The 58,964-nt window shown below is 34.4% G+C and overlaps 1 protein-coding gene across 1 annotated transcript; it reads right to left on the bottom strand.

Annotated features, from left to right (window-relative positions):
• Window positions 1-16,810: 16,810 nt before the first annotated feature.
• LOC149776999 (carbonic anhydrase-like) lies at window positions 16,811-56,409 on the bottom strand. The gene is made up of 8 exons (XM_089941754.1): window positions 56,082-56,409; window positions 46,472-46,501; window positions 40,461-40,628; window positions 36,945-37,090; window positions 32,790-32,882; window positions 30,988-31,054; window positions 23,453-23,616; window positions 16,811-18,934 (listed from the first exon to the last, which is right to left on the bottom strand). Exons 1-8 carry the CDS (start codon window positions 56,161-56,163, stop codon window positions 18,800-18,802), a joined length of 885 nt encoding a protein of 294 aa, XP_089797880.1. The 5' UTR covers window positions 56,164-56,409; the 3' UTR covers window positions 16,811-18,799.
• Between the last annotated feature and the right edge of the window lie 2,555 nt (window positions 56,410-58,964).

The following is a 58,964-nucleotide window of genomic DNA, read 5'->3' as shown; positions in this document are numbered from 1 at the left end:
TTTACTTCCCATAATGGAGGCAAATGCTCTCTTGGCCATTGCAAGGTTCTCAAAGTGAGGAAGATATTTATCTACTTCATTTTCTAATTTTCTAGTAACATCAAAACATGAACTTAAACAAAGGGGGGGGGAGGGAATGATGTACCTGCGATTTCTAAGTTTCTTAATCTGTACTGCATTTCCTATTCTTCTTTGCATCTGCATTGGCTTCCCTTCTTTTTCTGAACCCACACCCCCCCCCAAAGGGAAGAAGGCCTTCAATTTCTGCCACGACTTTATGGTCTTAATAGATGTAACACAAAGGACATAAAACCAACAATATGAGTAAAATTTAACAAACAATTCTTTTTTCAAAGTTACAAAGTCACAAACGTAAGGGCAAAGTAGAGAAATATTTTAACTACATTCCAATTATTCCTAAATGTCTTATCACAATTCCAAAAGTATAAAATGTTATAATGAATTAGAAAAATCTTGAATTTCAGAACAATAATTAATATTTAATTTAAAATGAGCCAGTGAGCCTACTTGATCACTTCGATATACATTATAGTGGTCGGTCATGTGTCAAGTGAGAAGTCACGTTCAAACGGTGAGCATTACAAATTACGGTATGAAATTAATATGTTTTATAACTAGTCTACCTTGCTGTTACACTCGAAGAATAATGGGATAGCTGGATGCTGACGCCTTCAAATGTTTACTCTTTTGTGCATTTTTAAGACAACACTTGGTATATACAGACTCAGTTTCGTGTCAACTTCTCAAGAAACACATCGATTATGTTGACAATTTATACTGGAAAGCAACACGGGTGTTTAAGCATTCTCTTGTGAGGACTCTGTTCGTAAATGTCATGTTCGAAACCCTAGAACCTAGAAGAGAATAGTAAAATATAATCAGATCAAAATATGATACAAAAAATGCAGAGTTTATTAAATTCAAAGCAAATAAAAATACAAGAAGTCATCGCTTTGTTCATACTTTCAGAGAACAACTGCCTCAGGTTGTCCTCGTGATCCTTCCGCAGTCCAGTTTAAATCTCTTGTGTAAGTAGCATTTTCTAACGTTGTTTTTCATTTTACGCAGTAATCGCTAATTTAACGAAGGCTCGCCTTATCTCCTACGAGAAAAGAAAGCTTGCACAATGTGAAAGTAACTTTTTTTTGGCCCATTTGGATTTAGTAATTTCAGTACTTCTTTCAATAACCATGAATGTTTGGTTCCCAATCAGACATATCAACATATCTTTATTGTGAACGATAGTATCCAGTGAACACACACACACACACACACACACACACACACACACACGAATCTCATGACATTTGGTGTCGATTGTCAGGGTATCTACATTTAATAAACTAGCTATCTTTACTAACGTCGTGTATTTAGGTTGAGAATAGTCACCAATAAAGCGAGTGAACCATCGTATGGCTCATACCTTGATGACGAGGGCTGATTAGATACAGCGGGTTTGCCCTGATCTGATAAACTCAGTATTACCTCATTACCACGTACATGTTAGTAAAATCCACTCCATTAACTCGACGATGGCTGAGGGATACATCAATCTGAACTCAGAAAAGTCTGAAAGAAAATGTAAATGGAGAGCAATTGTAGTAATTTATGGAGGAATATTGATTCATTTGACCTTAGTGACATTTTATTCATCTGTTAAGTTAATCTTGAAAATCCATTAATTTTATTATCATTGTTGTCTCTTTGTTGTCACAATTGTTCTGGACGCCCTCGTTATGTCGTTAACAGAATCGTCTCATTACTACTGCTACTATTACTACTACTACTACTATAGACACCGATGCCTTTGTTATTGTTGTCCAACGAACACCACTCAATTTAATCTACTCCCACCTCATTCGATTTGGGTTCGAATTTGTCAGTTAAAAAATCTTGAATTTAGCATGTAGTTAAACCTTTGACCACAGTAAACGAAAATAAAAAGCGATTTTTAAACAGTGTCGTGTTGTATCGTTTGCATAATATATCGACGTCTTATATACGTGTTTTGGGCACCCTCAGAGGTGGAAGAAAAATCGAACACTAGAGGAAATTACAGAATTTGATTGCACATGATGGAAATGGGATGGGATGGCCGAGTTTACTAAGGTGCTCTCGTTAACAAATCGCTACCATAACACCTATATGTGGGTATGTGAGAAATCTTGTCAGTATTCTCCTGTGGGTCTCTTGTTCATACAGGGGTTTTCCTAAGTTCGTCATGCACCAAATATTCTGGCCGCCAAGTATAGCCTATCATGTGCTGAAAAATTACATTGAACCCATAAGAACAAGAACAACAACACCAGAACCGAGACTGCACCATGTACCGAAGAGTTACAAACACTTGTCCTACTAGTGTTGTATAGGGAGCGATCAAACAAATTGTGCAAAACAGCGCTTTAAAATAAAATGCGTTTCCTGAAAAAGAAACAATATATTCTGCAAACAAATGATCTTATCAGCACCTTTAACGTCCATCTAAAGTCAGATACATTAGACATTTTAAAGTCAGATACATTAGACATTTTAAAGTCAGATACATTAGACATTTTAAAGTCAGATACATTAGACATTTTAAAGGTTTTGCGAAGAAGATGGTCGTGGACATTTTTATTTTGAATGTTATCACCTTATATTTGTGGCGATAGGCAAAGAAAGAGAATTTTCTAACGTATTGTAATTCAATTTAATCAGCAATAATAATTACATTGGCAAAGTTTGCCAGGAACTCATAGATGCGCGTGTACTCGGACTGCGTTGTATCCCAAGTGCAAAATTCCATGTAACGGTATCGTTCGTTGTCCTTGGTGTGTAATAATAACTATAGGCAATAGCAGATTACAGAGATTACAGACACCATTATATACATAAAACTCATGAAAAAGGCAATGCTCCACTGATTATTTTCTCCTTGATTGCTTTTACATGAAGCACGGTTTCATAGATACTGCTGTACGTATGGTCATGGAACTTAAGGTGTAGATTCAATTCAGTACCCCAAAGGGGTTAATTACAAATGGAATGACTTATTTCTTACCAAAGTGGATTCCTTAAGTTTTCGGTGAAGGCGGCGATACATGGCATTTGACATAATTTCCTCTTGGTTCAGTCTTAGATGGAACACTGTTTCAAATCTTGTTCGTGTACTTTCTCTCGCATCCTCTCTTGGTGCCTTTCTAAATACCAGGGTTAGTTTTGTAGTCGTGTACAGATGAAGTGAAGCAAAAGGCAGGGAACCAGTCTGCAAGTAGAAACCACTGAATGCAACTGCACTTCTTCTCCTTAATATTTGCTTTGGAACTATAGTGAATTTTATTTGAGTTATATTACAATATGAACTATGAAAATGTATTTTTAAAAATTCTTAATCAGTGGTAGACCTACACGGGCATATATAAATATATACATAAATACATACACACGTATTTACGTATGCACGTACATACATACATACAGTCAGACAGACAGACAGACAGACAAACTGAGAATCTCTGCAAACATTAAACCTTTATGTGAGATTTCTGTCAATTTCAGGATATTTCAGCCAGTATATTGTCTCTTATCTGCGATATAGGACCTGGGAGAGACCTAACAAATGTGGATGCTCTGTGGGTCCCAAACAGCGGTAAGCCGACCCAGTGCATTGGTTTGGTGGTAGGAGGTTTTCTTTTCCAGAGGTTTGTCGCTAGAATCGCCACCGCCGTGTGATGTGCATTTTTCAGGCAAGAGTCCCTATACTATTTTAGTTATTGTCATTTGAACTTATTTGAACTGTATACAATGGTTCCTCACTATAAATCCCCATCTCCAGTATATATCGATCTTTCTCTTATAACTCGGTATCGTCGGGGTTAAGATCAGTTTGTTCACATGTTTATTGATCATTGCTACAATATTTATTTCATTTTAGTTTAGTTACTGGCTCATGAGAAACAAATATAATTTGATTTCAAATTAACAAGTTTTATATTGTTGCGTTGTAATGCACTATCAGGATACTGACTTGTAAGAACATCTCTCAATATAAGATTACCTAGCATACAACGCAGACCTTTTCTGCGATAACAGCGCTATAAAGAGACATCACTGTACTTTCTTATACAGAATTAAAAAGCAGGTATCATGAATTTTATGCGCCTCAGAGTAATTCAAATTATTTTTCACTTCAAGAAAATATTTCCATTTTCAATATTTCTAACCGCTAATCAATGTTACACAGACTACTGTGTTTTGGAGTTATATTTAAATATTTAATGTTTGAATAACAAAGTTTCAGTGAAAGTTAGATTGCTTTGATAGGTATTGTGAACTATAAATTCAAATATTTGTTTCTATTTAATTAACAATTAAATAAAATAACCTGCTTCATAAAATAACAGTCTCGCTTTTGAAAGATCTGTCAACACTTAGAAACCGCGTCTTCAAATTCAAAACTGCTGTTTTGCAACCTATTAGACGTAAGTTCAAGTTTCTGCATCTGAGAGATTATGTAATGAAATTGGAAATAATGGATGACATTTATAGGGATTTAAACATGGAGATAAAAAAGTACTGCCAGATGAGTTCGTTTTTAACACGTTTTCTTCTTTCTTTTTCTCAAGATCCAAATCTAAGTTTTAGTTTTTAATTAATTAAATTCAAATAAACGAAGGATTACTTCAAATGTTATGCGTTTCATTTTTATTAAATCCTTCCGTTATACAAAATGTATCCTCCTCGCGAAGTTTGTTGACAATTATGGATAGAATAATTCGGCGTTTGCTATATGAATATATTCCACCCGAAGCATTCCAATGCAAAGTCTTTCTGGGTTTTATGTGCCCTTCTACAGCCTTTACATTTCGTTTTCATATTGTGGAAGAGCTATACAAGAATTCATGAAAATGCCTCAAGCCTCCATGACATCTATCTATAGAACTTTACAGTGAACAAGCAGGTTTTGTTGGTGTATCATTCTCTGTTTATTAAAAAGTACGTAATTGTGTGAATCAGAAAGAAGAAAGATTCAAGCATCTTTAAATATCGATGGCATAGAGTCTATTTTGATTATGTCATGAGGTTTCAGTGGAGCAGTAATAATGAGTTATTTTTCCGTCCAGAAATCTTTCATTGCCTTCGTTTTTACCTACGGAGTCATGTTAGGGTTTGGAACGCCCTGCTCATACGCATCAAAACTCACATCATCTGTCATATATATATTTATATATATATATATATATATATATATATATATATATATATATATATATATATATATATATATGCTCTTTAGTTTTCTATTCATAAACACATAGTTTATTAATTCTATGTTCATATACAATTTAGCATATATTATTCAGAAAGTTAATGGGAAAAGCGCATTTGAATGATAAAACCATTACGAATAGACCACGTGACATTTCCAGAACGGAAAATCCACGAGTTGTTGGTTCAATGTAACAAAAGAAGGCAACAAGGAAACAAAATGCTTTTCTTTTGTACTTTTTTATACTAAATTATTTAGAAATATTCTTTAGTTACCGTTATATACCTGAATGTTGATTAATTTAGTACAACTTGAAGTAAATATCTCTCGTTTTCATTCTGAATTAGGGCTGTTGTGAAAAGAACTGAAAATCTGCAGTTCAGAAAGAGAAAAATGTATCGTCCCACACCCTGTTTCGAAGCGGTGTCGTAAACTCGCAGTTCTCGAGAGAACGTGTCTCTCATTGACGTCACAACCACAACACTTGTTTACATTGATCCGCATCGAGTCACGGAGACAGAAACATTTGTCAAAAATCCTATTATTATCATTTGTGAAATGAAACAAATGTATGTACCATGAAAAAATATGCATTCCTCTAATTCTCAATTTTTCCATTAGTAAGTCCTCATATAAACTCTTATCTGCTATTCTGAAGGGGCAAATCAACCTCCCGCCAGCATCCAGTCTGCTACTCAACATGTGTTAGCCACTGCATTGTTAAGACCGTTTAAAAGGTGTAAAACGCTATAAAGTTGTATATGCATCTGTTGTTACAGGTATTCTGAGGTGCTTCTCTTCTTATTACAAGTTGTGGAAATGTACATGAAGCATAATTTTATGATTATTTCATAACCTAAGCAGCATCCTGTTTATTATTTCTTATTTAAAAGAATTGTAGTTGGATTTCCCATTTGATAAATAAGTACTTTTACTTTAACAGTAAATTTTCAGTCAGTCTTTAAGAGAACATCGATATTTAACTCATTTTGACCAATGTATTATTTATAAATTGGTTTAATAATGGTAAGTATAAGAACAAATGAAAAAGAAACCATTTCCTTGAACATTGTGTCTTCTGTTTCTGATTACTTGTATTTTAGAGACATAAATAACGAAGGATGCAAACAAGTTTTGAAGCTTATTAAACAGTACATTCAAAAGATTGGGGTTCTTTATATTCACAATGTCAATTAAGTACTGGAAATGTCAATTAAGTATTGGAAAAGAATTATACACTAAATCTATTTTTTTTTAAATCGTAAGTAAACATTTTTATCAAAATACGAACATAATATTAAGTTTTCTGTGGGCTGCTAATGCTGCTGAAATATATTTTCTCTGAAGCATCTGTTCCATCCTGTGACAGGAAGTAGACTTCTGTGCGGTGTGTCAAAATGGGTGACGTGTGACTTGCTACACGATCTTAACGACAAGAGGTTGTCTAAATGAAAGCTCGTTAAGCAGAGAATGAGGGACTATATCGTTGTCATTTATTTTCTATACTTTGCTAAAATAACTAATATTTCTAAAGTAATGAGAGATATCACAATAAAAAGAAGTATATTTCTGAAAAGGTGAAAGTAAGTGTTTATATGCGTCAAAATCAAGCAGTCCAGCATATATTTAGACACAAAGCTACAAAGAATGCGAGGGATATAAAAATAAGTATGAAATAAACGTGATTTCCGCAATCTAAACCAATATCATAAATGGTGTGGTATTTCCACAGGTTGTGTTGCAAACTTGTTAAAGCAGGGTTTAGTCAGGAAATATATGTCATTGCCAGTGATATCTATGCTGACGATGTTCTCCATGCTTCATCTTCGCTAGCCAAGGTTCAGATATGTTAACCCTATTTACACCTTTGTGATCCGGTCAGATATTTGAGTGCTTTGTCATAGCGACATCATTTCAATTTCATGAATTATCTCCCTTAGGCTGTAATGCCAACTAATCAATAGCGTATCACAGCGGTGCATTGTTACATTGTACATCGGCCGATGGAGGCAATTAACTTTGAAAGGATACTTTGGAAGTTCCACATCGAAAATATGACTACGTCCCTGAGAGAAGCCATTACAGGCGTATTTGAGGGAAAGGATGTGCTTGTACAAACACGAACCGGCAGAGAAATATTTTTTATGTATTAGTCCATTCCAGTTGTGTGCTCCCCTCGTATCGACCTTGAATGAACAGTGTTCAAATGTGGACCACATTATTTTGATTGGATGCGGTGGCTTGCCGGCTCAACCAATGAATTTCACAGGTCCGAAGCACTGAATTACCTGATCGATCCGCCAGGGTGTAAATGAAGTTAACCCATCGGAACAATGGCAAGCGAAGATGTCTTTGATATGGTGCGTGACGCGTTAAAGGGTGAAAGGGACAGTCATTATGCACAACTTTAATGTCGCATTTATCTGCTTAATATGCCAAAAAATCATTAAAAAAAATAAAATACACAAGTGAGGTTAAAAAAAAACAAACATATTTTTGGATAGCTGTATTCAAGCAAAGTAAAAGATTATTATTCACTTGACCTGAGAAGTCAATGGAAGTTCATAGCAAAATGATGTTTTTGCAACCCAACCCCAAATGTACACCTGCATTTCTAATGTCTGTTACGTGGTGGTGATAACGGTTATCGTTATCTAGAGGATGATCAACCACGGTGTTATGATCAAATGAAATTTTTTAAAAAAAGCTGTGAAACTAGTCGATGGAATAAATGAAGATCTGAGCAAGGATATAGAATAGAACTACACGAACCCCCATATATAAAATATAATCATTTGATCAATTAAATACACATAATGAAATTGTACAGAACACTTGAAGGATACACTTCCAACAGGAATAATTACCAAAAGTTATTTAGAACATGCAATTAGCAGTTCTGTATACAGAGATATGACAAATTTGATCAAAAGATTGAGTGAAAATGGTCGAACTCAACTGTCGAGCACGACTGCATAACATGCTGACTGACTGCGGGTCAACACCCACATTCAATACCTCTAGTAGGTTGGGGTCGATCTATTCCAGTTGGCTTCTCGTGTGAAGCAGCCTACAATGACCTCTCTCTTGCATCCAGCTTCGTACGGGAGCTGCAATATGGATTCCCTCTACGTCCCTTTGCATTGTTTTGTTAATTGGAACTATTTCCCTTTTAAAATATATAAATATGCAACCTAAATAGTTTGTTAGGTCGTTACTATTCTGATAGAAAACCGTCTCCTCTCTCGTTACGTCAGATATCGTCACGTCGCAATTGAAACAGACACTAATGGCTAATACGTTTCTGAGGTCACGCCTTTGCATAACATGGAGTAATCTGTGCACATACTACCTAATTGAACAGTATAGGAACTTAATGCATTCTCTTAACGCATCCAGTTACCATATAATTCTTGTTCAGTTTCCTTCTACAAACAGAACATAGTACAGGAAGATTAATGCATCTCTCGAGCAGACTCTTGAACATCACTAATCGATCTGTAGCATAACTTAGACTCTTAAAAAGCCATTGCCCGCCGTGTGGACTATTAATCACGATCTGGGCGGGCGATCTAATTTTAATACAGTCTAATCTCAGTTGAAATAACTCACATCTTAATTATACAAATGAATTAACGAAATTCACTTCATGTCTTAACTAGAATATTGGCCAACTAACGATACATAAGCACAAACGACCCCAAAACAAAGCGATATCAATTCCCAGCATACATGATTTGTATTACATATAAATGACTAAAAGCAAACAATTATCTCACGATTTTTATCGAGAAAATAATTTATGAAATTCTTAGAATACATGGGTCATATATTACTGAAGACACATAAATTCATGAAATTATCTTCAGACTTCTATCAAGAAAATAATGAATGCAAGTCTTAGATAAATAAATTCAAACAATTATCTTCGATTCATATCAATGAGAAATTGTATCAAACTATTTTACGATAGTCTCTTTACTCTTGTACAAAATCATCTCTCAAGACTTCGAATACACTTACGATCTTGTTTAATCGAAAAAGAAACACTCGCTATTTTCCTCTGAGTCAAGACTTTCATCTCATTCAAAACTTGTTTTAGAAAGACTCATCTGGCGATGTAGGGCATTTATAAAACTTGAGAGTTTGCTTTGGAACCCCACCCCTTATTTAGCTTAGCAAATCAGGATTACATTTATCTTACCGTCTTTATTATCACACGTCCATCGAGGTGTAACTCGCCTTATTAATAAACCGATTTATGGAAAGTTTCATCTTATGACACACATTTCAACAAGTTCGAAAGCTGTCTCTGCATCATTTCAACTCTAGGCATTTCCGATACTTAGATTCAAATTCACCCAGCTTGACCAATGTGCCTGACCGTTATCAAACGGAAACCTCATTAAAAATCAATCCTGCCCAAACCAGGGACATTAAAACACCGTATTCTTGCTCAGGCCCTATGCTTAGCGCAGTACCTTAAATACATTCATCAACTTAATTGGCTATGTGTTATACTGATCCTGCAACGTTCACTCAGTTCTGTGTTGCATCAACACCTTACAACATTCACACTGTTACAATGTTCGACAGTCATTTTCGACACCATGTGATGGAATTTGGCTGGAACTTGTACATATATGTTGATACCTTCATCTGATGGTAAACTTACAATTGTATCACTTAGTCATTTTGTCATGATAGCATGTATTTATACAAATGAATGTTGCTTATAAATCTTATTACCATTACATAACAGTTCTGACATTATACCAGTATAATTTTTTTTTACTAAGTACATATCCAGCGTCATCAACTATGCCAATATCATCAACATTTTGAAAAATAAATGATTCATTTTCATATCACTTTTCTCGGTTATATCGTTCTGAAAATCATAGTCACCTGTGAAATGTTATAAACAATCTTAAACAATATGTATGTATATGTAAATACCTGTATGTATGTATGTATGTATGTATGTATGTATGTATGTATGTATGTATGTATGTATGTATGTATGTATGTATGTATGTCTCTGTGTGCGTGCGTGCGTGCGTGTGTTTGTAGGTAGGTAGGTATGAATGTATGCATGCATGTAAGTCTGTTAGATGTTTTAAACGAGAAGTCCGTTTTAACTGGACAACTGAATGTTTCGTCTGCATTCTAGGTCACACAGATGCATAAATAAAAGGTCGAATCCTTCATTTTCTCGTCTTAGCATTTTGCGGCGTATGAGACATTTCGGTGATCATGTCGTTGATGCTGTCTAGGAATGGTAATTGTGGCATCATCATTGTGGCAGAAGACGTGAATTCCAGGATTAGTCAAACCGTCCTAATCAATATCTTAAGATCGAACAAAGTATCGATCGGTAATCAGCATAAAACAAATTGATTTCAAGATATTATTCTACGAATTACACCTTAGGCGTGACCTTGAACTTCGAGAAAAATCAGCTGAGATGCAGCGATTGAATTAAAGAATGAAAAAGAGGCAGATGGTGTTTCTATTCCACTGTAATAGTTCTCAACTTGCAGCATGCCGGGGTGAACCTCCGTACTATGAATGACATAGGGTCCATACACTTGCACTGCTCCTTTGGTCCCAGGTTCGATCATCAGCTCCACAACGAGCAAGTATAAGTTGCTTGCATATCCAAGTGAATGGGTTTCTACATGTTCTTTATGCTCTTTCACTTCAAGGACCACACTACGCAAAACCGTTACAAACTGAAATAATTTTTTTGTGCAATTAACAAAATACAGCTCTATCTATATCTATTTCGTGTCTTTTAATTTGGTGTAAGACTGCAGACTGCTTATGAGCTATACATAGGTGTTTCAAAATTTTATAATCACTCTTAATAATAAACCTGTTGAAAAGTTTAGGGTAGTTTCCCATTGGAAGGTTGTGTCAGGTGGGTTCTGTTGCGAAGTGGAGACGTATTTTGAAATGTCACGTGGGAGGTATTGCGACATTGACGAAGTAGGAAAATATTGTGTATATAAGGGGAAGAGTTTGACAATTAATTCATTCCTATTATCCTATGTTCTTGCTTTGAATTCAATCTGCAGATGTGTTTAATGTTGTATTTACATACAATTTGAGACGACACATTTGTTTGGATCATTCACTGAATTACAAAGTGCTCACTGACTTTGTTTTAAGGCAATATTTTGGGATTATTGTGAATTCATTCGAATTTGCTTTAGACAATGCCATTGTGATACGTCAAGACTGAAGAACAGAAACTGGTGAGAAAAAAAAAATGAGACCATATTATTATCTGGATGATACTCCTTTTAAACAAAACATCAAACATCTTAGATATGAACATTTCTGCAGAAATAGGTAATGTTTGGTTGGTTGGAATTTGGACCAGAAATAAAGTTTTGCATTGTAAATATCATTGACCTCACCCGAGTTGTGATCGACGGTAAGGGAGCCATTAGCAATGTTTCTTTCTATAAATAACACTCAGAAATACTTGAAAATGGATGATGGAATATTAATGATGCAAACAAAATTATGACATAGTTCTCTCCTTCTTATCTCTTTCAGAGCTTCGGTATATTATGTTGAGTCAAATTTCCAAATTGTAAATTTCAACAATACCAGTCTATCCTGGGCAATGGATTCGCAAGAGTATATACGTTCTTTCCCCTAATGGACGTGTCCTGTCACTACATATTACTCGAATTTCAGTGGTTACCTAGTCGTCCAGGTCTTTCGGGAGGGTTCATTGTTGCTGGATACAGAGCAGGTGCTTCCATTTTCAACCGAATTATTGCACAATATATCAATCCCGACAATAAGGTACCTGATGTCATCGAGGGATCAGACAGGTAAGACATCCATGATGGTACACTCGGTAGTGTTTGGGCAGGGGCAGAGGCAATTGTGTAAAATGAAGCAACATTGCTAGATTTGGACTGTCCAGATAGGTGCCCGAATATCATAAATATGATAGGTTGATTATGCGATCATATTCAGAACCAGTTTCCATTTGGGTTGTCATCGGTGTAATGTTAAATGTAAAAGTGATTAATTGAGAATGTAATGCTATACACGTGAATCTAGCGAGATTCCATATTTTATAAGATAATTTATGCAGGTACCTTAACGAAAGAAACTGAAGCACGACGGACTTTTCTGCATGATTCTAGTAGATCACAGACTTTGCTGCAAAATGAGTGTCACTCGAGAAACCATTTATATATATATAAAAGCTGCAAACATTAATTGCAACATGTGTACTTATTTACAGTAGCAGAGATTGAAATTAAGTGTCCGGCAAATAGGCTATGTCGCATTGATCGACCTAACTATATGCAAGGCGTTTTCGCGTGGACTAAGTCGTTGTTTTAATTGTAACTGTCATTGTTTTCAAACAAATTCATATTCTTTCTCTTATTTATGAATGGTAAATCAGTTCTAAACCAAAGCTGAATCGATCAATATCTCATTAGTTTTTGTCTGTCTCGCTTAATCTTATAGATATGATTGAACTTTAGTTTTGGACCTGTTCACATTTGTATTATTGCGCCAGCTATCTGCAGGACACATTCATATGCTGTGAGATGATTATAGTCGTTTCAGCCATTATTGTTTCAAAATTGCATCTGTATTCACAATAGGCCATTTTGACGTTCACCCTCATTTTTCGTTCAGAAATGTAAAATAAAAGAATCCTACGTTAAACTTCAGTGTAGGAAACTTAAACCCTCAATCAATCCTTTTCGTCAAACACTTAGCAGAGCCTCGTGCCAGCCAGCAACCAGTTAATGTAACACCCGCTATAAGCGTTCGCTCGATTCCCTGACCATGACCATTGTGTGGCCATGATTCACCATTCTATGGAGCTAATGATGAACGCAGTAGAGATTATAAATCCTGGACAGTTGACTATCATAACTGTAAATCAGCCACTATACACACTTGCAAAGCATATCCAGTGGAGCAGGCCAACAAGCACGAAAGCCGGGTATGTCCATCGACGTCATCTCAAATGGGATAGATGAGAATAACCTGATCTTGTAATTGCTTTGAAGATTTAGCCCAGACACAAGATATTTCTCCCAATTCCACTCATGAAATAATTATTCTTGGTGGGGCTGCTATCATCAATATAATTCGACCTGGCCTTGAAAAAAAAAAATTATGCAACGCAAGTGTTCCTTCCTGTTGTGTGAGACCAGTACCTCGCGGACAGTTTGGATGCAGGTACTCAAAGCAAGCGAAGGGAATGGGAGTTCGTAGACTCGTCGAGCCATTCAGTGCAGTTCCTTGAATACTGCACCAATTTCTTCGCATAAGACGGAGCTGTTCCTTTTCCTGACCACCAGTGCTGCATCCATAAGCAGCGAAAAATAAGACATTAGCATATACATCAAGTGTGTTATGTGCTTAAGCTCGAGATGTGTCAGGTCGCTCTCCATATAATCACTAGTAGCCTAACACACGCATTTACTTACCCTTTTGACGATATGGATGTGGTCATTCTGGCCGTGATATCAGAAGAGCGCCTCGACGTCTTTGATGTTTGGGTTGCCTTTGAATCCAGGAAGAACTTCCTGTTCTTAGCAGCTAATGAAATGTCTTGAGTACTGTCACCTGATTGGTGTCTTGTTATGCAAAAGTCTGGTTCATTTACTGGGTGTAACACCATGTCATTCTTTCGAGGACGATGAAAGACACAGCATGGTACACACACAAAGCCTAAGACATGAGCATTCTGTGATTTGGGTGCAACACCAGAACTCCATTGAATACCGGTGCAAGCTCCGGAACGCTTTGTGAACCTGCTGTATGACAGTACCAGCAGTATATAACCAGAATCGTAAAATGCGCTTCACTCAGAAGGATAGATATATTGATGACCTTCTCCCGACAAAGGCACTTTTAAAACTATTCCGGCTTGTCGGAATTCATGCGCTACAATTGCAAGAAAGGCTGCAAGAGACAGTACAAATGCCGTAACTGAATAGGTATTACATGAGAATTCCAACAGGATATTAATTTAGTGTTCAACATCTGGTCGAGACAATTTCACCTATTTTTAACGATCAGTTTGGCAAAACATTGCTTTAAAAAAAACTCGTCGCAATGTACTGAGTACCTTCTTATCTCTTATAGTCACAAAATGATTTTTCCGATGACAAAACGCTGTCTATCAAAGACTGATATTATATTTGCTACCCTGTCGAAGGGATATTATGTTTGTGTACTCTGATGCCTTCGAGAATAAACGTGATTACTTTTAACTTGGATTCGGCCGTAGACACCAGGAAGGAGTAACCCGTATCACGTTCGCCAAGTTTATATTTCCTCATTAATTTTCTATCAGTAAAGCGTACTTTGACAGTGTCAATATTGGTAAGAAAAGAGATTTGGGACAAAATAGTTATAGCCTCTTAAGGAAACATCACCGTGAAACTAGTCAAATAAGATTCTCTAGCGAATTGTAACAGATGGATCCTGTGTATAAAGGAAAAGATGCAACTTTAACGAAAGGAAACGAATTTCTAGAAAACTTAGTTGGTCATCGACAATGTCCTAAAGAAGCCTAATGAAAGAGAAAAAGACTTCCTGGGTCACCTAGACACCACTATAAATTCGATGCACATTAGCGAACGAATTATTTCCTCCTTTACGCCAAAAGAAGAACAATACAGGAAGAAACGTCGAAAACACTCCAGAGCTCATATACGCGCCACCTAGAAATAGAATAAGGAAAGTAGAACAGCTGTCAGAGAATCGGACGTTTCAGATTACTGGGTATAACTAGAAAACTGATCCACCGAGATTCTTGAGAATGTTCAAAGTCAGAACTCGGTCTGTTTGCCATGGCACCAATGATGATGAAGATGCAAGAATCCCAAATGGCTGAAATTTATCCCACGTCATTTTTTTATTAATTCAGCTCCTCTCAAATTTTAAACCAAAGAACAAACGGAAGATTACTTCAATCAGAATAAAGTAACTTGTACCTGAAATTCAGTATTCTCGAAACGGAAATCCAGGTATCGAAACCAAAGTAATGCCTGTCAACAATATTGTGCATTCATTATTGAGAAGTGGAATTGCACTTGAATAGCAAACTAGTGAGCATCAGTATAAACACTTACAATTACCGAGGTTACCTGGAAACTCTCTTGACGTACGGAAAGAAGCAATGAAAACGAATCTGGATTATGCAGTCGTATGAAAACCTGCCACATCAGACAAGTTCATTGACAAATAGTAGACTGTGGATAATGATGCTCATAATGTTGGACTGATCGACCTCCTAAAGAAAATCAAACAGGCGGGTTACTTAGAAGTAATTAATCGTTTTTGTTCAGACTTGTGTTTGCAACATAATTATTTGTTGAATGGTGTAAATGTTCATCTCAGACTGAATCGAAGAAGTACCGCGTTCCTTTGAACGATAAAGATTACAAAACGACCATCAAAGAAGCCTAACGGTGGAAGTCTTAAGTGAAGTTGAAAACAACATCAGCACCGTGAGTGAAAGGCTAAACCATCACAATTTCCGGTGGACTCCAATCCACGATCGATGGCATGTTTTCAAAGGTCAACTGCCAAAACGTGTATTTATTGGCATTAACCTTCGTCACAAATGTGTAGACCTTGAAAGAGTGGTATCAAACCTCCAGTGACCATTACTAAACTCATGGTTTATCATTACCTATGAAAAGTGAATTCCTGGGAACTTCTTTACCTCAGTTACTCAGTTCGTAATCTCATCCTGTAATGCAATAGTGTGTTTTAAAGATGAACATCCTCATCGAACTCCTAAAGACGTTCAAGCCGATATTATCAACAAGGACGACGCCCATTGCCCAGGAATCCATTGGGTGGCCGTTAACTTTCCCAGGGACTATATCTTGGAACATTTTTATTTCTTTCGATTACCTCCTCTGTAGGAAGTCATCGTCGACATTACGAGAAGAAATGCTGTACATATTTAGTGCAATAATGTGAAATTACAAGGATTACGGGTAATTTCAATTATGTATGGGGATTTGTGTGTATTTTTGTCGCCATCGCCATCTTGCATTCCAGTAGAACATAGACTAACGTATTTTGAAAATAATTATTCTATACGGGTAGTTTTGTGAACATTATAGCTATGTAGTTTCTCCTTGAACTGAAAACGAAGTGTGGTAAAATTATTTTGTATTGGATAATTGGAAGTCTTGTATAATTACACAAAGTTGGCAACCTTGTAAATACCTAACATTGTTTCATATTCAGCTAATAAAAATGAATAGAAAGGGACTATTCCTAATCATACGACATTTCATAGGTTTTGTCGACGTTTCAGTGAGCGAGCATTAATGGAACGGTACAAAAGACGTGATGTTCGCATCTTTTCCACAGACAGTATATGTCGGTGATCCATAGGTATCGGCATGTGTAGTGTTAGGCTTTGATTAAAATGACGCATTGCGCCATGCTTGCCAATGTCTCAACATATTGCGGAATGCTTCGGCTGTATGTGTGTGCCGGGCGGATATCGATAATTTCAAATTAATGAGATGATCTTTATTCTTTCCAATATCCCAAAAGGGACTGTGAATACATTTTGACGGATATTACAATAAACAACAAAGTATCATCATTTTAGTATACAATATACAAAGAACAGTAAAGTACGAAACTATATACGAATACAGATACAGGTCAATGCAGCTCAACAAAGCAAATAATTTTACTTAATATCTAGGTAGAGAGAAAGAGATATCTTCATTAGCGAAAGTGATAATATGAAAATAGAATCATATTTGTTTTAATTCACATTCATCTATAATCAATGATCAGTCAAAAATATTTACAATATATATAAATATAGTGCGCTATTTCTATGATAAAAGCTTTATAAATATAAGTGGATAAGTAAGTCAAAGTTCAAGTTCTCTTGGTATTCATGAGTTCTACAGATTTAAACATATCTGCTCTTTTCCTGAAATATTTTTCTATATATTTTATTCTTAGATCTTTCTACAATATGCATTCAAAAAGAATGCAATAGAAAAACGAACTCTTGCTACTTACATAAGGGTATGTCGCGAGCTGAGTATGGATTCTTGTGAGGGGTCATAATGGTCAGATAAACAAAACAGAAAAAATATATCAAAGAGATATATTTGTTACATATTGTACTAAGCAAAGCCTCCCTTGTATGTGCCATACTTGTTTTTATTCTAACGATATATAGGCAATATCACAATGTTATACTTTCAGAAACATAACAGTTTTAATGAAGTAAAAAATATTGTATTATTTGCAACCAAACTCTTATATCTCTGCATCCAGAAAGGTTTCATATAGCTTTCACATATTTCATTTAATAGAAGATGAAAATAATGCAAGAGTGTCCGGTAAACAGGTAGAAATTATATTATTAACCAAAGTCATGGAAGTCACTTACCACAATTTATTGTTTAGATTTATACAGATAAAGAAACCCCTAGACATCTTGCAAAATTCTGAGACCTAGAAAAAATTAATGTAAGTTGTCATGGCGACAAAGGGAAGGTAAAGATTTAAAGATTTCATGAGTCCAAACATGCAATTAGACAGACACGTGCTTCAAAGTTAAAAAAATATAAGGTAAATAGGTTAAAAGGTGTATTAAGATATAAAAATATAAGGTAAATAAAATTAAAATGTATAATCTTAAGAAAGGTCTTATATGAAATAAAGATTAAAGCAAGACTTATATTCAGCAATCACGTGGTGAAAGTCTTATCGAAAAAGAAAAAGTGCGTACAGCTAGGACGAAGAAAAAAGTCGCAAGAGAAAATGTACCGAGGAAGACATTGTACACTGTAACTGAGCGCGATGTACAACATCATAATATAAACTGATAAAGTGTCAACCTTCCTCGAAGTAGATATTCTGTCTAAAGTTTCAGTAAAACATCAAATTTAATCTGATTTCGAGAACAAGCTTATTTGTTCCTACGCCAGTTTGGTTCCAAAGGTAGGCCAGTATGAAAAATGAGGCTCATAAATATTTAATGCATGTGTTGTATGCAAAGAAGACAAAAGGTGGAAACAGACTTTTGTCCCCATAAAAGAAAAAAAATATAATAATAAAGCACGACAGATCCAACACGTTTTCGTCGAGACTCAATTTTTCGAATACATTTAAAAAAAACATTCAAATTAGTGTGATATATGGAAATAATTGCAGATACAAATAAACCACTTCTGAGTTGTCTACAGATAGGTTTGCTTGAGTATATTTTTTCATGACAGATGCTGAAAAAATAAATTTCTGATGGTTGTGAACAGGTAAAAGCGGTTAGTTGGATGGTTGTTAACGACATTGTGGTCACATTATTTGACTATATCATTCCAAGGAAATGGGAGCTCAGTGCCTTTCTAAAGAACACAACATAGCAGCCGACCATTGATGGTAATATATCTAAAGCTGAAAAGTTTATAGATGTGTTAGATATAGGATGTGCTTCATCAGATGTGTAATACATTAGTGAATTCTGCAGATAAGGACTCAGAGCAGCTGGAACCGGACATTTTTGAGAACCCGTCTGTTATTGAGAGGCTGGACTGGTCTGTAGTTGTCGCTTATGTGCTCGTAGGTCTCAGATGACTTCTCGTTGGAGTAAAGTTTACGGAACTGCCGGAGCTGAGAAAAAATCAAGACATATATTTAGATCCAGAGCTTTCTGTGGTTGGTATGCACGTGTAGGGATGTTAGCGCGCTTTTTTACATAGGTAGCACTAAATAGTATTGGGCAAGGTCCAAGTGACTACATCCACAATGTTGGATGAAAACCGACCCATTGCTATACATTATCATACATACATATACTTAGTTATATGCTTTCGAGAGAACGATGAAATTGAGTAAATACAAAATTTACACAACAATTGTTCCTCCGGTTATTTCAACCAATCAGCTTCACACACATGCTCTCTCCAACTGTGAGTGAAAAAAGAAACTACATTTTCAACGTCATTACAGATCAATACCAAACGAAATCGAGAAAATGACACCAGCAAACGCCTATCAGCCGAGACCCAACTATTTAATAAATCAATGGATGAGGAGACCATAAACGGATTATAGCTTAAAATGACACACTTTGATAATTGCCAACTGTTTGACCATAACGAATTAATTCCAACTAGACAGCCACACACAAAAGCAGTGACTTTGCACTTAATCACAAACCCATCTGGTATGGTGCTTTTTTACTGCACAGAATTGATGTTCCACAAGGTCTACTGTTAGGATTCTGTGGTCTGAAACTAAGCAACGGAAAGAAGTAAAACCAACAAGTTTAGTAAAATCCACAAATAATGTTATTCTCTAGATCACAAAGTGAATATTTAAGAGGAATTTACAGCATTGTTAATTAAATTCTAAATAATCCAAAATGTTATATCACAAGTCCAAAAGTATAGAGTATTCTGAATGATTTATATGTCTTTAATGTGCTGATGTACAATGGTATTGAATAAGCTGATGTAACAATAGTCTTGATGTATCCCAATGATATTATCCAGAACGTCTTTGAATGAATTCACAATAATCCCAAGGGAGAGTTTTAGTATTGCCAATGAGCACTTTGTAATACCAATGAATAATTTAAAACAATAACTATGGTCAAATTATAACTGATAACCACTAAAGGTGATTCCACAAAACTGCTATTAAAATATGAATATATAATTGCCCACTCAGTCTTTATATGCAGACTGTCACTATCCTATAACACAACAAAATGCCTATGATATGGATCACTTTCCCATCACATTCGTAAACAAATTATCTTCAAGAAAATATAAAACTGGTAAACAAGGTTAGACCTAAAATTAAACAAACATCATGACAAATTCATGTACACAGTAGAATTTCCAAGACTAAAACCAAGGTCTTGAACTCAAATCCTAATAAACGTAATTAAAATAAATGGCCAAACTCTTACCCTCAGTTACGGACAAAAGTCAAGCACACAATGCAAATTAAACATACATACACTACCATATATTCATGACAATAGTTATAAGACTAATACTGTGCGATAACATATCCATAGCTCTGGTTTTAAAATGTAAATTGTTTTGTAAACGAAGTTAAATGAGGAAAAATATGGGGAAAAGATCATTGAGAAAAAGAAAATATTGTGGTTTTTCTAACCTTATTTGATTATTATTTGTCTGATTTAGACTGTCCTACTTAATTCATACAAGCAAGTGGTAAACTTATTGATTCCAAATATTATTCTGAGATCGGAATAATGATTAGATTTTGGTTCAAGTGTGCTATTACCGTCATTCTGAGACAAACAAGTGTCCGTAAAATCACCTGGAGGTCGCATAAATTACATGTAATTCATAAATCTGATCATAATTTAATACGCTCAAATTTAAACAGCTCATTTTCCCTTTTTATATGGATTATAAAGCGTATATTTGTTTAACAAGAATGTACCGCTTGCTTGAAATACAACCTTAGTCTCTTTTTATGCGAGTCGAATAACTTCAATTATCTGAAAGAGACTCTGAGATAATTCATAGTTTTACTTAAAAAATTGGCAAGTTTTTGTCAAACCAACATCGGGCTAGATGTGCGAGGAGCAGAAGATTTCTATAAAATGATGTATGTCAAAAATAACACTCGACAACAGGCATTTTAATTTTTAATTTTGTTCCGGCAACTTTGTAAGAGAAATAGTCAATTTTAATTGTCTGAAACTCGGTTACGTTGCATTTAGTAATGACACGTCATCTAGTGACTATGACATCAATGAAGTTAATTTGACGTAAATATAACCACAGGATTGAGAACAGTTCAAAACCGCCATTAATTACTTCTGAATATTTTAAGCACGCGATGAAAAGTGCTGAATTAGTTTAGATTAAGTGGAGCTGAGGGTGAAGAGGATGATGTCAACAGATGAATAGAGATAAAAATCATAATAGCACGAATTTCGGTAATTAAATTAATACATTACGTCGTTACCATGGATACTATGCCAGCATGTCATCGGCTTATTCACAATGAAATAATCAATACCAAGAAAACTAACATTAATTAAGACTTCAATGACAAATCCTAAAAAGGTAAACATGGGATAAAAATGTTCACAATACCAGAACATAACTTGGAGTCGTTGTCGTGGCACTCTGCGTCATCGCCGCAAAGTGAGCGCCTCTGCACACTGACGATTTATATTCAATTTTGGAATTATCCCAAAGTTAACCAGCTCGGCGGACAAGAACGTGTGTAAAGAGTCTAACAAAATAGGTCCAAACACCTGGCCTATGTACTGCGTTTTCTTGTGATAACTAGCTAAGGTCACTCTAATATATGTCTTGATTGTAATTTGATCTAAGCAAAATACTTGACAAAAGAGTGGCAACATTTCTTTGTGCTAGACGTAAAATTGCCGGTGTTGATTGGAATGCTTTTTTGTCAAATCTACAGTTTCAGAGGCGCCCAGTTTTCGGTTGCTGTCAAGCTCATCTGTTTTGCAGGTAAGGAAATCTCATTCGTCAGTTTTGAAAATCACCGTAACTTATGAAGTTTGGGAGGAGCGGATGGATAGGTAGTAGAGTTATCGTAAACTAACTGCTTTGGGTATAAGCAAAGTTTTTTATGTGACACAGAGGTAATAAAATGTGGGTTGCAGAGGTTTGTTTGAAATTACGCGACAGACTATATATATATATATATATATATATATATATATATATATATATATATATATATATATATATATATATATATATATATATAAGGGACTGTCAAATTCTGATGATAATCCGCTAGTCCTATTTTATATATGAATATCACAGTAAATATCTTGGATTTTTAATTGGTCTAGATTTACTCCAATAATTTCCTAGTAGCCGTCAAATTCGGGTCTATAAAAGCTATCACATGGTCAATTATTCAAGGGCTGCACTAAAGACATTTACAATGCCCTGTTTTGCACTCACCAGACTCTAGCTTTCTCCCATTATCTATTAGCGTTTTGATTGATGATTCCACCTCACTCAAACATTTTTTCTTTTCAAGATAATTTATCTGAAATTAAGTGTCTTTTGGCTTTAATTCAACCTTGAAAATAAGTTACGTTAGCGGCCGTAATAACTTTGCACTGCAACTATGGAGACAACAATACAACTATGGAGACAACAATACAACTATGGAGACAACAATACAAGCCTAGACATGTTCAATCTCCATATTTCTTGTTTCAACTGAATCTAATTTTCATCAAGAATTTTCACTTTTTTCCTTACTTGTGCAACCATGGATTAGTTAAAACGAATATGACAACTGGAGCAATAATGGACTTTACTCTTCAAAGTTGTAGTGTGATATAAGCAGACAAGAGATGACAACGTTGTAGTTTGATGAATGGAGAGAAGAGCTGACCACGTTTTCATCCGGATCAAGAAGTAATAAACTGTATATTTGTATCTTTGGTATCGAATTATATCTATCTATCTATCTATCTATCTATCTATCTATATATATATATATATATATATATATATATATATATATATATATATATATATATATATATATATTAACATGTGGAAATATGATAGGTAATTGAGTTGAATGCAATATAATTAGAAAATGTTATCGCAGACCACTAGAAGTTTTCTTTGTTTCTTTTCATAAGGATTTTAATCGTCTCAGCAGTCGCTGCAGTATCTATCTTTCCATGATTTCTAAAATGTTTGTGCTACATACTGATTATTCAGCTCATTCCATTTTGTAATGGGTATATTTGTGAAATAATGCGCTGGTATTCGTTGTATTTTGTTAAGGACAATCGTCCTATGTTGATGCAATGAAAGGGATGTCCTTGTGTTTATCATTATAACGCGATACGTGACAGAAACAACTATATAACGTCCCAAAAATGTTCGTAGATCATGAATGTTGCAAATAAAAATCTTTATAAATACTTTAGAAAACTTTGTAACGTTGTAAGAATGTGATACAGTTTTTGTCAGCAAATTGTCGTTCCTTTCCAGATGACTTTTAAAAGGATAAAGGCTGCATCGTCACCTTGGTGTAAACATATATCACTCTAAAATACCTTAATGTAAATGCAAACGAACAGTAATACAAAATATTGTTATCTCTAAAAATAAGTGTATATTTAGCCAATACCTGTTTTTCAGAAATGTATATAGGCCTCGTGAAGACGGTCCAGATTACAGCCTCGGTACAAGGGGGTGTAGTTAGGCTTCCACTGTAGCGAAAATACTTCAGGTTCTGCCAAGAATTTGGCAAGATATCCGTCAGTCGCATTGGCCAGGTATCTGTGCTCTCACCTGCATTTATCCAGAGATGTACTATTTAATATTTCTTATCTTTTCTTTTCTTTCTTTCTTTTTACGTTTATCACATTTACAGTTGAGAGGCTCATCTGACATGTAATAAATGCAGTTAAAGCATCGATAATATATTGCATTGTCTTCTGCATGAGATGTTATTAAATGTATAACAATATTGGAATGCGCCCAAGTCTCACAAAATCAATATAATACTTGTTACGAGTTACAAGATTTAAATGCAAAACGCGTTATTAACATTTATATTAATAAGAAAGTGATAGCGTAATATACAGTATTTTCAAACGCAGTATACGAATTTGCGTTTCGGGAGCACAAATGAACAATTAAAAAGGTTCTGAAAAACGGATTGACCCATAATCCATATTGTTCAGACAGAAACTTAAAGGGAAATGAAAATTCTTTGAATCAAAACCGGAATGGTCTATTTTCGTTTTAAACGAAAAGAATGCTAATCATATACAGTGAGGTGTATTGAAAAGGAAATTCTCGGGCGTTTCTGGACCACAGCCGACTTTGTGAAGGGGATCATCCAGAATCGATTATTACCGAAATGTCCGAGCACTGAATGCAGCTACAAATGCACTGACTCATTCCGGATTATTCGAGACAATAGTGAAACAATTTCAATAACTAAATCAAATTTTTTCAATTAGTACCATATTGGAATTTTCTTTGTCAATTCTTCTTTCTTAAATTATATATATATATATATATATATATATATATATATATATATATATATATAATTATTAATATTGTTTTCATTATTATTATCATCATTATTATTATTATTATATAAATTTCTTTTTGCCTTCTTTACAAATATTTCGTCTTTTAACAACGAATTCTTGAATTTTCAGAAGTCTGGGGTTTTTTTTAAACTTTTGTAAACTGAATGGTGAGAGTTATTGGGAAATCATCAGCCAGTTAGCTGAGATACACTTTTACCAGTACTAAAACTTTCTTCACTTATCAGGAACAAAATCTAAACGTGCCATTTAAAATTGATTCTTTCTGAATCTATGTATAAAATATAACCTCGGGATAAAATATTTTTCCAAAGATCGCAGATATGCAATTCTTTGTGCACATTAATTACTCTGTCCGTTGCTTTAGGGTTATTGATTGTTTTATACTTATAGACACAAATATCAAAACTTGATCTGCGTTGTAGTCTGCATATAGGACAGTAGTGGGCTTTTCATAATCATTGATAATTGATCCATATTACATCGAACAATACTGGATAATTTTCATTCGGACATCTTATATTAATAAGCGTCACTTATCGACTTTCAGTCCCATATCAAGGGCACTTACATTTCCTTCACAGTCCTTAAAGCTTCATACAATTTTAAAATCTATGTTATTTGAAAAACATATCGCTACACCACGAGATCTGCGACTACTAAACCTAAATTAAGTGAATCTCTTTGCTCAGTTGAAGTATATGGTACTGTTGTCTATGTCAAATGGTTATCTCGTGCAAAATATAATGGACTGTTGTCTATGTGATATTTGAATGCTATAAACAATATAATGGACTGTTGTCTATATAAAATGGATATGCTATAAATAATACAAGGAAATGTTGCCTATTTAAAAGTGGTATATTCTAAACAATATAATCAACTGTTGCCTGTATGAAATGGATGTGTTATAAAAAATAAAGTGGAATGTTGCCTATATGAAATAGACATCTAGTAAACAATATAGGGTAATGTTGCCTGTGTGAAATGAATATGCTATTATCATCACAATGGAATGTTGCCTATATGAAAAGGGTATGTTGTAAACAATATAATATACTATTGCCTATATGAAAAGGGTATGTTGTAAACAATATAATATACTATTGCCTATATGAAAAGGGTATGTTGTAAACAATATAATATACTATTGCCTATACGAAATGGGTATCTTGTAAACAATATAGGTGAATGTTGTCGATGTGAAATGCGTATCTTGTAAACAATATAGGGTAATGTTGTCTACATGAAATGCGTATCTTGTAAACAATATAATGGACTGGTGCAATGTGAAATAGGAATGTTGAAAACAATAGAGGGAATTGTTTTCTTGCAAATTCAAACATATCGTTTTGTTTATGCGTATATCATAATACCTTTGTAAAAGACAAAACCATTTTCATATACAACCAGCATCTGTATAAGTTTTACAAGTTTACCCATACAAAACAAATCTTATTTATGAAAGTAAATGACGCATACAGTGAAGGTGTCATTAAATAACGAGACACAAAAATAATCTTAAAACTGTATGTACAAAGGAATAAAAAGAAACTTCATGTAGTAGACTTACAGATGAAACGATAAATGAAACAAATCAAAAAGTGATAATCAAGGTCAGCGTAAACATCCTTTTAAAAAAGTCACCCACCATGGATTTTTGAAAATTCCGTTGATTTATATTATAGCATCTGAGTAACAAATGCTATAAATTATTAGCATTTTATGATCTATATTTTTTCTTTTCGTGGGAAACAAGGTAATGCATTAATATATTACATCTGTAAAATGTATTTAGTTTAGTGTACTCGATATTATTTCAGGTTTGCACAAACAGAACAAAAGGTACTCATTGATATTGCTGTGATGGCCTTAATAAATTAGTTTATGCACTACTCTAGTTACCATTGATTTTGGAAATGCTATACTTTCTGAACCTTGAATATTTTCTTTTTACTTCCCCTAGATTCTTTGCAAAACCTATACTATGGCATTTTCTTGGCAAATGCTCTATCAAACTGTCAGCTTAGTCAAGGTAACTATCAACATATCAACTTAGTCAAGGTAACTATCAGCCTATCAACTTAGTCAAGGTAACTAACAGCCTATCAACTTAGTCACGGTAACTATCAGCCTATCAACTTAGTCAAGGTAACTATCAAACTATCAACTTAGTCAAGGTGACTATCAAACTATCAACTTAGTCAAGGTGACTATCAAACTGTCAACTTAGTTAAGGTAAATATCAAACTGTCAACTTAGTCAAGGTAACTATCAAACTATCAACTTTGTCAAGGTAACTATCAAACTATCAACTTAGTCAAGGTGACTATCAAACTGTCGACTTAGTCAAGGTGACTAACAAACTGTCAACTTAGTCAAGGTAAATATCAAACTGTCAACTTAGTCAAGGTGACTAACAAACTGTCAATTTAGTCAAGGTGACTATCAAACTGTCAATTTAGTCAAGGTAACTATCAAATGAAGAGCATTAACTGTCAGCAATTAATTGTATGTTACACATGTGATATCATGTGATACGGTCCTGTTCAATTTTGAACTTTATTTTTAGTGTGCTAACTATTAGTGTACATGTTGATTTGGTTCATACAATTTGAAAGTTATTTATTAACCTCTTAATTATTGACGTTGGTACTTAATGCTTGTGTCAGTGCTTCACGCCCTCGTTATAACCGAATGATTCATAATAATCAAAGACACATGCTAAAATTATGTCTGCATATAGTCCAAAGTCTCAGAAAGCATAATTTCTTACATTTCCACAGGCGAAAAGGTTCATGCGAATTTCAAAGACTTGCTTTTTCCTATCAGATCACCATCCATCAGAGAAGACCGAACTAAATTAAGCAACGGCAAACTTTAACACATTTCGTTCCAACTGGTGCTCTTTTATACATCCTTGTTGTCTTTACCCTTTTTGTGCCAATAACAAAATAAAATATGGTTCTTTGCCTATTCAGGGACTTTGCTGCCTTGAGTGTATGAAATTCGTTTATCTCGTTAGCATGTTGATCTTGATATCCCTACTAACTATTTAGATAATAAAATATTTTGTATGCTGAATATTTAGATAATAAAAAGTAAGTGATTGAATGTTTTCAAAAGTTACTAACGTTTACTAATAGTCAGTAACAAATAGTGACAAAGAGTTACAAAATGTCGCTGATTGTTACCAACAGTTTCAAATAGTCACTAAAATGTACTAATTGCCTTGTTTTGCTGTAGAATTCGTAAACAGCCATGTATATCAGTTGTTTCTATTTGAGCTATAAAATAATTAATTAAAACCTTTTAGTAAATACAATAATATCAGTCAAAATGGCTGAAATAGTGGTTATATTGGATGCAGTATGTGTGCAATTAAATGCAAAGGGTGAATATAAATGTTAGCATCCGAGAGGTAGAACGTAATATGTGAGTGCAGAAAAAATTAAACTCAATTGTATGTATAAACATAAAAATGTTTATAGTTCGCAACAAAATAATAAACTAAAATTTTAGTTCAGAGAAATATATTGTCTTATTGATTGTAAATTGTGTTGGGATACCAATTTTTAGTTAGATTTTGAATTATATCGCTTCTAAATCGAAACAAAGTTTTGCATAACAAATTTTGTAGCATAAACCATGTTGAATCATCGATTTCTTGGGCTTCAACATTGAAACGAATCGCCAATAAGACATAGCTGAGCTCTGTCTACTCAAGATTGAAATAAACCGTTTCTAATCAATAGTTAAATTCTAAAAATTCACTGAACGAATTTTGCGTAAGAAATAGATGAGCTGTGACAAATAAACAAAGAGCTCAATTTCATCAACATTTCAAGACTTGTTGAATAATAAATCGAAAAGTTCTAGACCTGCAGGCACGAGTGAAGGTTCATTATAGAAAGAGATAAGCCTTGGATACCGTAGATTACCAGAGGATGAATTTATTTAGTGTACATCACAAAATTATAAACTTCAGCGGGAAAATCATAGCATTTAACTTTATTTATAAGTTGTGCAAATATGATATCTATTAATAAGTCTCTAAAGAGACAGATTGGAGGTTAATGTGATAAAAGAATAGAGATGATCATTTTTAAATAGGCATGAATTTCAAAGAAAACCTTTTAAGAGAGTTTGGTAGTTTAAGTGATAATAGAACGGACGAAGATCATAATGAAATAGGTAGGAAGTTCAGACAAAACATTGCAAACTAACGAGGAGGATATGTATATTCTCTTTATGGCTGCATCGTTCTAATCAAACCAGTCGTGGTATTTACATGTGGTTGGACCTAGTGCTTTGGATGCCGTTGAGCATACAGGGCCTCTGAAGGATGCCTAATTTTCATCGACAGACAATTAATTGATATAGGTTCCAGGTTAAACATTGGCCTCCACCACAAAATCCATACACGTTAGGAAATTAAAAGGATTCAGAAAATACCAGGCAAACGTATCACTAGCGATGGATAGAAAAACAATACACGCAGACTTTTTCGAAGCAAATCCGTTGGATAGAAATGAAAAAAGAAAACAAAGAAAGATTATTAAAAGTATGAATAACTATCAGAAACTTTGACGGGAAAATCAAAGATTTGCATTCCTTCACAAAAATTTTAAACATGTATTTTTCGAGATGGTGAAAGGAAGGTTGATAGAATGGATCACATAGAGAGCTAGAAGAATATAAAATTTCAGAGATTATATTGTGTTAAATTTATATTGTTTATCAACCTTCCCGGATTAATATTTGTTTTAAAATGTTTTAACGTTCAAAATAGAGACTAATGTTTTTAACCAATCGAGAGTTTTTAAATACACCGAACAAATACGTGTGTAGAAACCAATTCATTTTTTTAAAATGAGAAACATCTCAAACAAATTGAGTTTCTGATTTATTAAGCGTTCAATGAATAGGCCATTTGAATATAATAGAAACAAAGAAGACGAATATGTTTGAATCAACTTTAACGAATTTATACAGAACAAGAAAGAGCTTTTAAGTTACAATTACAAAGAGTAAACAATAAAGATAGTTTTAGTAACTCTGAATATGTAATGACTGTTACATAACAAAATAGTTCGGTTTGGTTTGGTATTTTATTTTATAAATTACAAAAACGGTTTTGAACTTTTACTTATCGAGTATTTATATAAACTGGATTGGAAAAGGAGGTCTTCAGGTTCACGTTATAGCTGATGACAATGAAAAGATAAAGTCGACTCCTACCAAACAAAGAAAATTGAGAAAAAGACTAGTGTACATAGGATTCAACTAAATTTGAGCAAAGAACCAAACAATGTTGAACTCTTTATTTCTTTTATTTTTTTCAACACAAATCCAATCAAAATTCGCATGCTGTCTAAATTAAAGAAACTCTCAGAATAATTCATTTAAATGGGGATCAATCAGTAGCAGAATGCATGTTATGTTTTATTCTACTTCTGTCCTCTACAAAAATTAATTCAACAGAGATACCGATGGAAATTGTAATTATTATTCTCATATTTAAAAACAAGAAGTGACCAAGAAAATCCCTATATGATCTACTTTAAAACATGGGTTTAAGTAACTGAATCTTTTTCACTAAAGACATTGGTAGATGCATTATATATATATATATATATATATATATATATATATATATATATATATATATATATATATATATATATATATATATATATATATATATATAGTTTTAAGAAAATGACAACCAGATGGAATTGTATATACTGTTTTGCTCTTCACTTTGTTTATTTAACCAAATGCACGATGTAATTCATATACCTATCATGCTCACCAGAACAATACATTCCATCAACGTAAATTGACTTTTACCATCCTCATGTTATCAATAATTAGCACACAGAAGGATATAAAAAGGAATTTGAATTATCTGGGTTGCTGACATAAACCAGCTTTCTGTTGTCTTTTTGCAAATATTATTTAGAAATATGCGACACGGCCATAACAGCCAAATGCACAAATGAAACACAATACGGCTAAGCCTATATCCGATGTAATTATCAAATCTACAGCATACAAACAAACTGTACGTCATCACAGCAACAACTACTACATCCCTGAAAAGTTGTGATTACCGAGACATATAAAGTTCCGCTTCTACAGTGTTATTTTGTTTCTAAGATATTTCAACAATAAGTGCAACTTTTAATGATTTCTGAAATGCTGTTATTTATTGTAATTCGTTCTGCATTTGTCCAAAATAAGGATTTAATTATTGCACAGTTTCGATTGCGTACGATGTTGCTATGATGCTAACTGATATAATACAATTATGTTCAAACACGAGAACATTATATATACATTAAATATCCTTACTGCAGGTTTTGATCCGAAATAAAAGTGTTATTTCCCTACTTCATACGCTCTGCAAAAATAAATTGATTATGTGTCAAACCGGTTTTTGACGGAATTGACCTTTTCAAAATAGAAACAATGGTCCAAAATTATTATTCTCATTTTGAAAACCATAATCATTACTTTTGACTAATGATAAATTATATTTATGCTTTGTGGTACACCTGAAATATACTGTAAACTTAATGTTACTTAATATTACCAGAATATTGTACGGCTGAAAGTTTTTTCAGGAACTTTTCGTAGAAAACATTGTCGAAGGGGATCACCTGAAAACGTGAAACATATACATTTGAGAATATTTAAAATTCTTTTTTTCTCTTAAAAATAGACTGATAAAAAAACATATTTACGTAAGAAATGATGAGACCATCTACACATCATGACGAGAAGTTATAAAATTTTAACTTTATTTCATCGATGAGCAATGGCAATGTTTTGTAAACATTCAAGAGGCCGTCGAAGCTAAATTTTAGTTCGTACAAAACATATTTGTATCTCAATGATAGGTGAAGAGAGCAACACATTCAGAGTCTTTGAATCACAATTCATACACAATCAAATATAAAATGTAAGTGTAAATTGTACGAATGAAACACATGTTAAAAAATAAAAATTTTGCTACAATATTGTATGGTCAGTCAAGGTACTTAGTTGCGAAGGCAGTGCCGGGTTTAAAGTCATTTTATCTTGCAGGCAATATATTCCACATCCAGTTAAACCGTTAGTACTACTCATTCGCCTAGTATTTTTATTTTAATTATACAATTATAATTATTGAAAAGTTAATTACTGAAGATATTAATTAGTTTGTAAAAAAAAGATGCTATTCTAATGGTACACATGCAACAGCAATCTCAGCTTTGTTTAATTGTTCTTCATTCTCTGCCATTTCTTGTTCATCTGCAATACATTGCATTTAATTTCATCACTTAAGCATCAGCGTAGTTTTCGTCCACTTTATTTATGGAATAACATATGTCTTCTATAAGCAACAACACTACAGATGACGTAATTGTTGACTTTCAAAATATAAATTCAAAACATCTTGTAAAGTACTATACAGTGTAATGAACTGAAAATATCGAAGGAAGAGGAAAACAGTATGTATGGATGGATGGATGAATGGATGGATGTAGTGTTTAACGACACCTCAGCACAAAAGTGGCTATGTAGTGCCAAGTAATGGTCAAATTCCAAATAAAGTAAACATTAAGTAAAACGTGATAAAATATAAAATGTAAAGATGTAAACATTCTGTAAAAGGTATATACAGTAACAGGTAATGGTAACACTCGTAAAATCCTGAGAAAATGATTAAAATCAGCAAACAATCTATTCTTCACTTGACAGTTCAGTGGTCTTTGGGCTTCTGCGTCTACGTCATTTAAACGCTAGTTGTACACAAGCTTTTACACTTTGCATTTCAGTGATTCTGACAATCACAATATGATTAGTATTGATTACTGCATAAAAGGGCGACATTTGTTAGAATATAATTACAGGCTAGAGGATATACTTATGTGTCAGCAAGTGTAACATGGACATTTCACTAGATTTTAAAAGAAAAAGCTTTGACTTTTCTGTAATATTTGAAAGTTTAAAGTTGTTTATATCTGTACAGTCCCAAAATGTATGGTGGCGATTAAAGTCGCCAAGCAATACAAAAGCAACAAGATGATAAATATTAAACTGAATGATTGCAGTGCTTTTGAGGTGACATATTAAACAAAGCGAGCAAGTTCTGTTTAACGATACACGAACGGCTACGGTCTGTAAAGTAGTACCGTTATTAATTCGGTTTTGAGGAGTCGTATTATTTATACCGTGAATGAACAAACAATACCGCGAAAAACTTTCGAATCATGCAGATTTGTCTTGAAAAGGCTATTATTATTTTGTTTTGTTTGTTTGTTTCTTGTAAGATGAGCTGATTTTCAACACTCACTCGTGTTGAGGGTGGTGTACGTGGATTACCTGATCAGAGCGCTTTTGCAATTTTACCTTGAACATGAAACCCAGGACTGCCAGACCGTCAGACTTGTTTAGAGCCTCATTTATACTGCCATACTCTTTCTTATAATGTACGACGTGCATCTGCAAGAATAATAATGGGGACGAGATTCTGGTAATGTACAACATAAGCAACAAAAGCAAACCATGGACAGAATTAGTGTTCATAATATACAATACAAATTTTATAACAACAAATTTCAGACTAATTTCGACTATGGAATATCGCACATAAATTTAATCGGAAATCCAAACTCGTTTTTTTTTGGTCTACAAAATTATCATAGTTGTTTGTTTTGCTTGCTTCATTTTTGTGTTTTAATATCCCCAATACATCAAATGTAGGTGGCATATTTTATGTCCCGAATTCGTTTTAGATTGATGGTACAAATGCTATTAAAACTTAGATTCATGACATTGTTCAAATTATATGATAAGAAAAAGTAGATGACCTAATTTTTCCATGCGCAATGCTATCCTTAAATAAAGTTATTTAGGTACAGACCATTTAAATTCATTTGAGGGCGGGAGCTGTTGACTGTTATATTATTTCAACTAATATAATGGGAGTGTTTGCTATCAGTCTTATTAAGTTCGATCAAATTCGGTTTAGCCGTTCTGAAGAAATTAAAAATAGATTATCCACATAGTTGCTATGGAAGCCTCGTCGTTGCTAGGGATCCACCCTGGATAAAATCTGGATAGGGTATGTCATATGAATTGTTCATTCAGTTTAAACAACATCAGCACAGTCTTTTTAAAGAAAGGGTTGAAACGATGTTTTCCTCATGGTTGCTATAAAAGCTACACCGTTGCTAGAATATACACCCTGAATGAAAATGTAATTGAACAAGAAGCATTGCTACAAAGTTTGATTAAAATTGACAGTCGTTCAAAAAAATAAGTTTTAAAAAAAAGCTTTTTATACAGTTGTTATGGAAGCCAAGCCTTGTTCAGGGGAGTCGTCCAAAAACCAATTCTAATAGAGTATATACTGTAACAGATTCCATCCAAGCCTGTTGAAAATTGGCATGGCACATAAATCAGTGTTTCCCTTTACGCACATTTGTGCTTCAGGGACTCGCGCTGGAGAAAATTGACGCACACATTTTGTTGCCGTGCGTTTTTTTGACGCAAAGGATTTTCATAATGTGATCAGGATTTATTTAATACCCAATGCATTGGACAATGGATGGCATAGTATATACGTCGAGCATAGGCATTGACTGGTTCCCTGCTTTGTTTGCTCCCTGCCTTGCGCTCCTCTATTCGTATAGCAGAGTGCACCGCAGGGAACATACGAAACAATGAACCAGACTAGCATAGGCAATGTTATGACGGAGTAGCTTCCCCTAATCTCGCGAGCTCTCACGCGATTTCCATCGAGCTCAGCAAGCTGTCATCTAGGTGTTTAACCTCAATGCTTGTTGCACGAGAAAGTGATCTCTAGAATAACGTGTGCACTAAAAATCATTAGCGAAGAAGTTGAAAGAAGCAGAACACAAAAGAGTAACTGTGGATCTAACTTTAATGAAAAATGGAGAAAATAATAGTCTTGACTGGAATACGGCACATCCGTTAGGATTACCGGTGTGACTGCAAAAGTGAATAATCCTTTCATGACAGGGTTTAAGAATTTTTAAAAATCTGCCCTCATTCGCCACAAGATATCTAGAGAACATATTATAACTCAAGACATTATTTCATAACAAAGAAATCAGTAAACTTGCAGAGACAAATGCGTTATTTGGATTACAAAGTCAGTGGGTCATTGCAGATTTTGTTGCTTTTTAACTCTGCTGCAATGAAAGAAAGATCTTAAAGTTCAAGTGTAGCTTATTTGAAAGAAGATGAATCATTATCCTCCTTGATATTTGGATAAATGTGTTCTAGGACGAAGTACAATGAAACCGATAATAGTACACATTTTATGAAAGGCAGCAAATTAACTGCCATTTGGTTAAACAGATTTATTTGGCTTTTTGTATTGGCTTGTATATAATGTGTTGGGCTATAATATTGCTTCATATTGATTATAAGGAGACTGTTAAAAGAATGACTTTAAAAGAAAAATGAATTAATAAAATAATTATGTGAAGGGACAATGCATTTGTTTGTTAATTGTGCATGTTGGTTTATTTGTATGTTTAGAGAGAGAGAGAGAGAGAGAGAGAGAGTATGTTGTGCAAGTTGCAATATCCTATTTCAAGCTGAAAAAGTACTGAGTCATATGAAAATTTGTCAGTACATTTTTGACCCCACATTTTTTTTTACCCTCAGTTCTGACACCAAGGTTTTTCTTAACCCTCAATTTTACACCCCTAGGGAATACACTGCACAGAAAGCCACATCACTGCTAAGGGAAAAACCACTGACACAATTGTGATAGGACGAATATAAAGAAACATTCCCCACAAGAGTTATCAAAACTGCTTCAGCCGTTCTGAAGAAGAAATTTAAAACAGATTTTGTATATGATTCCTACGAAAACAATACTGTTGCAAGTAAAGTGACTCCGAAAAGTTTTAGCAAAGACTTCCTAAGAAGCATTCCTGGCCATTTTGATATGGCTCAAAATGAATTACATCAGCCGTTTTATAGAAAAAAGTAGAAGAATTTTCCACATTGTTGATTAGGAAGCCATGTAGTTGCAAGAGGCACTCCGGATTTAATGTCAATGGAGCTTTTCACAAGAAAAATTCTCCCAAGTTTAATAAAATTAGCTCAGCCGTTCTTGATAAGAAGATAAAAATTATATTGTTTGCATGGTTGCTTGGTTGCTATGGAACCTGTACCACAACAAGAGGAGTCAAACTAGACTTGTTGCCCTAGGAACATTCCTACCAAGTCTGATCAAAACTGACTTAAAGTTCTGCAGAAGAAATGGAAGATATAGTTTGATCTGGTTGCTTTGGAAAGCATATTGTTTCTAGGATTACCATCTATATCATAATTCTGGTAAATTATATCCCATGATGCATTTCTACCAAGTTTGATCATTATTAGTTCAGTCATTCTGGGGAAGTAGCTGGAAATAAGTTTCTCATGTAGTTGCTATGATATCATCATCGTTGTAACAAGCATAGTTAATCGGCCATGTCATATGAATTCTTCCTACCAAGTTTAATTTACATCGGGTAAACCGTTCAATATAGGGAATAGGTTTTCCACATAGTTGCTATGAAAGCAACACCCTAACTAGAGAAGCCATCCTTCACAGAAATCTAAAAGAACATAACATAAAACAATACTTCTATAGCTTTTAGTTACAAATGATTCGGTCGTTCTAGAAAAGAAGTTGAAAATAATTTTATGGTTATTATAGAAGCCAGACCTTTTCTAGAAAAGCGCCGCCAAAAGCCAATTCTATTACAGCAAACCCGATGAAACAATCCTGTCAAAATGTTCGATAAAGAAAAACTGGCTCGGCTGTTCTAAAGAGGAAATTTCAAAATTAAGTTGCTAAGGAAGTCAAACCGTTGAAGCCAAGAGGGCCAACATGAACATAATACTGATCCCAAGAAATATTCCTACCAAGATTGATTAAGAGCTCCTCAGTTGTTCTGGAGATGTCAAACAAATATATTTTCACATGGCTGCCAAAGAAGTCATACTGTTACGAGAAAGCCAAGGAAAACATTCCATTCAATTTAATTAAATGTGAATCAGTCGTTCAAGAGAAGAAGCTAAAACTAGGTTTTCCATATCGTTGCTATGGAAGTCACAATGTTATTATGGATTTAGCCCGAAATCGAAAGGCTTCATTCTTGTCCAAAATGTAAGCTACTTATAAAATTTGCTAACAGTATATGGTGGAGGACTGAAGACATTGTACGGAAACAAAACAAGGAACAGACGGACGGATAAACAATGTGGATAGCATGGCACGCACCGCTTTAAGTCGGGCGAGTGTATACAAATAATAAATTGAGATGAAAGCATAATACGAGTCCGTGTCGCTCTATAATGAAGAATTTCTATTAAAAAAATTATGTGAAGAAAACCAAAATCATTTAAGTTTTACTAGAGCGCCTGGTGTAAAAAAGCTTTAATTGCTGACTGTACTCCTGACACAATGATGGAGTTCCTACAAGTGTTGTGCATCTGGTACATTTGACATGAAATGACATCGCTTTGTGAGATTACCTCCATTGGAAAAGCGGTTCCATCGAATGTGTGTTCAGAACCCCGGTCTGAAGTTCTGCCCCAGTGAAAATGCAACTGAGTAACTTTATATAATCCTGGCAGTCCACCGCCCAAGATGTAAGAATCACCACTGACATCAACTTGTACTACAACATGAAGATAGATCCAAATTACACTTGTTTTTAGCCTTAAGACTCTACTTGGACATAGTATTTATACATGACATGCTGATGAAAAAGACACACCTTTACATAACTGTGTAACTGTTTAACGACCATTTGATTATTCCTGGTTGACTGGATGATTTATTCATCGCCACATCTTGATGAATGATATAAAAATATGAAATGAATTGTAATGGAAAACATTGTATACTCCGCGAGATGAGCTTTTAGTATATCATAGGACATAACTCAACGACCCTTAGGATCGCAATCAGGATCTTGACCTAAAATAATGATAATAATAATAATAATAATAATAATAATAATAATAACGAGGACTTTGTATAGCGCCTAATCTTTAGAAGTTCTAAGCGCTTTACAACATTAGACAACACCTATAAGATACAAAAAACATATAATGATATAATTACAAAAACAAACACCATGAAATTAGAAAACATTAAAAAACATGGTGAGAATATTTAAGGTAGGAAACATTATTAGGTCTTTAAGTTTGTTCTTGCAGTCGAAATAAGTGAGTTTTGAGAGCACTCTTGAATGGGATCACTGTGTCTTTGTGTTTAAGTTCAGTGGGCAATTCATTCCACGTTGATGGGCCCTGGTATGCAAAAGAACGCTGTCCATATGACTTTGTTTTTATAGTGGGAATGATGAGTATACGTTTGTCAGAAGAGGAGCGTAAGTATCTTGCTGGTGTGTACACATGGGTGAAGTCTGATAGGTATGTTGGACTAGAGTCCGTCAGTGAAACGTAGCACAGAGAACAAATTTTGTGTTTGATTCTGGATCGAATGGATAGCCAGTGTAGGGTACAGAGCAGCGGGGAGGTGTGCTCTGATCGTGGTACTCTAAGTATGATCCGAGCAGCTGTGTTTTTAACTTTTTGAAGTTTCTGAAGCAGATATTGAGATGAACCAGACAGAAATGAGTTACAATAGTCCAGTCTTGAAAGTACTAATGAACACACAAGTGTTTTAGTGGCATCAACTGAAAGACATTTACGAATGGGAGGAATGGATTACATAGAGAATATTTTGCATGCACTGAGTGAATACAGATATATTTCATAGAGTGGTTGAAAACTCATGAGTTTTTCACCCACAAGGTGAAATGCATTCGTTATTCTACAAGCAATTATTTTGGTATTATTATTTTATACTCAGTCGTATTGGCTAGATAAAGTATATAGACTGTAAAACTGGTAGCAGGTTTCTTAAAATGTACTGCGCGACAATGTCCTTTGTACACCGTTATGTTCCGCTGTGATTTGTGTATATTCGCACAGAAAATACGATCAGTAACATAATTCTCTTTCAAGGTAGAACACACACACTCATTCGCACAAACACAGCTATAAATAAATATAGTTTCAGTTCAGGCACTTCTACGTAGCAGGTCACCATGGTTACCGCCAGATAAAGCAACTGACAACATGGCGAATAAGTTGTTTTGACTGAGTGCCCTCGATGTCTATTGACTAGAGTAAAAAAATAAAAATTCATAATTCACAATTCACTCTTGGAAATCGTCTGATTCATAAAATGAAATATGTTTTTGATATTCATGTTAAAATGTACATTGTGTAAAATTATCGAAATGTAAGTCATGACCTAATGGGCCCATTTGATAACATAAGCAAGAGTGGTACAGGGTGACAGTTAAGTATCTGATAATGTTATATTCCATAATATGCATTATGTGAGTTAAACTTTATTGCAACAAAAAAAAAAAAAATTGATGAAGACATTCAGTAAAGAAAATTGCTTCCTCTTGACCGCATGGACCCAACAGGGACATAACCAAGCATGTAACAGTGGTTTGTGGAGAAATTAAAATTGAATCATATACAATAATACAGATCATGGATATATACCGATTAGAAACAAAATCAAACCAGAGACAACATCTGTATAGGACAAAAATTAAGTCTGGGGCAAAAATGATATGGGCAAGTGTTCATATAAACATAAGAGATGGAATAAAACTCTAAAAACTTGAAAGTGTCCTACATTTTGATCTCGTAGCAACACCCAGTGACTTGACGCAGGGGTAAGAGTGTTAAGGGGAGGATGGTAAACGTGTAATATTACACTGAAAATATGATGTGAATATGGTAAGGTAACTTTTAAAATAACACGGATGAAACACCTTTAACCAAACACTTTAATGTGTTCTACATGTACATCTTGACAATTTGCGAAAGTACAGGACACGTCATCGATTCAGCAAGTGCTATTCGCTGAAATTGTCTATATATAGAGAGAGACACAGACAAACAGACAGACAGATAGATAGATAGATAGATAACTGCTATTATTAACTTATTGCACTCGGATGTCATCGTAGCCGTAACACTGTATAAAAGAGAGGCTTCTAGATTATTGAACCTAACAGAGATGTCGTTTGGCTCTTGGACCAGAAAAATGAAGAGTTGGTGACCCTGGTTATAATAAAATGAAATGAGTTCATCTTGAAAAGTACCGCTTCAGAAAGCAACCAAAACAATCAGTCCAAATCAGCGATGTGAAAGGATTCTGTTTTAGATACAGCAACAAAAACAATTGGCAGTTTTACTTTCCACCCAGCTGTCTGTTTGCACGCCAATCACTCATAACTTCAACGATAAGTCAGGAAACCAGGTTCCAAGGCAATAGTGCCTGCTGGAACAGGAGTAATAATGGGTGTAAGAGGTATAAAAGTTCAGAACTTGAGAAGAAATGTGTGCTTAACCAATCAGAACTTGAGAAGAAATGTGTACTTAACCAATCAGAACTTGAGAAGAAATGTGTACTTAACCAATCAGAACTTGAGAAGAAATGTGTACTTAACCAAACAGAACTTGAGAAGAAATGTGTACTTAACCAATCAGAACTTGAGAAGAAATGTGTACTTAACCAATCAGAACTTAATCGTGTGATGTACTAAATTTATATAGGAAGCAGATCTGTGAAAATCAATTTTGTAATGCAACATAAAACAATTCTTGTTTACGTGCTGTTTCAACCTTAGCTTTCTATTGACAGAAGCTTAGATTCGCTCATATTTGAAATGCATGGTTCATCAGATCAATGAAGACCAAGAATATAGTAACATTCTTTTGACGTCAAAATGTATGCCGCATATTAACTGCATGTAAACATTGGTGTAGCGGGATAACATTTCAAAGCGATAACATGTATGTAAAGGGGACGTGACAAACAGACTGAAGCACAAACATACATGTTGATAGACAGAGGGTTTTAAATACCCAAGATCCTTGAGGTCAAAAATAAAATAAAATAAATACACATGTCCTTTGTCTGTTCAAAGTATGGAAACTATTAATACTCACACGAATGTCCATTATTCTTAAGCGTATGCACACGAACATCATCGTAACCGTAGGACTCTACAAAACCAAGGTGTCCTGCATATTCAACATCTTCTTCCCTTGGAATATCGATAGGAGACTGCCATTTCCCGGCACAGCTTTCAAAATGCTGCGACCAATAGGAGGGACCTACAAAGAAAATATATCCACCTAATTCCTGGATCGATTGACAAGACCAGATATGCCCATTGGCAAATCATTCAAAATAAAATCACATTTTTAAAAAAAGAACAAAATTGTTCATAAAATCCTATTTAAATTAATTAATTTCAATGTCAAGGATTTTCTTAAAGTTTTGCAAAAGAATTGATGAAAAATCCCGAAGCTATGCTATGGTTATTTGAATCTGTATCATCATCATCATCAGCAGCAGCAGCAGAAGCAGCAGCAGCATCACCATCAATCTCGTAACCCAAGAGGTCGTTGGGGCACCACAGATGACTTCACAGCCAATTCTCTTCATCTTTCCCTGTTCTGTACTGCCCTTTGGGAATCTCCAAACCCATGCCTGTTCACTCTTTAATGTTGTCTTCCCAACTCTTGTTTTGTCTGCATCTTCGTCTGTACCTTCGCACTGTGCCTTGCAAGATTGTTTTTGGCAGTCCAGATAATCTTGAGACATGACAGCACCACTTCAGTTTACTTTTGCTCACAGTGGTCAAGAGGTCTTTATAGGGTCCAAGGGCTCTTTGGATCCAGCTGTGGACCTCTTTGTTGGTCACATGGTCAATGTATGAGATGCCCAAGATCCTGCGGTAGCATCTCATTTCGAAGGATTGAATGACATGGGGCACGATTATTTTGCCCACCCCGTGGGATACTATTTGTCCACCCCGTGGGATACTATTTGTCCTCTTTTTTAATTTTGACATTCTCCCCTCAAAGGATTTACAAAGTTACCCCCTTTTCCCATTGTAATTTCATTGGTTTGATATTTTTAGATTGACAAACCAAAACCACACATTAATGTCAGTAGATAGGAGTTATTCCCATCCCAAGAAAGAAACAGAGGTAAAAAAGCAAGCCCAAAAATGAAAATAATCAGTGCTCACTGATTTGTTACTCATGTTAAAAACTGAGGCATAATACTGTCTACCAACCAGGAAACGCGTTAAATGGAAATAGACAACAAGATCTGCAGAAAGAACTGAAAAAGCATTGCTAATATCGGCCATCAAAACGATTCCGGATTTTTAAAAAAGATAAAATCAGTTAAACTTTCTATTACGACTCAAGCCAAGAACATCTTTCTTAGTCAAACAATAGAGATACACGTCAAGCTTGCTAAACCTCATTATTGCCCCACGTGATAAACATGGGGAGACATAGGTATCACGTTTACAAGAGCGATGGTATCTGAGTAGTCAGCGGTAAAGGTTTGGTGTCAAGTTTTAGTTAGCCATTCACGGATGGTGTGGGGAGAGTGTTATTTATTATTGCACCAAATCACGGAAGATAATGGAGTCCTTGAAACATAATGTACTATGAATATCACCTCCTACATAAACTACGCGCGCAGCACTATTGAACGAAGTGTATCAGTTGGGTCGTATATATGTGCCATTATCGGATTTCACGCGGCATTGACACCCTGATATGTTGTTATACTTTCTTTATACCAGAACCAATATAAAATGACCAGCATTCCAAATGATGTGCGTATTGACTGAAAACATAATCGTTTTAGATTCGACGGTCGCTCATAAGAATCACAGAAAATATTATTCCAGCTTTTTAATTCCGTATAAATTTCCGTAAATGTCTTTGTCCAATAATTATCAGAGCACTTTTGTATTTCCAGGGAAAACACATATATATATATATATATATATATATATATATATATATATATATATATATATATATATGAACAGTATACTATACACAGGTATACACATTTTAGCATATCCGAAGTCTTATATAAATACGTAGAATAAAACATACACATATTTTATTTCTGGACTCAATGATACAGTTCTCTACTGGGAGGCTTTAATATATTATTCCAGCTGGTCAAGAACAAATTTCTTTAATGAGGCTTTAAACGAAGCAAGGGAATTTGAATTACGTATCCTCATGGGTAAAGGATTTCCAAATGGCAGATGATATAATAAAATTATGAATGTACTTTTGAATAGTTAGTTTTCGATCACGGAATCTGGAGATTGTTGTTAGTTGTTGATCGGAGATTACGCTCACTACTTAGTGATCTTACTTCAAGTGGGTTAGAGATATAATTTGGAAAAAGATCGTTTAAAGACATAATTCATGATTCCTTTGAAATAAAGAATATGTTTTTGTAAAGATAGCTTTTGTAGATGTGAAACGAAAAACTATTATTTTGAGTACCATTGACATATGCATAACCTAAATTAGAATTGCAAAGAACTAAATAGAATGTTGTATTCCACAAAAGAAGACTTTGCATTTTATTTACTTTGTACATAAAATTCATATTCAAGGTCAAAATGTATAAATATAAGTTATATATTGATTATGTGAAACTTAGAATAGCTTTGATTTACCAGAAAGAAGATATTAGCTTTAAAAATTTCACGTGGCATACATTAAGTGAACAGTTAACTTTTTACTAAAGTTTATACCGGGTCATGAATTTTGTATCTTTGTATCTTGGCAGGTTTTCAGAAAATTTCTTGCCTCCCTCCCTCCCCTTCTCTCTCTCTCTCTCTCTCTCTCTCTCTCCTTATCGTTGCAGAAAAACGGTTTATATTGTTTTTTTAATCATACAATTATGTGTAAGAAACATTTTTTATGTCATGTATTTTCTTTTTTATACGAATGGCCTAGGATGGTTCACCGACTCATGACCAGCCTATGACAGGGATAATAACTTTTTCCCCAAACTGCTATGCACATCTACATGTGTTGGTAAGAATTAATTCTCGGAAATAAAGAATCGAATTAACATTCCAGGAGCAGATGAGTATAGAGCTGAATTTGTCAAATTTATTTGGAATGATATGAACCCTTGTCTTCCTAAATCACTTAAGGAGGCTTACAGCCAAGAAAAAACTATCAATTACACCAAGAGAATGAATTATTACTTGCATCCCATTCGATTACTAAGGCAATTTAAATAACTGTTGACCAATTTTCTTGCTTAATGTAGACAATAAAATTACATCATCTTCTAATGACTATCATATTAAGCCTTTCTGAACACTATACTTAGTGAGACACAAAATGATTTATATCAGACACCTAAACAGGCGACTGTTCAAACCTTATATATGTCATCTTCCAAAAGAGTGAAGAGGGTGACCTTAGGGGTCTTCTTTTATTAATTGATTCTGAAAATGTGATTGATTCTTTAGAACTGGCCATTCATATATAAACCTTTGCCATTTCTCAACTTTGGTAACTCTTTCATATGTTGGTTTAAAACCTTCTACACAGTTATACAAGCTGTGTAAGCAATGATGGCTATATATTATCGACTCTCGAAGGGAAGATGTCAAGGGTATCCTCTTTGGCTATACGTCCTTATTATTGAGATTGAATTGTTAAGTTATTAAATATTACACTAACGTTACTGGAATAAAAGCTCATGACTCGGAGTTTTTGATAAGGCGATATGCTGACGAATAGTCACATTTCTGACTAATGACCAACTCCACTGGAAAATGTTTTAGATTTCTTTGGTAAGTTTAAATATTGTTCTAGTTTAAAAGTAAATTTTGAAAAAAGGCACAATCAATATGGTTTGGACGTTACTATAAATGTTGTTGAGATTTGCTTTGAGGAAGAAATTTTTACTGGATTCATATGGAAAATTCAACTTACTTCAATCTTCTTTGATCTTTGATTTCACTGCGATAGATAAAATCTCTATTAAAGTTTGCAATGATAATCAATATTATATGAAAACTACTGAGTACCTGGTGTTCGCGATATCTTTCATATACAGGTAAATTTATCGCACTTAAACCCTTGGTACGTCTAAGCCTTCTCCATCCTTTTACTGTTTTACCTGGCTACCAAAATGTATCATTCCAAAAATAATTAAAAATCTTGTTTAATTTACTATAGTGGCACCAGAGACAAATTAAAAGATCCATTATTTTAAATCATATCGATGAGGGAGGTTTCAGTATGCCGCATATAACATCATTTTAAAAACTATTCCAGATATAAACTACGACACCTACGAATCAATTTAATCCTTTCTTGAAAGATTCCTTGTTACCATTGACATATCTGGTAGAATGCGATCCTACGACTTGCGAAAATATTTCTGTTCAATCCAAAATTTAAGGTTGATAGAAAATTATCTTCCTCATAAATATATATATATATATATATATATATATATATATATATATATATATATATATATATATATATATATATATATATATAATTTGTTTAGTATTATGATATATTAGATGATATCCTTCAAGGATGGAAGTGTGGACCTGTAACATGGAAAACCTACAATTTGCTTGAAAATGAAATATTATTTCTATTGACACAGTGTATGAAAAGATAGGTAATGCATGTAACCCCTTTTATATTTAAGTTTTGGAACTGACCACAACTAAACCAAATCACAATATAAAGGTAAACAATTAATATTAATGTGTGGTACATATCTATTTATTTACAGAGATAGAAATAAGTGCAAATATACCCCAAACAGAGCGGAATGTGCTCTCCCTGGATTCTACAAGAGAACGCTTGATCAGATTAACATGGTTTTAAAAATAACAAAACTATTATCATACAGGTTAGAGAATTTTCAATTCAATTCGTAATCGACGGATCGTACGGTACCCACTCTTGCCAGCGAGCACCAACTCCTACACCATTTCGATCCTGCAAACATCACCAAACTAGAATGCTACAAAGTCACTGGTATACGGCATTCATGCGTTGCAGACGAATCCGCATATAGACATAGTAATATATTCTTCTCTAAGTTGTAGTTGTTGTTGTTGTAGGGTTTAACGCCATTTTTCAGCACAAGATAGGCTATACATGGCGGCCAGTATTAATGGTGGAGGAAGAACCCTAAAACCCCGGAAAGAACCACCGACCCACGAGAAGCTACTGGCAAGCTTTCTCACATAACCACATTAGCCGAATCCGAGACTCGAACCGACGCAGACAGAGGTGAGATGGCAGTGATCCGTAACGGTGAGCGCTTTAGACCACTCGGCCACTCGGGGCCCCTCTTCTCTAAGTAAGTTTGGGGTTTAACACCATTTCTCAGCGCAAGATAGGCAATATATAGCGGCCACTATAACTGCTGGAAGAAGAAGCCCGGAAAAGCCGAAATAATAACCAACGACCCAATGAAGGTGATTGGGAAGCTTTCTCCCATCCCCACTTTGGCCGAGCAAGAGATTCGACCCCACGCGATAGCATGATGGCAGTGATCAGTGAAGATTAGGGCTTTAGACCACTCGGCCACCCGGGACTCTATCATGGTATATGATGAAATATAGCATAACTTCGTGCAAGTTTTAACAAAGAGACTGCTCATCAAATATTATATCCAGGACAGAAATAGTATAACCGGCATGGAAAATTTTGTAGACAGCGCAAACATTTTCATTGCTGACCTACTAAAGCAGACGACTAGAGTCTTTTGTTATGGACCTTCCTGCCTTGCTATTACTAAAAAGTAAAAACATTCATTGTCGTTCAGCCTTTATTTTGTATATAATTGTACTTATCTGTTGCTAACACAATGTACACTTTGTGTAGTACTAGTGTTTTTTGTGTTTTGTTATGTTGTCGTTTGTGTAACGATCTTTTGTGGCTTTGTGTCCTTGAAAAAGGACTCGGTAGATTTCGAAAGCTCTAAATATAAAATGCTAGTGACAAAATGGAATAGTTTAGAATGCACACTGAATCTTGTGTGACAGCGTTTTTATTATTTGTGCGAATGTCTTGACTTACAGTATGTAAATGTCTAATTAAATATATTAAGTATATACGTAACTTACCCGAGTCACCGTGGTATCCCCAGTGAAAATCTGAAAGGGAAAAAGAGCATTTCATACAAGAAAATTACTATAAATCATAATCGATGTAATGGCTATTTGACAACAGATGTAAGTTTCTTTCACATTTATTTCTGTATATTTGAAATTCATTTCAAATTACACACCACAATCATGAGCTCATTGGATTGTTTGCTTGATTATCTGGTAAATCACTTAAGGCCAGTATTTACTTATTCGTTATCATGGTTTTGACGGGTTTACAAACTTGTGTTCATCTTCAAAAGCCATGGCTGCGTACACATAAAGTTATAATAGTGTCGAATAATGTCAGCACTTGATTAATTTAAATGAATTGCATTTTCTGGCTTTTGAATAACTCCTATGTACAATAATCACCACTTATACTGTATTTGAAAATAAAAAATTAAAAATGCATCGTGCGGCAACTGTTTATGTCAAGTGGATGATGACAGGGCATTCTTTGTTCGGTACGTCATTCATTTGTAGCTATGAAGATACTCTCAAACTTTCTCACATACACAAATGGGTCGAGGCCGAGACTCATACCCAGGTGGACAGATTTGAGATGTAAAAAAGCAGTGTAAATGACAACAATCTATTTTTATCGATGATATCATTTTCCCATTTCGCTTCATGTCAAAATGAAATTGAACATGACATTTGTGGTACCTATTTAAAGGGTGGTGTAGTCTGGATATCGGGTGAAGTTTATCAGTTATACTGTTTTCTTTATTTATTAAAGATCATGAAACATCCTCGTAATCTACCGGCAACATCTGTATAAAGTTAGACAAGTTGTCTTTTTGTACTGCTGCTGACGATATGGTTTTATTTGGGAGGGACTGCAAAAGCGTAAGGATAATTACTGTAATAAATGGAACTAGATTTTTCCTTGATTAAACCAATTTTATGGTCTTTGGAAAAGTAGGTCCGCTAAAAGAAGAGAAACTTTGGAATATAAAAGGAAATAATATTTTCATGGTTGATATATTGGTTGATAAAGCATTGAAGGCAATAAATTCCCTTATTGGTAATTTGAAACAAGCTGTTACTTAGCTTATAATGAACACTGGAAACATTGATATCTGTATTGTCCCATTCTTAAATTATACTGCAGATGTATGGGATTTTTACCTTGTTGAGGCACTTGAACGTGTACGACGGTGTTTTACAATATTTGTTAAATGTAAAATTATATAACTCTTATTACGTTTTATATGGTGAACTTAGAAGTATCCTGCCTATATACTTACGGATGATTAAGTTAGTTAAGTATTAGTTTAGATTTAAAAGTTATGTAAATATTGTACTGAGTACTGTATGTAGAATACTATTTATTGAAAGTGAATCAAATAATATTGACTGGGGTACACACCTGGAAAATACTCAAAATAGATTAGATTCTGGTGATGATTGGATGTTTCTCGATACTGTAAATTGCTCCAAGTTTATTCCAATTTTTTTAACAAATTTGTTACATAAGTTTTTCTGTCAGACTTCAATAATAAATTGAAAAATTCTAATAAACACGCAGAACTTAAAGTATACAGGGGCTAAGAGTTAGAGAATGCAGTACACATTACGTAAAGGAAATCATGGAACATAGGTATATAGTTCACATGAAAGACTAATTGTAAGACAATTTTAACCTACTTCATTGATCACTTTCAAAGTTTGCTAATCTTTTTTTATTTTCACAGAACAAAATATGAGTTTATAACCACGCACAATGCTTACTTATATGTTTAATAAATAAATACAAATTACGCATAAGTCGTCTTCACACTTGCCGTCTTTTTCATATTATTCGGTCATTATTTATCACTTTGGTCTGTATAAGTGCCAGTCCTTTTACTTTTTTTATTTGAGCATTGGCAATTTGTTTTTAGAGTGTGACAAGATTTTATGTTATAAATAATTAAATACAGAATTCACAACTGGCAAACATTGCAAGGACAAGAAAGGTTCTTTATGCTTTGCAATATTTCTCGAATAAATATAGTTTCCTCTTACAGTGCTTCACTCACTGGAAACTGCCTACGAATATAAAATAGATCATTGAATTAAGCTGATAAAGCCTCGTCTCGTACTATCTTTGTTTTGATGACGTGTAATCTAATCACGATTATTTTTAATCTCATAGGAAAGGCCCTGGATATCCATTTATTACATAAGACTTTGGTGTTGGCTGTGGTTTACGGATTTAGTTGTTCTGCCAAAATGTCAAAATGTTCATAGAGGATATCTAGCATGCTTGAGTAGATATTGGGAAATATTTCACGAGTGAAGTGGAAACATTGCATTGTCACTCGTGGCGATGTTTCCTTATCTGTACTCAAAATGTAGCTTTTCTTTTTATTGTATACCTTTCAAGCCAAACAACTTCTATTTACATGGATTTGTTTCTCCATTCTTTGTCAATGCGACTAGCAGCTGCATTACTAAATCGATGAAAAGAAGTTATGAAATTTTATAATAATTTTAGGACAAGCACATTTTGCAAATTTAGATTGTACATATAATGCTTCAAATTGTGTTTTGTCAAATTAATGAATGCTCCATACGAAGAGAATTTGATGTTTTTGGGGTTTTTTTCATGTCCTGATTGTTACATTGAACATTACCGTTGAAGCAAGACAGAACATTCCAACAGACTTCCAAGCGTAGCATAATAGATTGTAATGAATGTCAGTTTACTTGTATTAGCATCGCTGTTTTTGTTTATTTATGCATTCAGACGTGAGTTTTCATGTTGGCAAGCTTGAAAATTGTATCAAAATTGTCATTTTTCACTTAATTTTTGTTTGAAATCGACACCAATCAATGATCTCTATATCGTTTTCAGACATGATTACAATTCTGATAACAGATAAAACTGCTTGTTAAACCATTTATTACCATACGTAATTAAGGGATTTTCTTAAAAATGTGTACCCTTTGTCGTTGTGTGTAACATGTATATGATGCTATACGTGTAATATAATATCGAATAGTCACATGTCACGTAAGTTCAGTCACTGCCAATTTAGCTGATTCGTGTGGAAACTTAATTATAAAATGTTAATACTTGAAAGCAACAATTTTTTGTTTGGGGTTCAGTTTTAGGCATTCTTGAGGGCGCCTTCCCGTTGACTACATATATGTATACTAGAGAGTCAACATTCTTGATAAATTTTAAGATCATCTATTTAGCCTCAGAGAGAGAGAGAGAGAGAGAGAGAGAGAGAGAGAGAGAGAAGAAGAAGAAGAAGATGAAGATGATGATGATGATGATGATGAATTATGCATAAATATGGAAATACAGTACTGAATAAGATGCAGACATATTAAATGAAAAAAGTAGTTCCGAAAGCGATATCGCCACTATGGTGATATAATTTTTCTCCCACTGATATATTTCAACATCTGACTATGAACTATTTCATAAAAGACTTTCATACGTAAGTTTATGTACTACCACGTTGGGACCTCTTTTAAAAATTGGTTTGGGGGCTATTGGTTTTAGCTAACCTTGTCATTGACACTCTTTTGTCTGATTGCAAGTACAACCTCATCACCATTAAAACGTGGAAAATGTGTTTGGACAGACATTAGCTTATTAATAACAGTACCTGACAACTCTCTAAAAGTAACTAGCTATTTCAAAGAACCGGTACTACTTATGAAATATCTCAGAAACGAAGCACGCTATTCAATACCTTGCAACAGTGCATATTACACAATCGAGTATCTAGGCTCAAATCCAAGTTAAATACTCGAGTATCTAGGCTTCCGTGTAAATCTGGCGTTATACAACAGACAAAATAAAGTGCATCGGCTTTTTCTACACATACAGTGCCCTAGATCTCTATTAACACGGAGAATAAACGCTTACTGATATTATCCATCTGTAAAGTGGCGACTTTTCAAAACATCTACATTATTTGAAAAATGTCAAAGAACATGCATATGCATGCCAGAGAACAAAATAGGAAATAATATCACAACATGCAACCTTCAATCCTTCAATATAAATTAAGAAACCCACGTACAAATCTTCACCGCTGGCTACTAACCAGGAACGGCATAAGAATCTAATGGATTTAAACGTTATATTAAAGATTTCGCTTAAAATATAAATGCTTTATCCATACAGTAAATAGCTAATAACCCCGATAGAGTTGTCAACATTGCTCAAAGCTTGCAAGAGTTTAGGTCTATGAGTTACCTAATTATTTCTATCATTTAGCTCTGTGAGTTACCTCTTCAATACTATAATTTATCTTATGTTACGTGTTTAGGCTCGAATAAGCAGTAACACAAGACAGAGTGAAAGCAACAAGCTCTGAAAAAAATATAATAATTTATTTCTCCTGGAAAATTCTGTAAAAATGAAAAAATATAAACTTATGGTTTTAAGAATCAAAACCAGAAATAATCCAAGAATAATCCACGAATAAAATTTTTGATGTCCTAATAGCAAAATGTTCTAATGATTTCAAGTTCGAGTCCCGACGAAAAATCCAAGATGGAAGACGATGACGTATTATATAATCTGTAGTGTTGAAGTCTACAGTTCCTTGCAGAAACAAGAAATATCACTCCAGTTTTGTAAATCTCAATAAATTTCTATAAAAATCTGTCCTTGTTCAACAATTTCATATGAGCACACGTATTTTACAGGAAAAAAAGAATTAATTTTTTGAATCCAAGTAATTTGAAATCACTCCAAACAGCACAACATACACCTTTCAGTGTAAAAGAAGCCCAACTACTGAGAATATCTCTCCAAAACAAAGGTTATATGTGATGGGATTTGTTTTGGATTTTTAACGTAGCTTCAACAATTTTTCAGTCATATCGCTACGATGTCTGCAATGTGACAGTGATGTCTAGCACTGGGGCATCATGCCGCAGACATGTAGCATGATGTCCCACCCAGTCACATTATCCTGACACCAGGCCGACCAGTCCTAACACTAACCTCTTAATGCTGAGCGCCAAGCGAGGCAGCTGTTAGTACCATTTTTGTAAGTCACAAAGGTTATATCGTATTCTAAAACTCAAAAAGGGGTCACGTGATCATGCTCCAAAACCTCGTCAAAATTATTTACTTGTTAAAGATCACGTACACCCAGTGTGGCCCTGACGAAAACCAATCATTTTACTCAAGGAAATAAAATAAAAATTATTGTTTACATCTTAAATCAGTAGTCCCATTATGACCTCGACAATAACCAATCATTTTAAAATACAAATAGAACTTATTTACGTGGTTGCTACTAATTTTGAATCAAGGTCAGGATCTAGATTAACACCTGGTATTTACTAAAACGAACAATCAAGGTCAAACTATTTTCTGGAAAAGTATCATCTCTAGTGAATAAATTTACATTACAATAACATGTAATGGAGAAAACAAACAATTAAATTGAAATAAATATATATTAAATCAGATATAATTGAATCAAATATGCATAATATTTAGATCTGTGAGTTACAACAATATCTTATATTTGTGAATTTCTACATTAGATCTGTGCGGTACCACATTAATTACCCAGATGTACAAATATTGTCTGCATAAGTTTATAATTTTTAGTCATATGCACTAATTGTCAATCACCTTCATTATTATTGAATATAATTAAAGCTAAACCATCAAGTTTATTAAACTAACAAATAATGTATTTCTCTAAGTTACAACGCTAACATTTAAGAGGAACTTGTTAGAAAATTCCAGACATAAAATTTGACCCTTGATCAGACTGGACAGATTTAATTACTTGTCTTCCTAAGTTTTTTTAGATTCCACTGCAATCCGTGACTAAGAAAATTCCTATGTTGAAAAAATCATTCACAGTTTGCCCTACTATCAGTACAAGGAGATAAGAATAGAAATGTAAAATCATATGTTTTATGTCCCACTATCAGCACAAGGAGACATAAGTTCAAATGTAAAATCATTTATTGTATACCCCATTATCAGTACAAAGAGATAAGAGTTCAAATGTAGAATCATTTATTATATTCTTCGTCTTGTTCCTATTCTTGTCCGTCATTATTTGCGTAGGTGTTCGGACTCCATAATAATTTAAAATGTCTGCACGTATGATACGATTTCTAATCGACGTTATCCTGGTGTATGGTTGATGGGTGTAATGTAGAATATATAGTATACAGTTTGGCCTTACTTCAGATGTGCACCAATCAAAAAATCCTGAAAGCCCCGCTTGGTTGTATTCGCTGTATTGGATGTCATAGGTATATTGTAAAAAAGAGGTGTTTTTTTACATTTAATATATTTAGTCGTTCACTCATTCCATTTAGAAGCTGGTATTGTTTAGTGTGGCAAAATTAATTTTCCATAAATTATTATTGCTAAAGATAGTGTATTTTAGTTTAAATCAGGCTGATTTGTCGAGGACGTGGAAAGTAACATAGAGGTATGATACAATTGTCTCCGTTGTGCATGTTGCAAATACAAACAACTTCACCTTACACATGTCACTCGCTCAGACATTCATGACACCTGTAAAGAGCCCTCTTAATAAATTAATTCGAAAAAGATTTACCTCCTTCAAAACTCTTCGCGCAGAAATCATAGGTGGTTTAAAGCAAGCTTAATGTTGGACAAAGCAATGCCGTGACAGGGCCGGATCAGGTCAAGTGTTGGGGAAGGGGGCAATGTTCCACAATTTCAAAAGGGTCCTGTCTTTCTTTGAAAAGGCACCAAAGCAAATGCCTGTGTCGATTTACTCTAAGTGTTCAACTCCCAATGAACGTGCGCGAGAATAAAACGATAATCGAATTTCAAGTGACTTGTGACTGTAATTTTGCGTGTGTGTGTGTATGTTTTCGTTTTAGCCTGGGGGTCTGGAAACCCACACCACCCCCAATCCGGCACTGCGTGGGGTGACAAAATCGTTCCAGGTGCTACAGATTCATAGGTAATTGTTATTTTCATTCAGAAGACTGAAACACTTTGCAGCACAACCGACCCTCTATCTCTGATGGTTATTCCTGTCCATAAAGCCAATCATCATTAATCTATAGTTCTTTTTACACCTGATATGTTCTTCTATTTATCTGTCTATACCTTTATGTATTTTATAGTTCGATATTTGAACCTAAACTAATTATTTATTTGTCCTCTCTCTCTCTCTCTCTCTCTCTCTCTCTCTCAGGAACAACAGGTCTTAAAATATGCTGACACTGTACATATATCGAAGCAGTGAAAATGTGCCATAAAATCCTAGAAACAAACTCCAAACAACAAGAAGTTTCAAATAATAAGTATTTCAAATAGTTTCCACACTAATTTTTCACGGTGTCATTGACTGAACTTATCTGACCTTTTTATGTTCGATATTTATTGCCACAGTACCAGTTACATTCTAAGACAAACGGTAAAATTGTATGCAAACTTCTGGACTAAATATAATTATAAAAATTGTCCATTGAGCGTTTTAACTCACAGCACATTCATAATAATGTTTGGAAACCTTTAAAATATCTGGGAAAGATGAATATTGATTGCAAACCGAAATTAAGGGACTATCGAAATTTCGGCGCAGCGTCTGTTATCGAACAAGACTGCAAGCTTGGCAACGTTATAGAATTTACGTTTGAACGCAGGAGTAAATACAATAAATCGTGAAATCCTAACTGGTAAACTTACAGCAATACAAATCTTTGTCTAAATATATCCAACCAATCTGCTTTTTATTTCACACCCCAACAAATTTAAATTGATCAAAATACTATTTATTCCCCACCCCACCAAATTTCAATTTATCAGTTTGCTATTTATTCCCCACCCCAACAAATTTCAATTTATGAATCTGTGCAATAAATGAATTAAGAGATTAAAAACAAATTCACCTTCAATGAAAACTGACTGATTAGACAAAATACTCAACATGAAATATTATCTGTCGTAAATAACTCGAAAATTTTGGAGCTTCTTCTTATTTATGTAGTACTATAGAAGTTAACTGCATTGGTAAAACGACAAAAATTCATGTACTCGGGAAGCAAAAACATTCTCCATGGTCATTAATGGCTTCGCCACTCGTGACCATGCAATGTTTCCACTTCACTCGTCAAAAGTTTCCTTATATGCGCTTAAACAATGTTGATATCCTCTTTCTATAGAATGATATCAGTTTAATCAAACTCCAGAGCTATGCAGTGCCGGATTAAGACCTTCCGGGGCCCTAAGTTCCGAAACTATTATGGTGCAAATCCGCCCAGTAAAAATGTGAAACATAAAAAGAACAATATTAAAAGCTGAAAAAAAGGTGGGAAAATACCAGTGTTGCCATCATTCCAAATCAAAATACTCGTACATGCAGATCGAAGTGGTCATATATAATTCATTCAATTTTCTCATTAAAAATTAATTGGAATTTCATTCTGGTGCTTCTGTTGGGCTGGTGCACTAAGCACGTGCTTAAGGTGCTTGATGGGTAATCAGGCACTAGAGCTGACAAAGATAAAAACTGGAGGGGCACGAGAACTCAATTATACGCAGAACCTACCGAATTTATATTCGGAAGTGCCAAAAGTATACAAAGTGTTTATCCTTGGATTCATAATATATGTTCAGACACATGAATAATGAAGGAAAATTTAATAGAAGGAAACCAATATAATTAAACAGGCTAGAAAGTTAGAATTCATTTCGAGCCTGTACCGTATATATAAAAGCAACTGCCTGTACCGCATATAATGGCAACTGCCGCCTAGCTCTCATACACCAGTAAACTAACCCATATATCCATGCGAGCTCATTCCCAAAACAGGATGGAACAAAGACGAAGGTAAAGCTTTTGGTACACCAGAACTCACTCGATAAGCTGGTGGAATTTACACCAGCTGTATGTACAAACCCACCGAATCCATTCAAACTGAATTGGTTGTTGTTGTTGTAGGGTTTAACGCCATTTTTCAGCACACGATACAGGGCTGCCAGTATTAATAGTGGAGGAAGAACCCGGGAAAACCCCAGAAAGAACCACCGAGCCACGAAAAGCTGCTGGCAAGCTTTCTCACATACCCACATTGGCAGATTCCGAGACTCTAACCCACTCAGACAGAGGTGAGATGGCAGTGATCCGTAACGGTGATAGCTTTAGACCTCTGTGCCCCAAACTGAATTGGTATTTTCATGAAATTATAATTATAAATTGAATCATAAAAACCAAACAGAGTGATTAACAAGATGGAACAGTGTGTGTGTGTGTGTGTGTGTGTGTGTGTGTACTTATTGTGCATACAATTACATTTGACATAATTTTCGACTAGTGGACGGCATACAATGTAGCAATATACTCAATAAGTAGGTAAGCGACGCCTCAGAGTTTCATGACACGTGATTGTTCAAAATTGATATAGCAAGTAATACATAATCACGTTTTAAACTATGGAAATAACAAGCGAATAGAAAATGTAAAAAAGAAAAATGTTGTTCTTTACATTGCCATTATAACTGAATGTAAACTAATCGACCTGGTTTAAAAATAACTAATTGACCTGGTTTAAAAATAACAAATCAACACTGAACGCATTAAGGACTACAGAGGGAGAGAGAAATTGATTTACTTACTTTCTGTTGCAAGGGAGAATCTAAGAATGCCGAGAACGAAGAATAGTGTTGATTCCATATTTACCCGTGCATACGAGTGCATGCTTGAATGGAAGATTGGTGGTCTATCGGATAAAAGAAAGAACACGATTTGTGTATTTGTGGTTTTAACTCCTGTGGCTTGTATAGCAGTTGAAATCTATGCAACTAGCCTTGTCACACGTATTAGGTATGAGTATACATGGTTGTATTCAACACCTAAATACTGTCAGATGAAGATGTTTACGTGTCACCGGAGAATAGCCCGCCTTAATCGTAAGCATAGTACATTATTTAAACAAGGTTACTCGACTAATGAGGATAAACCATACCCGGATATCACGTTGCAACGTTTACACAATTAAACTACTCAGCTTGATTTTCTGCATCTAAACGTTGCCAAATTGATAAACAGGTAAATGAACGTGCATGTGGCTGTCAGTGTCATATGAGCTACCCGTTCCAATTAAATTATATCTTTCTACATTTCGGAATAAGAGGACAGTTTAATATGATATTTATGTTAATCTTTTTCCGTACAATATAGATTATTTTCACGTGAAACGTGGTATCATACGGAAAATTCAAATTTGATGAGAATCGGTTGTGGCGCACATTGCCAACATTACAAATTAGGTTGATTTACTGACAGTGTTGATAAATGTTTTATTTAAACCAAGGTATTTATTTTCGAAAAGATGTTTCCTAACAAAATCTTTGAGTAGCATCATTTTCTTTTAAGAAAGCGCCATTTCAAGTTTTTGTGCCACAATACAGTTACTTGGTCATTATAGCTTATACGAAAGCATCCCATGCGCATGTCCACACAGTATGTCTGCTGTCACTACTTGCTTGCTTCATCATGTTCATGTATGAATCAGTAGGAAACAATATCACTACTATACTATATATATTATTAAGTTTTCAAATATATTTAACAAAGACGCATATTGCATATTGAATCAGGTCATGAAAAGCGGTAAAAGATACACAGCAAGCGAGATCTTCATAGGCTGAGTAACGTGCGACCTGCACATTATAACAACAGTCAACTGTTTAGTAAACCTATTCTGATAATGAGTATAAGCAATATGATCCAATAGTCAAAGCGTTTGTACACACATGAACATTTACTGATTCCTTTTCCAGACTACAGAACAATAAATATGCATTCAAAATAACAAATTCACGTGTCACAAATGCATGTATGCGTGGCTTCTTCTTTTATATTTTTCTTACAGAAGGGGGAAATGTCGAGTTTCTGATTGTTTATATTGAATGGCATCGTGATTGCAAACTGTTTACACGTTTAGAAATTTTGGTAAACTTTGCAGCGTATCTGAGCGTAATTCTGAGCTGTGTTAGTCGTAGAAGATCTGAAGAGGTAGTAGGACGGCATGTTGTCCATTATCCGCCACTTCGATGCACAATTTTGTTATCGCTTTTTCTCCGTAACCTGCATGAAAGACTGCCTTGAATCCTTACAAATATATTTATCCTAAAGCCTAGTAGTCCATAAATGAAATGAGTGCAAGTCGAACATCAAGTATGGTCAACATAGCAAAACGACAAAAAATGAATAATGAATGTTGAATGGCTTAAAATATAAGAAAAAAGGGATCTGTTTTAAATTTAAAACAAATCAGAAACATAACAAACCACTAGGGTTCAGAACTTTAAAATACAAAAGTTTTGGAGTGCTCAAGTTTAGGACATCAATGATTATTGAAATAGTTGTGTTATTGACTTTACAGTCATCAGCTGAACAAAATATTTCAGATCTGACAGAAAGCAGACAGGCAGACGGACCTTTCAAATTTGTACAAACTATGCCAATCCGTCTTCAGATAAAGCCACCGTTACTAACGACATAAACGCTGCTGTTACAAAATACAGAATGTTACCCAAACTGACATTATTCTGGCGTTGAGACCTCTTATGTTTGTACAAATGATGATGATTTGCCATCAAAAGAAGAAAAAAACTTTAAATGACTTCTTTTCTGAAACCAATGACTAGACATTCGCCAGAAATCATCTTAGCACGTAAACGTTTAAAACTTGATTAAAAATAATGCCGATCTGCCATAAAATTTAGCCACTGTTACTAAATATAGAAATACCTATAAATGACTTCCCAAGAAATGCTGAACAGAATTTTACACAAAATTTGATAAAGGGCATATTGTGAACAACTTGACCAGTACTTAAACCCTGACTCTGAATGTATATAGTGTCAATGTGATGACATTTACTAAAATATTTATGACAGAATATTTATCTTGTACATGGAGCATTCATTCCATTAAAAGAAATTTCTCTTGTATAAGGTACCATTATATTTTAGGCAAGCATTGGTATGAAATAAATTTACACAGCTCTGCAAAATGTGTTTACAAGAGACAAGATACACTGGTGCCATCTTCAGAGTCGGATGATGATTGTGATTCGGAGTCCTAGGAAATAACAGTAGCCAGGACAAAAAAGCAGAAAAAAGGAGAGTCAGAAGGACTATTGATGGAAACACCAAATTGAAATTGAATTCTTTTTTATGAAAACTAACAAAATTCCATGGAACTGTGATATAAGATGGCCGCTATTGCTTAACCGGCTTGAAGCAGCTGTTCAGATTTTTGTGCCGTTTTCATGATATTTGTAATTGTTGTCTGTCTTCGTCTTCGTTATTGTGTTCATTATGTATTGGCTGTTCAGTTCGTATGTGTTTCTCCATCTCCTTGTTTTTGGAAACGAGAACAATTAGACTTTTTCTCAGTTGTCTCGCTCAACTTGTTTTTGAACAAACCGTCATCAGATGATACTCGCCAGTCAACCCGTTTATGCTATGATGGACCCTCATTAATTGCTT

The sequence above is a fragment of the Sinohyriopsis cumingii genome, chromosome 18, assembly GCF_028554795.1.
Source record: "Sinohyriopsis cumingii isolate HCF-2022 chromosome 18, ASM2855479v2, whole genome shotgun sequence".
In the NCBI taxonomy this organism is placed as follows: Eukaryota; Metazoa; Mollusca; class Bivalvia; order Unionida; family Unionidae; genus Sinohyriopsis; species Sinohyriopsis cumingii.
The sequence above is the reverse complement of the archived record's forward strand: the minus strand, read 5'-3'. Positions and strand labels throughout refer to the sequence as shown.

Bases quoted from the DNA above. Each gene is read 5' to 3' on its own strand.
- LOC149776999 (XM_089941754.1), bottom strand. From the start codon at position 56,163: ATGCACTCGTATGCACGGGTAAATATGGAATCAACACTATTCTTCGTT. The intron at 40,629-46,471 runs GTAAGTTACGTA...TTTTCTTTGTAG, and splicing joins GGGATACCACGGTGACTCGG to GTCCCTCCTATTGGTCGCAG. The intron at 31,055-32,789 runs GTAAAATTGCAA...TCACGTTTTCAG, and splicing joins TCCTGGGTTTCATGTTCAAG to GTGATCCCCTTCGACAATGT.